We start from the raw sequence: 72,089 nt of genomic DNA, 5'->3' as shown, positions 1-72,089 counted from the left end.
TCAAGTAGTATTTTACTGGGTGACTTTCACTTTTACTTGAGTAATTTTCTATTAAAGATATCATTACTTTTACTCAAGTATGACAATTGTGTACTTTTTCCACCACTGCCTAATATAAAGCCTACATTTCACTTCTCAATATGTCTAATTGAAAACGTTCAACAAATGTGTTTTTTGTTATGTTTTTTAACAAATATGTGTATGGTTATGGTAAATAAACCCTATAATTGCATAATACTTTTACTATTACACTCCTTATACAATTGTGGTCTCTTCGGGCTTGGTTTAAGATACAGTATTTTGAACCTAATCTTCAGAAGCACATGGCCATTTGGCCATTTGTCACCTGTACCTATTTTTTTATAATCTAGTGGTGCATTCACGGCAACTGGGAACTCTGAAATATACGAGGTCAAATAATGACGTCAGTGATCTTCAAGTCGGCCCTCTAGGCCGAGTTGGAATTCCGAGTTGGATGACCGTTCAAAATAATATTTCCCAGTCGCAGATCGTTTTTTTCCGAGTTTCCAGTTTTCTTGACCCCACTGAAGTCGGAGATTTACGAATTCGCAGTTGCCAGTTGTTTTGAAGGTGGCATATGACGAACATATTTAACGAATTGGCAAATCAAAAAATTCCGAGTAGCATTTGAACGCGGCATTTATATACTCACAGCCAATGAGATGGGAAGGAAGTGTGCCAACGCCTCTCGGTCCGATGGCTATACATTAGCGCCATTTTGAGTGTGGCATTCTTCACTTTTGGAAAAAGGTCCAAAAAGAAAAATCAATAACAAAAAGTATTTAACCCACACATAACTTTATGAATCATTACACTCTAAATATGTTATAATGCAAATATATATGCATTTGTTTTTATGCTTTAATTGAAAGGTTAACAAAATCAAAGTTTCATAACGCACTCTGTTGCGTAATCTTCTATATCACAGGTGGCGTGTCTATTGGCTTGACTTGCCTATGATGAAAAGCTGTCCGCACGCAGCCATTTGACGTCACATTGCAGCGATTACAAAACAACCAGCTTTGCACGAGATAAGGCCATCATTCGACGTTATCAGATCATCGGAAATAATTATCAGACAAGAACAGGTACAGTAATGATACTATGTTGTGCATGAAGTTGCTCACTGCAATGTTACATTGTTGCGGAGGAAGACTTGTTTTTACTGCTACTGTTTATTTAGAACGTTGTTTTTTTTAAACCTGCTGTTCAACATGTGTTATACAATGTTTTGTAACAGGCTTGTGTAATGAAGGACAGCTACCATAAAACATGACATTTCTTATCTTATTCGTTCAAATAGAGCGATGGAGGAACACCAGGAAAATGATATTAATACAAGAATCTGTACCATCGGATTTTTTTCCTTTTGATTATAACTGTCATTATTGGTATGCTTCAAATGCTTCAAATGTGTTTTTGACCATCACATTGTTTTAAATGTCATACATTTTTCTCAAAATAAATAATTCACTTGATAATATGATAATATCATGTTTTGTAAATGTATAATCTTTACTCTCCTTAGTGTACCATTAAATCTGTGTTGTAATTTCTTTCAGACTGTGTACCATGGCTCTCAGAGGTGCTGTGACTCGTTTGCTCTCCAACGCTAGGAAACGTGCTGCAGTCTCAGCCTCCCGGGCACAGGGCACAGCAGCAGCTTCACCAGCCCAAAACGGTGAGTTTACATGTGAGCAATAAATAACATAGAATGGGATTGTATTAAAGTAACATTTTAATACAATCCCATTTTATGTGTCTAGAATGTATTGCTGCTTTTGTGTTGGTCTCGGTTGATGACTTATTGTGCCGTTGACTCTTTCAGAAGCCGAAGTGGTCACCAAGAAGTCAGTAAAAGCAAGTAAGTCATTTTTACAAGTTAAACTCGTAAAGCTACAGTTTTGGACAAACCACATCTTGTGTACATTACCAATGTATTACATATGTAAACTTAACCGCTAGATGCCACTGGCTACACATACAGACATGGTGTATTATATTATGAAACGTGGTGGTGGACAGTATGACATCACCATGTTTGTGTCACCTCATGTTCTAATTCCCATGGCCCTCTGCAGCCAAGGTGCAGTTTAACTGGCGTGACGCCCTGGAGCTGGACGGCCTGCTGACAGAGGAGGAGGTGATGATCAGAGACTCTTTCAGGACCTACTGCCAGGAGAAACTAATGCCACGCATCATCATGGCCAACAGACACGAACGTAAGCACTGGCACAGTGTGTAAGCACAGACACGGGCTGAGGCATGGTCATGGCCAACAGACACGAACGTAAGCACTGGCACAGTGTGTAAGCACAGACACAGGCTGAGGCATGGTCATGGCCAACAGACACAGGCTGAGGCATGGTCATGGCCAACAGACACAGGCTGAGGCATGGTCATGGCCAACAGACACAGGCTGAGGCATGGTCATGGCCAACAGACACAGGCTGAGGCATGGTCATGGCCAACAGACACAGGCTGAGGCATGGTCATGGCCAACTGACACAGGCTGAGGCATGGTCATGGCCAACAGACACAGGCTGAGGCATGGTCATGGCCAACAGCAACAAGCTGAGGCATGGTCATGGCCAACAGACACAGGCTGAGGCATGGTCATGGCCAACAGCGACAAGCTGAGGCATGGTCATGGCCAACAGCGACAAGCTGAGGCATGGTCATGGCCAACAGCAACAAGCTGAGGCATGGTCATGGCCAACAGACACAGGCTGAGGCATGGTCATGGCCAACAGACACACGCTGAGGCACTGACAAATGGCCAGCGGACACGAACGTCAGCACTGACACAAGGCCAACGGAGATAAATGTCAACACTGACACATGGCCAACAGAGACACACGTAAATACTGACATTTGGCAAACAGACACACATGTAAACACAGGCTGAGGTGCTATTCCTGGAGAGAAGACTTCTCATATCACACAATGAACTTCTCTATAAACTATTTATTCATGCTCACTTTCTGTTTGTTTGTCCCCCCCTCACCCCCACAGATTTCCACCGTGAGATTGTCTCAGAGATGGGAGAGCTGGGTGTCTTGGGGCCAACCATCCAAGGTAAATAACATATGAAACATGCATCATCCTGTTATTGATGTGTTCATACTCAATCTTCATGCTCAACTCGTTTAGTCCACTAACTGTCCATCTTCCTCAACGTTGTCTCTTCTTCACCCAGGTTATGGTTGTGCCGGAACCAGCTACGTGGCCTACGGGCTCATTGCCAGGGAGGTGGAGAGGGTGGACAGTGGCTACCGGTCAGTCATGAGTGTCCAGTCCTCACTGGTCATGCACCCCATCAACGCCTACGGCACAGAGGAACAGAAGGAGAAGTGGCTACCCAGGCTAGGTAAGCAATAACTACTATATATTCCATAGTAAAATGACACATAGTATAGCAACTAGATCTGGGCGATATGGAAAAAAATCCATATCATGATAAATTGAAGTATCACAATAACAATAAATTCATAACATTAATGTGCGCCAGTTACTTTTTTACATTACCCTTAAAACTACTACTACTTTAGATGTTGTAGCTATCGATTGAAGAAAGGAAAAACCCGCACTCACTCAGCTATCAATTGTCCCATTAGCAATAGCCCATATTAGCAGACTTACTTAATTTCAAACTTCTTATCGTTATTATCGATATCAATGTCCTCAATAAATGGTTGGTTCGGTCAGTATCAATAATTTTCGGTTTAGAAACTGTGTTGGGTCTCAGTTCATAAGTATTAAGAAAAATAACATAGATGAACAAACAACAAGTGTTTATAGATAGTTAATATTGGCACATAGACAAAGGTCTAAGTTGTTGTACAAAGTAAATGTGGTACGAAAGTGAGAATGAAACTAATGCAGACTGAAGCAGAGCTCATATTCCAGTTCGATAAGGCCTCTTCATAATCCCATCTCTCTGTAATGCTGCAGCTCGTGGGGAGATCTTGGGCTGTTTCGGCCTGACTGAGCCCAACCACGGCAGTGACCCCGCGGGCATGGAGACCAAGGCCAAGTACAACCCCTCCAGTAGCACCTTCACCATCAGCGGAGCCAAGACATGGTAAGGTTCTTCTAACCTGGGTACCAGTCGGCATGTATGTCTGACTGGGGAGGTTCTAGTCTGGGTTACCATACGTTTCTGCTTTAGTTCATTTCTTTGATAGGCCAGGCTAGGTAGGTAGAGTAGTTATGAGTAGTTATGAGGAGACATATCCCTTCAGTTATATGGCTGCTGAAAAATGCAGGTGTAACAAACAGTGCTTCCACAATGTTTGTTGTCTCCACTGTGGGAACTTTAGGTGGCATGACATGAAGGTTAGATGTACGTGTGACTGTCTCATTATGGAAAGAACGTTATGACAGGGACCTCATGCACAGCTTCATGCATAGCCATCCATATATAGATGACCTTACACCAGTTGTTGGCAAAGCCCACGCCAGACTGTTGCCACTGTTACGTCTCTATATATGTTTCGTAATGCAAGCAGTAACCCCATTGCCCTTGTATTAAAACTCAGGGCCATAATTATGAGCTCTTCCAGTTGTCCCTTTAGCTTTTCCCTGCCTGTCCCCCCCCCCCCCCCCCCACCATATTATATACGCTTACCCTCATATATGATGTAGTTGAACCTATAATACCCTAACCCTCACTATGGGTAAGTGACTTAGCGTATTCTCTCCCCTATTCCCCAGGATCACCAACTCACCCGTGGCAGACATCGCGGTGGTCTGGGCCAAGTGTGAGGATGGCAGGATCAGAGGCTTCATCCTGGAGCGTGGCATGAAGGGCCTGGCAACGCCTAAGATCGAGGGCAAGTTCTCTCTGCGGGCGTCGGCCACAGGCATGATCCTGATGGACGAGGTGGAGGTGCCCCAAGAGAATATGTTGCCCAACGTCTCTGGACTGGCCGTGAGTAAGCCTAACTGTTGGACTCAAACACATAATGATGTTTAGAAATACTGTAAATAAAATGATGTACTATAGGAACAATTCTGACTCAATCAAAGTTACTGTATATGTTTAGAGAACTCTTGAGATGGGATCTAGAGAACAAAGTCAGTTCTCTAAAGATGAAGAAAAGGTGCTCTGTTAAAATATAATACTGTAGATGTCTCATTTCTGGTCAGGGTCCCTTCGGCTGCCTGAATAACGCCCGCTACGGTATCGCCTGGGGAGCTCTAGGTGCTGCCGAGTTCTGCTTCCACGCTGCCCGCCAGTACACACTGGACAGGTAAACACCTCTCTCCCTCATTACGTCATCAACTCTATTCATTCAGAGCACTTTTTGGTATGAACGGATGAAGTAGCTTGTTCAGGAAGACGTTAGCTCAGTAGCAAAGAGTATTGAAGGGAGTCAAGCTGCCATCCTGCCTCTTCTTTCAGCATTTTAGGACCCTATTATATGTTGCTGACATCTGATTTGTTCTCTTTTGTTTTGGTCCATTCAGGATCCAGTTTGGCGTGCCCCTGGCCAGGAACCAGCTGATGCAGAAGAAGATGGCTGACATGCTGACAGAGATCACCATCGGCCTGCAGTCCTGTCTGGCCCTAGGCAGACTCATCGATGACAAGAAGTGAGTGTAGTCCCCACTGAGTGAGCGAAATGTTTGCTTTTGGATGTGAGGAGAGACTGCAATGTGTGTTTATGCATTGGTCTGTGTACTAGTTTCAGTTTTAATATGTGAAGAGAGACTATCTCTGTGTGTGTACTGTATGTGTCCATCTTTCTTCATTATATTAAACACTGACCTCTATCCTGTGTGTCTTCCTCCCTCAGAGCGGCCCCTGAGATGATCTCCATGCTGAAGAGGAACAGCTGTGGGAAGTCCCTGGACATCGCCAGGCAGGCCCGAGACATGTTGGGAGGCAACGGCATCGCAGACGAGTACCACATTATCAGACACGTCATGAACCTGGAGGCCGTCAACACATACGAAGGTGAGGAGAGGATTGATTGAATATGGTATTTAAAGGATGGAAAGGTTTGATAGGAGAACAGGTGATTGGAACATGAGCAGAAAGTAGTCTGGATTGGAGAGACAATGAGACTGGATGACTAACAGAGGTCAGTAGTGTACAAATTAAGTGTTACAGTTACTTGTTGGTTTTGTGGTATAATTCTCAGTCAGTGGAGGCTGCTGAGGGACGGGTCATAATAATGTCTGGAACGGAGTAAATGGAATGGCATCAAACCACTTATTCAGCTCCAGCCATTACCACGAGCCTGTCCTCCTCAATTAAGATGCCACCAACCTCCTGTGCTCTCAGTATGTATGTATTATATAGCCCTACAATATATAATGTAATTTAAATGAAAAAGTTTAGCCTCACTTGCACATTTCTCTTATCAAATAATCTACCCACAATGCCTTTGCGTTTGCTTGTTCTTCTAGGTACCCATGACATCCATGCCTTGATCCTGGGCCGAGCCATCACTGGACTGCAGTCATTCACTGTTGAGAAGTAAACTCTCCTCCTTGTCCTATTACAACGGACTGAATAACAGACTTAAAGTAGACTGGGAAAGCCTTGAGCGACCCATCTATCTGCCTTCTGAGAAGTAATCACTGAGGGTGTGTGCCTGACTGCTGATGGACTTCCATCCCCAAGTGCCTCTGTTTGGTGAGAGAATATTAAAGTAAAAGTCAACCTGAAAGAAACACTGGGTCCAAATATGAGACGGTTGTGTTTTGCTTATGTACCTGTACTCAATCAATCGACGATTGAAATACAATGTCAGCTTGAATGCTGATACAGTAGCTTCAGTCTCCTACTACGAAGTGATGTCACAATGGCATGTAGCATGTTGATAAGGGATCTGTATAGATTAGAAAAATATGTTATGGAATAAGTTAACTTAATGGGTGAGAGGTTGTACAGTATGTATGTGTATCTTTAGAGATTTGTTTACAACTGGTCTATTTGATTTATTTCTAGGTGAAAGAAATGAACTGTACATAAAGCATATTTTGAAATTATGAATTGTATAATTTCGTAATTGTGATACCGACGGCTGACCTAAATCAGCGCCCTGTTTGAGGACAGAGAATATCCCAATTCAATGATCTGCCATATCGAAATAGTCATAGGATTAGGGACTCATTTGCAAATTATTTTTTTTTCTCATTATTTCACATTATCTGGTCAAAAAAAGCCATTGACACACAATCACACTAACTGAAATGACAAAGAAGCGAACCTTGGATTTGTAACAACACACTCAGGTTTATTAACCAAAACAGCACTTACAAAAGCACCAGACTTAAAACTACAGAGCAGGTATATTTAATCAGCTAGTTAACACTTGAACCAGCACCGTTATACTATAACCAACCACTGCACGGGGCTGGCACAGTACAGAGGGGTCATCAGTGGCTTCCCAAAGGGTTCCCAAAGGGTTCCAAAAGGGTTCTTTGGCTGTCCCCACAGGAGAACCCTTTTTGGTTTCCATGTAGAACCCTCTGTGTAAAGGGTTCTTTATGGAACCCAAAAGGGTACTACATTGAACTAAAAGGATACTACCTGGAACCAAGAAGGGTTCTCCTATGGGGACAGGCAAAGAACCCCTTTGGAACCCTTTATTTCTAAGAGTGTAGTCACTCAGTACTCCGGTGCAGAGTCAGGCCCCTGTTGAGTCCTGCCAGGGCCTGGGAGACGGTGTGGAGCTCAGTGTTGAGCTTACTGCAGCTCTCCAGCACCAGGGTCAGCTCCTGGAGCGTGGCCTGCATGGCATGGCTGTTTTCCTCATAGACAGTGTACATGTGCTCCTTCATCTGCCCGCAGATCTCACCCACCTGATGGAGAGCATTGACATGGAATAGTATGTAGAGTACGCTATAATGAAACTGTTGGACAGTCTATGACAATGTAGTACAACACAACGGCCTACAAATATAACATAATATAACACTCATTTATACATATGTGCATTTAGTTTCTTGAAGTACATTTTGAATTGTTGAGCAACTGGTGTGATAACTATGCCCTATGTACATAGTCATTGAACACTGGTCACTTTAACGATGTTTACATACTGTTTTACCCACTTCACATGTATATACTGTATTCTAGTCAAGGCTTTTACTATATAATTACTGATGTACACACCTTTTCTATTCATATACTGTCCATAATGCCTATACACACCAACACATACATATATATTTATATTCTGGACTCTGACATTGCTCATTCTAATATTTTTATATTTCTTAATTCCTTTTTTATTTTTGGGATTTGCGTGTATTGTTTTGTATTGTTAGGTATTACTGCACTGTTGGAGCTAGGAACATAAGCATTTTGCTACACCCGCAATAACATCTGCTAAATATGTGTACACAACCAATAAAATGTGGTTTGATAAACCGTGATGTTGGCAGTTAGCTACATACCTTTTCCACTAGCTTGTCCTGAAAGTTGTCCATAATCGTCTGGTCCATGGTGCGGCTGTCGTTTATCTTCCCAACCAGGTCCTGAACCTTCTTGCCAATGTCATCTATCCTGGAACTTAAAGTAAGAAAGTACATTTAGTTCATTCATCTTAAATCAACATTAACGCATTGGTTGACTTTCCACAGATGACGTGACTTTCCTTTGAGTTTCTTCCTTTACTATATGTCCCCAAATCGCGCAATAAATGAGCTGAAACAGAGACCGGAGTAGGACTTGAACTATTCATAAACAAATAAAGAGTCTTGACTAGGAACTTAATAAATACCTTATCTGGTGTTCCTGACTCTCATCTGTGCTCATGGTCATGGATGAAGATCTCTCACTGGTTGAGTCGTGGTCAGTGCCAAGACCTTCATCAGGGTCCAGCTGGGGGCAGGAGACATTCATCTGCAATCACAAGAACATACAGCGGAACTATTCGAATCAACGATGTAAATCCGATTGAACTATCTACTGTAACTAGATATATAATGTCAGAAAGGTCAATCAATAGCTGTACCTGGGTCGTCTCATGTCTGGGTTTAGGAGTTGATTGTGAGGTGGAAGGCAGCTTGTCAAAGAAAAAGGCATCCATTTGCAGATCTTCAGATTACATAAAATGTAATTAAATATAAATTAAACATAAAATGATTAAATAAATGTGAATGTTCAGAGTTTCGCCTTATATCTGGAGGGACAATGGCAATACACTTCGCGTGACTGAACAGTGGGGGTCGCTGTTTCAGCTAACGTTAACTAACTGTCAGGTAGGTAACGTTCGTGGGTGGATAAGAAATTAACTAGCCAGCTGTGACAGTAGGTTGGACAGGAAACATTTGACTAAATGCACTGGAATGAAAAACGACGAACCCTATAGAAGACAGCAATTGAAAAGTCTGCTTCTACAGGTAACATTACTTAGTTGGCTAGCTTACGTTATTGCATTTTGTCTTGTACTGCCGTTACATTAATTAAAACCTGTAGCTCGCTTACAGCGACGATGCGGCTTGTTTACAAGCTAACGTTAACTAGCTAGTTTTGGTCCTATATCCTGGCTTGCAAGCTAGTTAATAATGGTACGACCTTGTTACAATTCTCTGAGTATAATGTTTCAAAAATAGCTGGCGACTTACTACAAGCGTCGTGTAAGAAAAATAAGCCTTTGATTTTGAGATGGAATGTCAAATTGCGCGCCTGTTTGTTTCCCGGGAAAATAGCTACCTAACATTAGCCTCGAGCGCTAGTGGGGCAATATTGAGAGCCTTTCAGGGTCAGCTTTTTATTTTGAGGGAATAACATTTGATTTGAGTTAACACAAACACAGTCGGACATTATACAATTCTGCTAATTGTTAATCTAGGTTACCTATAAGTAAAATTATCTAGTGAATGAAGTAAAACATTTCCTGTTTTACTTCTGAATAGAGTACCAAAGTATGACACCTTTAAAATATTTAAACATTTAAAATAAGGGCTGTATTTTGTGTAGGCTTAAATATTTTTGTTGTTTGCTTAAGTTGAACCTCTATTTAACTAGGCAAGTCAGTTTAGAACAAATTCTTATTTACAATGACGACCTATCCCGGACAACACTGCAAATTGTGTACCACCCTATGGGACTATAGAATGTATCACATCTATATGTGATACAGCCTGGATTTGAACAAGGGACTATAGTGAAACCTCTTGCACTGAGATGCAGTGCCTTAATCCACTGCGCCACTCACCTTTACCCATCCATGACGTTTTCATAACCATGTACATCTCTCTAGGACAAGGTGACTACTATTACAACTTTCCAGAGTAAGTTGAAAGCTGGACTGAGTTCCCCCCTGCCGAGCCCGCTCCCCACAGTTTGGGAACCGCTGGTCTAGTGGACTCCACTCCATAGTGAAGGAAGTTTATGTTGATTCCACCAACAGAGTGGTGCAGAGACCAGGCTTTGTGGAATCTAGTTCAGACTACATTGATATGCCCCAAGGTCAATATATATTTTAAAAAATGAAACGCCTACCTTGTACTTATGTTTGCTCTTTGTAGTTGCATGCCTGTCTTTGTTTGGTGAAATCCATATTTTTTCAATAAATATTAATCAAGTAAATACTGACTGTTTGCTCATTGCTGCTAAGATGACAACTCAGCAAAAATGCACGTGCCAATTGAATCTCAACAAGGAAACAAATCGGTGGTGGTATTTGATTAACGTTTATTGAAAAAGTATGGATTTCAGCAAACAAAGAAATACACACAACTACAGAGGACAAACATAGGTACAATGTAGTAATTTCATATTATATATATTTTTTTTAAGTATTCACCTTGGGGGAATCGATGTAGTCGCAGCTGGATTCCACAAAGCTTGGTTTCTGCTCCACTCCGTGGGTAGAGGCATCAGAAACCTTTTTCACCATGGAGTGGAGTTTAGTCCGCTATCCATTGTCATGTGTTGCTGATAACTCAGAGGGTGACTTCCAGAGAGTGACGAGGAGATGAGTAAACTCATCAACTTCGAGACAGAATCGTGACTTGAATGATGCAATTCATGTTCCACTTATAAATAATGAAATGAGCATGAAACTCAAATGAACAAATCCCCCTGTTGTTTTACAAGATATAACCTTGGAAATAGTTAATAATTTAATTTGGGAGGTATTTCATCTTTTACACGTGAAATATAGAAATATGACAGTCAAATGCACAAGGCATATAATTAGGCACACCTCTCAATTTTTGTGTGAAATTACGCGAACTCAAAAATACTGCGGTGCCTTATGGGATTCCACTTCGTTCTGGTCGAAGTGGTTGTTGGAGGGTCTAATTTAGAGCTGGGCGAAATATGGATAAAAATCCATATCGCAAAAAAATTGCCTAAATTGATGCGATAACAATACATAGAACAATAAGTTTATAATGATGTGCAGCACAGTTTTTTTTAAATCATCCTTTAAATTACTACTAGTTTGATGGTTGTAGCCATTGTCCCATTTACAATCACACATATTAGCAAACATATTTAATTTCAAACTTCACATTTTAGTATAGGCTATTATCATAATGAACGTTATCAGCAAAATAGCTGCGATAAGTTATCGGTATGGTCGGTGTTAATCATTTTCGGTTTATCGTCCCAGTTCTAGTCTAATTAGTCCCTTCTGTACTCCCTACATAATTTTCACTTCCTCAGCTTTGAGGGACACTTGTGCATATGGTGGAGGCGTGTGTGAATGCAAATGGAGGCCCGAGGGGCATGGGGAAGGGGGTGATTTGGGATTCGATCATTACCTTTGTGCAAAAGAAGGAAGCAAATATAGCCCATTTTTACTTTGTAGCTGTGGAATCTAGTGGAAACCTTTTATCATCTGCATACAGGCTTGAAAATCACCGCACCATCTTAAGCACCGCCAGTGAATAATAAATGACGAAAACCCAAAAGCAGGAACTACTGCTGCTCGTAATCATAATTCTATGTGAGCCTTGAAAGATTCTCACCGTTTCATCTGTCCACGAGAGATTATCTGATTGTCAACTGACACTACCTTCTTTTGCATTGACTTCTGTTCTGATCCTCTGGTTTGATCATGGGGGAGTGGATTAGGGGCGGGACTACCCGAGGTTTCTTGTTCTCTCACAGTAATCCGCCAATCCTGTCTCGGTTAGCTATTCTCTCATCACTGTTACCAGAGGGTAGTGCCAGAGCGTCTTCAGCACCCTGGACAGTGGCCATCCTTGCTCTCCGACCTACGCTAGATCAAGCTCTCCTGCTAAGGAACCTCCCTGCTTGCTCACCTAGGCAACACTGGAACACTTTTTCAAAGGGCTATGTTTGCTCACATATCCCAAAATGATCGAACATAAAAGAACAAGTGGTTGTGAAGACATGATCAAAGTTGAGGATTTTGGTGGACAGCATTCACTTTACAATTGAATAACTGAAATTCCAAGGTGAGCGTTTTATGTTTTCCCCCAGCATATGTGTGTTTAGAGGTGGTACTTGAAATCAGTCTCTATCAATGACTCATTTTCTTTTCATGATATTGAGTGAATAATATGCCACACATTTGCTTTTGTGTCCATATGTTGAAATTAATACACAGTCAGTTAATGTTCTTCTTATTCTGTGAATTTAAGTCTGCATGCAGCATTGACTCATTGAAAGGCTTGGATAAGAGAATCCTACAACCTTGGGACATTGTGGAGTAACTTTGTGGACGTTGTGAAGGAACTCATCGCAGAAAACATCCTGCATTACAAAGCAGCGGATCACCGCCAACATGGACGTCGTGAAAAGTTTGAACTTAACAGACAAAGCAGGACATTTAATCAAAATCCTTATTAATGATGAGGATATTCTCTATAAGGAATATAAGCCTCCTCCTAGGGACATTATCCAGCTGCCTAAATCCATGCTATATCTGCTGATGGCAGCTGTCGTGGTGGTGGCTGTGGCTTACGCTATCGTCGGTCACCTCATCAAGGACCTGGCCCTGGACATAGCAGGTAGTTGGGGGGGGACTTTAAGGACAAGGGATGTTACTTGAGATTGGGATTAACCTAACGGGTTACCTGCGCTCAGTACTCAGTACTATATTGATCAGAGTTTTAAAGAAAATCAAGGACCTGGCCCTGGAAATAGCTGATAGTTAATCTCTTTGGGGGATTTAAGGACAAGGAATGTTACTCGAGATTGTGATTAGCTTAACAGGTAACCTGCACATACTGTGATAGTGTTCTAGTTTAAAGTTCTAGTACTATATTGATCAGAGTTTTATGTAGAAAGAACATACTGTATGTAGTGTACACTGGAGTGTATCAATCTATTGATGGATAATTGTACATTTGAGATATGTTTTAGCCTATTAGGTTTCTGACTATACAGCAGTTGAAAGGGGGTTACCTAGAGGATAAGGAATGAGATTCAGACTAACATGTTGATTGCACACATCAGCACTGTAGGCTAGAGTGGAGTATTAATAGATCATTGCAATTGCAGAATTTCTTAGAGAAGATACTTTGGACCCATTGACTTTGTTAGCAGGTCTCTGTGGAAAATGATTTTGACTTAAAGCAAATGTAATGCTTTTGTGGGAGAATCTACTGTATAGGAGGGATTGTGTAATACCGGCCCCCATTCGTTTCTATCCTACTAATCACAGAGAGCCGCGGATAGCCTATGCTCCTTGAGGCATGATCGGTCTAAGTAGGTACAAAGTAGGCCCTAAATCACACCATCCACCTCTCTCTATCCGCAGACTGCCTGCTGAAGACAATTTGTACCCATTGAGTTTCTATTGTTTATCAGGCCTCTGTGAAAGATTTGGATGTGATAATAGCCTACATTTTATGAACTGGAGAAACCTAGGAGAAAGGAGTCATATCTCTAACCCCCATTCATTTCTATGCTACTAATCACACCATCTATCCCCACATCTCTCTCCACATAGACTGCCTGCTGGGTCCCGTGGAGCCTGATCCCCTGAAGGATGGTGACCTGAAGCCCTGCGGTCCTTCCCACATGCCCCCCATCATGACCAACTCCCACCACAACGCCTTCCACGTCTGGGATACAGACAACATCATCATCCCCATGACCCCCATCGAGGGGAGCCCTCTGGCCAGCCCGCTGCTCAATGTCATAACCCACATACCCTCCTTCTTCCCGCACTCGCTCAGCGTCAACAGCCCTGCGTTGAGCCATTCCCTACATGGCCGAGAGATGAGAGAGTCGGACGCCTAAGGCCGACCACTGGAGGCAGGTAGCCAAGCGGTATGAGTTTTGGGCCAGTAACCGAAATGTCGCTAGTAATGGCCAACTCTGGCTTTGACCCCATTCTCCGAGGGTGTCTTAGGGAAAGTGGGATATGCAAAATCACATTTTCCAATTCACACACTTGTACATGTGCGAATTAGGACAAATATTAGCACCCACCCACAAGATACGGTGAAATAACCACAGAGAGAGCAAGAGGCCTAGGGACCACCCATGGGATGATGCAATAAGTACTTTATCAAGGGTGACCCACCTGCTCTAAAGATGGAGGATTGTTTAGCATGAGTGTCTTGTCTAAAATAATCTGAAGCCATTCAAGGCACGGTGCAATAGCACTCATTTTAATGGTTCTTTTGAGGACCGTAGGCTTACAGTCAGAAAGGTACATTTTAATCCAGTACTGGTAAACCATATTTAGTTAGCTATTCCATTAGCGGTTATTCTGGTGTTCATCTTAATTTGATTCATATGGCTCATGTCATTTCCAGTACCAAACCTGTAGCATTCTAGCAGATCTCTATGCTGTACCAATCCTGTAGCATGCTAGCAGATCCCCATAGACTTCCAGTCATTGCGCTAACGCTTGTTAGCATTGGCTTGTGAAACTACCTCTAACTTCCTTCATACTCTTACTGGACACAGACATAAAAGTGGTATCCACAAGTTCATCTAACTTGGGGGAAGTAGATAAAGGGCCTCATTGCCAAAATCCAGAAGTATAACGGTACCAAACTTCCTTGTTTAGCCTCAACACATTCCATCCCAAAATGTCAGGAACAAAATAAAGACTTTTGAATGTTTTGGGCACATCATTGTGTATTCACCAGGTGAAAAGAAAATCACGGGACATCATAGGACTGCACACAATCGATTGACGGTTTTATGACACTTTTGTAATTTCACCAACTTGGTTGGAGAGTTACAGATTTCGGCCAAGCTTAATGTATATGGATGGACCTTTTCTGGAGTTGGCCCAAGTGGACATATTCTTCACATCTTTCCTATCAAGGAAACCCCAGTTGAACATGCAGAGATACTGCCTCACTTGGCCATGTTTCCCTTGGCAAAGAGGTCTTCTGATCTCAATGGGACCATCTGGTTAACAAAAGGTGAAACTAAAGGGGGTTCTGATTTAAAACCAAAGTTGGTGGGAGCAGTGCAATGACGGAAACGGAGTGATGGAAGCGTTACCTATCATCCCTCTTTAAAGCTTGAAGGGATAGCTTCAGATTGACTGGCTGTTGTGTATTAATGGCCATGGGACAAGGAGAGGAAAGCCGGACTTCCCCTGTGAACTGTCCATCGGATTTGTGCCAAGTCACCACACTTCCTTCCTCTCTTTGACACCAACAGACGAGTGACTTTTCCTCCTCGAGCATTTAAACATTAAAACTACTAATAAACACAGAAAAACAGCCACATCTGAGTATTTTATAATGAATCTGTTCAGTTGGCCTATATATCTATTATCTATCTATATCTGTTATTTCTTTACCCGTATGGGTGTCAAAGGCAGCTGGTGGCATCTTCATTGGGGAGAACGGTCTCATAACTGGCTAGAACAGAATGAATGGAATGGTATCAACCACATGGTTTCCATGTGTTTGTTACCATTACATTGACTCCATTCCAGCCATTATTATGAGCACTCCTCCCCTCACCAGCCTCCTGTGGTCAAACGTTATGGGAAAGTGAGTGTGGGTTAGCCATTCAATACTTTCAACTTAAAGAGGACTTTGTGTAAATATATGTTCGTGCGAATATGGTATTAGATTTGTTCTGTTTGATAACACCTGATACTAAGGTTATTTCCAGGCTTCAGCAGGATTAGATTAGTTGATTTACTAATTAACTAGTAGGGTTGAATTAATTCAGTTAGTAGGGGTGAGGTTAGGTTAAGGTGAGTGTGTGATTCCCATACAGGTGGCCTGGGAAGATGTTCGTGATAGGCCTATCTAAACAGTATTTTAAGTGGAAACACACTACCTTATGCAAACAAATATTAGAGGGTAAGCACACAGTAGTAGAATTCAAGTACAGTGTAGTATATTTCAATCCTGTTGCTTCCTGTGGCTAGTTATGTTCCATAATTTATGTAGTTCTCCAGAAAGGCATAGTGTTACACAACCTAAAACAAACAATTATTATTTAAGCTGGATGTTACCTGATATTGCATGTTGGATTTGATACTGTTATGCTCTTTCATCGCTTTTATCGTCAAGCTTGATGCCAACTGCGCTCATCCATCTGTGCGGGTCTTTCAAGTGCCTGTCTTCCTTTATTGAGAGAGCAGAAAGAGGGGGATTAAAGAGTAAAGATTACACACACAGCTTAGGCCTCTCTAATACAGACTCCTTTTATTACTTTTCAGCCAGGGAATTAGAGGCTCAGAGAGCAGTTTAATCTGAGGCAGAAGCTCAGAACCTCACAGACAGCTGTTATGGAATGATCTTATCAGGACTGCAGCTTAGTGTACCAACGGGAAATGAGCTGTATTGTCACGTTAGTCTTGATGGATCCATCTACAGTGTTATCCCATCTCAACCATTGACTGAACTCTGGCATAGTCTACCATCCTAACTGAGCTTCTGGAGAGGAAGGTAACTTAACTGTTCAGGGATGTGACCATGAGACCAATGGTGATTAAAACATCTGTTTCCTTCCTCTCTGGCAGCTCAGTTAGGGTGGCAGAACGTCACACTATTACTATGGAGACAGAACAGAAGTTATTCTGAGTTAATTTCATCCCCAGTTTTGGAGGACAAAGCTCAATCTCATATAGGTTAAACCTATCAAACTATTAGTGTTACTGTCAATTGGATTATAAGCCTTGACTCAACTGTTTGACCATGACCAGAGGATATGAACCAACTACTCTGTACACATTTTAATAGGAAACTATATATGAGAGAATGTGTGTAAATAGACAAGAAATATCGAAGACGACACCTGCAGGACCTCTTGGGGTGGTGAGGTATATCACATTGTCTTGGGCAGTCAGCACATGGCTGAAGCTACCTGCCGTATGAAGAGCAGATCTAGGCCTAATAAAAATCATAAGCCCAGCAGTGACACTGTTTAGACACGTTGGTGTTGGGAATAGGTATCGCCCCGCACCGGTAAAGAGGGCTTAATGGAGGACTAATGAGGACTCCGCAAAGGTCGTTCTGACTCAGACTAACTGGGACACCGCTAGAGTCCCACTTGAATGTTCTAGAACTTATTCTAAAAAGTTTATGTAAAATTTCTAGAATGTCAATGTGCGAGAGACAGTTTTACTGGATTTTTAACCACTCATAAACGTGTTTATACAAGGAAAATGAATGTTTAACTTGGTTATCCAGTAAAGATCAGGCCCGGATGTCAGTCCACAGTGGGAGAATAGGCCTGCTAGGTAGAGATACAGTATAACCAAGTGCGGCAGAGGACATTTTGGGATAATCCTAAAACGGATTGGAGATTGGAACATGTGACGAGTGGATTACCGATCCCTGCAGTTTTGGACATTGTAGTGACTGGCAGGTTTGGCCAAACTGGAGAATTCACATTTTTCTACACCTGTGATGGTGCATGCAAATTCGTGCTGTGATTTAACTATTGTAGTGACTGCCAAATTATAGAAAAAGCACGGCTGGTTTGGGGGAACATTGTGTGTAAACAAGTGGTCTTTGACATCCTCAGCTATATGAGTAATGAAAAGTCTTCATAATGTTGCAGTTAACAATACTGGAAGAGATAAAGTTTCATGGCATTGCAGTAAACATGCTACAGTATCTAATGTAAACATGTTACAGTATCTAATAATGTAAACATGCTACTGTATCTAATGTAAACCTACATTATCTAATAATGTTAACATGCTACTGTATCTAATGTAAACATGCTATAGTACCTAATAATGTACATGTTACAGTACCTAATGTAAACATGCTAATGTAAACAACATAATTTGTTCTGAACTGACTTGCCTAGTTAAATAAAGGTACAAAAAACATGCTACAGTATCTAATAGTGTTCCACAAGGGCTACAAAGTCAGGTTGAAACATATTGAATTAATGTATCTATTCATTCATTACATTAACAATTCAGACATCTCGATATAGTCTCAGGTTAGTGGAAACAGAATGTTGTAACAAACCCTACCCATGACCCTTAAAGGGGAATATCCCTCCTCTTGTTTGGTATTTCAACTTGACTGCTGACATGCAACACATTTTGGGACTGAATCAACAGTGGACTAATGAAAAGAATACCTAAATATCATTTTGGAGTGGAATTCCACTTTAAGGTTTTGACCCCATGCTAAGAGGACCTGGTTCCATGATGTGACTGACTCAGCCATCTGGCTACATGACCTGTTCTCGGTAAGTCTCTGGCCCTATCCCGTTCTGTCCCTGTCCTGCTCCTGTCCTGCTCTCAGGTCCACTAAGCTCAGCTCCCTACTGTACCTGCCAATACCGTGACGTGACGAGTGCAACCGGATGATCCAGGCCTGCCTGGCTACTACACAATTGGCTTATATTTAACCTCTTAACAAATTTTAGTTTCTAGTGTACTTCATGATTTGCATGCATACACTGGTAAATATCATATGGTGCAACGTGGACAAGGATAAGACGTTAAGGTATTGTAGGCTACCTCACACTAACCCACTCAACATGCATTGACATCAACCTAGGACAATACACACTGTACAATACTGGTACAGTGCGTTTGAGTTCAGTCCTATTGGTGGGTCTTGACGGTGCCAACACCATTCAGCCCTGATCCCTATTGTTCTTCTATTGGCAGCAGACCAGGGGCTCTATTCATCAATGGACAAAAGTGCATGGTCAGCAGCACAACCAGACACATCCTACTCCCTCATTTTATCTGGTTCATATGCAGTCAATGAACTAAAGCAGACCAGACCCAGACGCTAAAGCATTGGTGCCTACAGTATGGGAGTGTGCCACCCCTTAAGAGGACAGTAACTGACCATTTTGTGCCATATTAAGACAGTGAGTGGGACATCATTTAGCCATCATCTTTAAAAAGAGCATGGTCAGCAGCACTCACACACCTCTGCTCCCTAATGCCAGTGGGTTCAGAGAGAGACTGAGGCATGTATTTTAGATCTAAATAGAGCAAATGTTGTTTGAAAAGAAGTGGAGCAACCGTAAAGCTGTCCAACTATCTAAGACCAATTTGATCATGACGTTTGGACTTACGTGAACACCCTTCAGTTGAGTTATTACAGTCATCACCCCTTGTCAGAGCCTGGCCTTTTTGAGTCAATTAAATTTGGACACTGGCAAACGCATTCTCCCTGATTCTTAACTGCAGTGCAGTGAAATAGCCTAGTCGCCAGAGGGCAGCATGTACAAGGATAAATAGATGATTTGGACCTTCAATGCCAATGCTGAGACCCAATGATCAATATAGCAAAAGCCTTGAAAGATTTAACAGATTGGCATCAATATGTACAAACTACAGGAAAACAAATCCAAAAGGTTATTTATTCTTTAAATGAACACACACAAAAAAATCATACAACATCCCTTCCTTATTTATTAAAATACATTATTCTCCTTCATGCTACATTCAGGCAAACTCATAATGCCAAAGTTGTTTTCTAAAAACTCAACCTGAACTCATCCATCCACCAAACATGAGCTATAAAACCTGCCAGTCTGTATCCACACCTCAGCCATCCATCCTATTGTACATGGTCAATATCTAGCCCTTACGAAGGACTACATCTGAGTAAATTGTAATTTGACAGAATTGAACTGCTAAAGTAGAAGTATTGTAAAATAAATCAATGTAGTCCTTAATTTAAGGGCTCGGTCATATATATACACACAGGTCAATTGTGACCGTCTATTTCGTCATCTCTTCCACTAGGGCTAATCCTCCTCGTCGCTGTCATTTTGGTCATCGTCGATGTCCCTGCGTGGCAAGACAGTGCGGTACAGAGACGTCCCTTTAGCCTGGATGAAGGTGAGGGTCATCTTGTGCTTGGTTACCTTCAATACAATACAACTTTATTGACCCCCCTCCTCCAGAAACAGGAAAATGTACGTCTTAAATGGCACCCTATTCCCCATGTAGTGCACTATTGATCAGAGACTATTGAGAATAGGCTGCCATATGACACATCCAAAGTCAGTCTACAAGTATCAAAACCACAAACAGTATACAGATACGACAATTCATTAAACCAGTAGAATGGACAATTATATTTATGACTGACCTCTCCGTGGACAAAGCCTCCCAGGGTAGAGGCCTGGCCTGTAAAAAACTTGAGGGTGTCTTTGGGGACATGATGCCAGTGACGCGTGTCTGGGTCCAGGAAGTTACCGGCACCGCTCACAACATAGCCCACACCAGACTCCTTCAGGTACTGAGGAGAGAATGGGGGGGGGGGGGGTCAGTCAGGGTCATGTTTGGAAGAGCGCAAACATTTTAAAACAGAGCCACTACCTGAAAATATTTTTAATTGTGTTGAACATTTTTCTACAGTTTGCCATTCCAAACAATACTATTATGCAACTTAAAAACAGCTTAAGTATTCATCCCTTTTTTTCAATTTTCACCTAAAATGACAGACCCAAACCTAATGTAGCTCAGGCCCTGAAGCAAGGATATGCATATTCATGGTACCATTTGAAAGGAAACACTTTGAAGTTTGTGGAAATGTGAAAGAAATCTAGAAGACTATAACACAATAGATCTGGTAAAAGATAATACAAAGAAGAAAAAAATAAGTTATTTTGTATTTTTTTGTACCTTCATCTTTGAAATGCAAAAGAAAGGCCATAATGTATTTCTTTATTAATAACTTTATGTTCAAAATTGTGCACTCTCCTCAAACAAAATGGTATTATTTCACTGTAATAGCTACTGTAAATTGGTCGGTGCAGTTAGATTAACAAACATTTAAGCTTTCTGCCAATATCAGATATGTCTATGTCCTGGGAAATGATCTTGTTACTTACACCCTCTTGCTAATCGCATTAGCCTACGTTAGCTCAACCGTCCCGTGGAAAGGACACTGATCCCGAGGGAGTTTTAACATTATCCATCAATAAATCGAGAACGCTAAAGTGACACGCTAAAGTAAACAATCCATCTTCCATATGGCCTTCCTTTATCTAACAGCAACCCTCTGGTTGATAGAATAGAATAGTTGAGGAGAAGACTATGCGAAATTAAGTTTCAAAACCTCCGCAAACCTGCAGGTTGTGATCGTGACCACAGAAGTATGCAGTGGCCTTGTGCTTGACCAGAAGGGGGCGTAGTCTCTTCAGGAGGCACTCTGTGGGGCCGTGCTCAGACACTGACCACACCGGGTAGTGACCAGCCACAAGCAGGAAGTCAGCCTTGGACTGGGCCATCCTCTTTTGCAGCCAGGTCAGCTGGTAGGTGGATACAGTAAATTAAGACTTAGTTCTTGATCATTTCCTCTATTACATTGTTTTTGGGATTTCTGATGGAGAATTTGTCAGCAGTTGGAATTAATTAACCATAAGGACAAGAAGAATAACAAGTGTAAAAAGTACATCCAGTTGCAACAATAGTCAGGTTGACAGGGTCGGTGGAACAAAGTCAGTCAATAGAATCTCAAATCTTAAAGTGACTTTAAAAGTTCAAGCCAAAAACATTTTATTTAACAAAGCCCAGAATAATCTGTGTACCTGTCGGTTGGCCTCAATGGTGCTGGAGGGTCCGCGAGGCTTCTCATCATCGTAGTCGTCAGAGTTACCACACAGCATCACTGTATCCAGCATCATGATGCTCAGCGTGCGCTTGGTGTTGGGGATACGGAAGTTCAGCTCGTAGTAGTAGTGAGGGAACCGCCTGAGGGGGGGGATTGAGGCTCAATGAATGAAGACTGATCAATGAAGGCTAAGATAGAAACAACTCAGTGAAACAGTCTGCATCCCAAATGGCACCCTAATCCCAACATAGTGTACTATTTTAGACATTTGGGATTCAGACTAGGGTTATGCAATGAAAAGACTGATTCTGCTGCATGATAAAACATTCATGATGAACAGATATGAAAAACCTTAAAGGTTTTATGCTGTCAAAGACTTGCATAAGGTCTAAGCAAAGACAGTGGATAAATGAAGATGTTCCACTCAGGCCGTTTACCAATGAAAAAATGGGTCACAGTTCCGTTCTGCTGAAGGAGTGGCTGTTGCATAGGCACCAATGCATTATCAGCTGGGTCTTGTCTGCTTAGTTCATGAACCAGACAAGAGGTGCGAGTGAGATGTCTCGCCTCTGTCTCTGGTATAAGTGTCCGTTTCTTACCATCTGTCAGACTTGCGGCTGTAGTCGATCTGAGCCTTGACGTTGCCCGCGTGGTCGTGGTTTCCAGCCAGGATGTACCAGGGAATGTTGAGAGAGTCAGCCGTGTACACGTGCTCAAAGGTATCCTGAGAGGGCAAAGGTCATTTTAGATTGATAAACAAGTGCATTCCGTTTGCAAACCATACACATTTAAAATTCCTCAAGATGTAACACAGACACAGCAACTAACAATTAGGATCAGAAAAACATTCACAGCAAAGAAAGTAAGGATATTTGATCCATTCTGCCATAGCTGGAGTAACTCTGCTTAACAACTGACCTGGAATCTTGGGGAATCTGCACTGTTCACTCCAGAGTAGTAGAAGTTATCACCCAGGGCAAGAACAAAGTCTGCGCCCATCTGCTCTGCTATCTTGCCCATCTCCCAGGCTGTAGCCTTCTCCACCGGTGTGATGTAGGGAGGGTAGGGCACCCCGCCCCAGTCCCCAAGAGCCAGGAACCGGATGGACGTTTGGTTCTCTGGGGGAGAAACCACCATACATGTAGAATTATAGACATTTAACTTTTAACCAAATAAATGTACAGTTCAAGTGTACAAGGCCCATGCAGGAATCAAACCCATTACATCCTCCAACAAACACATAGCGTCCCAGAAAATGTAGTTTATATACACAATTTACTATAACAGATTGATTTGTAGCCAAATGGGATGCATCAGTGGAAGTGTAACTGAAAAGCAGTGGAGACTGGTGGGAGGAGCTATAGGAGGACAGGCTCATTGTAATGTCTGGAATGAAATCAATGAAACAGCGTCGAACATGAGTTTTCCATATATTTGATACCATTCCATTTATTCCAATCGAGCCATTACATGACACCCGTCCTCTTATAGCACCTCCCACCACTGTTCTAAATGTACATACTACTGCTTTGCTCCAGGTCCTGGAAGGTAGTGGGGAGGCAGTGGACCACAGGAAGGGCAGTCAGCAGGAGGGTGAACAGGGGAAGGGCCATCTGAAGGACAAAAACAATTCATGATAACTTGCTTTGGTTTTATTTGACAAAATCCAAGTCCAATGTTAGGACCACAGAATAACTGAAAATACTCTGATATGGCACTACAGATTGTAGCATTTTCCATGACAAAGCACAAACTGCAGATTGAAACTAAAACATGCAAACACTGCCAACTCAGAACAAGCAATAACCTTACATTGCACCAACTAAGCAAGAAAACTACCACAAGTAACCAAGGCTCTCACATGTGTTGACAGACTCAATTCTCTATCTTCCCCAGAGTAAGCACCACTTCTTGTAAATTCAAAATGGCTGCTTATTGATTGTTTAGTGAGTTGACCAATCCCAGCTGGGACTCGCTGTTGCCAATCAGAGTTCTAGTACCACTGTGGCAGGGAAGAGAGTAACACAACTTGTCAGAGTTGACCATTCATAGCCGGTTAGGATAATTAGGTTAATGTTAGGGTTAGCTAAAACGCTAACAAATTCAACTTTTGAATTCAATTTGACATAAGCTGTATCCGGTCGAACCATGACCCAGGGAAGGGTCATGTCTCGTGATCTCATCTCTCTCATGCCCGTTGCATTAGAAGTGTCAAAGAATGAATCTAGCAGAAGTTTTGTAACTAACAAACTATTTTAAATAACCTACAACTCACCTACAGAACTACTTCTCCAAAACCTAGATACAGAGCAGTCAACTTTACATCAAAATAAAACAGAAAATGCAGATCTATTTAGCAAAAAACAAATAGCCAGCCATATTCCTTATGAAAAAATCCTGAAAGTGCTGTTTCTACTACACTGAAACCCTACAGGTTGATAAGAATGTCATGTAAATACACTCACTGTGATAAGTGATGGTGGTGAGGTGTCCTACTGCAGCCGTGTCAACACTAGTCTGTCTAGTCAGTCTCCACTCCTCTTTTATCAGCTCCTGTCTGTCTGTCCTGATAGAACCAAGGTAACCCCGGGGCCAACCCCCAGCCACAACCCCCGCCCCGCCCCACCCCCAGCCACAACCCCCAGTCACAACCCCCGCCCCACCCCCAGGCCAGTCTGTGATCAAACCCAGACCACAACCTTGCCACTGGAGCATGACAGTTGCTCACACCCTTGACCCCGAGTCAGTCTTGGGACCAGAGAAGGAGTGCTGGCAGCATGTGACTGACATTGTTTTTAAAAGCTAATGGTCAGACTCCACATTTTCCACCTCAGTGTTAATCAGTGTTTCTCCTTATCTCTCAAGCTTCCTTCTTCCCCCCTCTCCTCTGTTTGCTCTTTCTCTCCTTATCCTCTGTTCACCGGTATCTTGAAGGCTTGATGGATTGCTTTTGAGCAAAGGGTCTTCTTCCTTTTCTTGGAATGCCACCCCCCAATCATATGTTTACAATGCTACATGTCCACCTCATATATTTACAATGTAACATGCTTATAAATCACAGCTAGTTTCACTTCACTGATGTTAACTACTGTACATTTACCTCTATGACCCCACCAGGCCCCACCTAGCAGCATTGTGTGACCTTGCCATATTCATTCATCTGTCAATGTTTGGGCAGATTCTCAGAAACATGACCTGAGGTCCTGAGTTCAAAAGAGCTGCACATCAATGATCTAACATGTCAAAACACAGATTATCCATTATATTGACCAGATACTCAATTGGCCGCTCTATTCCACAATGTAGAAAATAGTAAATAAATTAAAACACTTGAATATGGTCCAAACTAGGTGTCCAAACTTTTGATTGGTATGGTCTATCTATATATCTACACACACACACGTATGTAGCAGCATTGTATAGATACAGTGCCTTGCGAAAGTATTCGGCCCCCTTGAACTTTGCGACCTTTTGCCACATTTCGGGCTTCAAACATAAATATATAAAATTGTATTATTTTGTGAAGAATCAACAAGTGGGACACAATCATGAAGTGGAACGACATTTATTGGATATTTCAAACTTTTTTAACAAATCAAAAACTGAAAAATTGGGCGTGCAAAATTATTCAGCCCCCTTAAGTTAATACTTTGTAGCGCCACCTTTTGCTGCGATTACAGCTGTAAGTCACTTAGGGTATGTCTCTATCAGTTTTGCACATCGAGAGACTGAAATTTTTTCCCATTCCTCCCTCCTTGCAAAACAGCTCGAGCTCATTGAGGTTGGATGGAGAACATTTGTGAACAGCAGTTTTCAGTTCTCTCCACAGATTCTCGATTGGATTCAGGTCTGGACTTTGACTTGGCCATTCTAACACCTGGATATGTTTATTTTTGAACCATTCCATTGTAGATTTTACTTTATGTTTTGGATCATTGTCTTGTTGGAAGACAAATCTCCGTCCCAGTCTCAGGTCTTTTGCAGACTCCATCAGGTTCTCTTCCAGAATGGTCCTGTATTTGGCTCCATCCATCTTCCCATCAATTTTAACCATCTTCCCTGTCCCTGCTGAAGAAAAGCAGGCCCAAACCATGATGCTGCCACCACCATGTTTGACAGTGGGGATGGTGTGGTCAGGGTGATGAGCTGTGTTGCTTTTACGCCAAACATAACGTTTTGCATTGTTGCCAAAAAGTTCAATTTTGGTTTCATCTGACCAGAGCACCTTCTTCCACATGTTTGGTGTGTCTCCCAGGTGGCTTGTGGCAAACTTTAAACAACACTTTTTATGCATATCTTTAAGAAATGGCTTTCTTCTTGCCACTCTTCCATAAAGGCCAGATTTGTGCAATATACGACTGATTGTTGTCCTATGGACAGAGTCTCCCACCTCAGCTGTAGATCTCTGCAGTTCATCCAGAGTGATCATGGGCCTCTTGGCTGCATCTCTGATCAGTCTTCTCCTTGTATGAGCTGAAAGTTTAGAGGGACGGCCAGGTCTTGGTAGATTTGCAGTGGTCTGATACTCCTTCCATTTCAATATTATCGCTTGCACAGTGCTCCTTGGGATGTTTAAAGCTTGGGAAATCTTTTTGTATCCAAATCCGGCTTTAAACTTCTTCACAACAGTATCTCGGACCTGCATTTATACGGAGACTTGATTACACACAGGTGGATTGTATTTATCATCATTAGTCATTTAGGTCAACATTGGATCATTCAGAGATCCTCACTGAACTTCTGGAGAGAGTTTGCTGCACTGAAAGTAAAGACGCTGAATAATTTTGCACGCCCAATTTTTCAGTTTTTGATTTGTTAAAAAAGTTTGAAATATCCAATAAATGTCATTCCACTTCATGATTGTGTCTTGTTGTTGATTCTTCACAAAAAATACAGTTTTATATCTTTATGTTTGAAGCCTGAAATGTGGCAAAAGGTTGCAAAGTTCAAGGGGGCCGAATACTTTCGCAAGGCACTGTAGATATCTATATTGATGACTTTTTCAATGCTACTTTAAACTTATCCAATCACAGCTGTGAAACACAGGAGGGACTTACATGGTCTACATGTTTGCAGCAGACACAATCACAGTTCAATAGAAAATGCTGGTGGCGAGTGATTGATCCGTTTGTTAAACTCAAATAGTGTTTTTTTCTCAAATTTGCCAGGATGTTACCTGTCCTACTTATATCGGTAGACTCAGAACAACATAAACATTACAAAAACGTACATTAGATCAAATAAGCCACAGCAGCAAATAAGCCATTACATTTTTTGTTAACCAAATTCGACACTCATTGACCTCCACACAAAAACGACTGGCTTGGCGAGGGAAAAAACACCACCTGATGGAGAAAACAGATTTTGGGCCGTTATCCCTCTCGCGTCACCTCTTCCTCTCTGCTCAAACTGATTCCATGTTAAGCTGTGGGTTCTTTCCTCCCTTTTACTTGATTGATGTTATTAAAGGTCACTAATTAGTAAGGAACTTGCCCCACCTGGTAGTCTAGGTCTTAAACAACAAAAACAGCAGACAATAGGCCCTTCATAGAATGAGTTTGACACCCCGTAAGTAGTAGAACAGGACAGAGAATATGTATGGAGGTTTATCAGAATTGTGGGAAAAAGCTGTGAATAAAACAATATTGCATGTATATGGGGCTACATTTAATGTAAAATGTACACCACAATGGATGTTTTTCCATTTATGTCATATGGTTTTTGAAGAATGATTAACTGATAGTTGTAAGTTACAAATAAACTATTCTAGCTATAGTACATACAGTGGGGTATGGTAGGCCAGGCTCTAGAACCACAATGAGGAAGTGCATTCAGTGGCTATTGGCTAAGAGTAGAAAATAAAGCATAGCATACCTTCAGAGAAAGCATTTGGGTCATTGGCTCACAATGCATGAGCCATAATCGGCATCGTAATGTTACTTGTGATGAACATCCCTGGTATTTTAAAGTGATGCTCAAGATGAGCATAGTCTTTCTAGGGATTTAAAATGTAACCACTGCCAGTCAGGTCAACTATAGGATTTAGTCTATATTTAATACAGAACTAAAGATAATAAATAACAAGTTGGCTCGCAGCATGAAAACATGTGAGGGGATTGGTCGCCATGTGGAGAAGCCTAAACACAGACATGGGTTCAATAACTACTTGATACCTTTCAAATACATTGAGCGTTTGCTTTAGGCTGCCTGGAGTTTGAGTTTGCACTTTTGGGACATTTCTATTGTTTGCATTGCAACAGGCAAGCTTAATCAAACACAGATAAAAGTATTTGAAATTATTTAAAATAGTATTTAAACCCAGGTCTGAAAAACAGTGGTCAGTGTATGTAAATTATGACATTTTGCTCCAAAATAAAAGTAATTTATTCTTACAAACAACCAGATACAAGCCTTTTACCGAAACCTTCCAATGAAACAGCAATTAACACATTTCCATTGCTCTTTCACATAAAAATCCAAGTTACTGTCAACTTGTTGTTTTTTTTACCACACTGCTGGTTAATATAATAACAGTTAAAACATAAGTGATTCAAATGAAAAATCGAAAATAAAAATGTAAAGAAAACATGTCTTTGAAATAAGAACAGATTCTCCGTTTACATTCACATTCAACCTCGGGTGGCTTGACAACAGAAAAACAGAAAAAGTCTAAAAAAGAAGCAGAAAAAAAAAGAAAGAAACTTGAACAAAACAAGACATCTATGACCCAAGATAGCATCATCCTGAAAGCGCTATTATTATCATCTCCTTCTTGTAATCCCTATACAGAACTGAACTACTTGTTAGACACATGTAGGTTACATTTACCACATGGTAAAAAAAGAAATAGATAGTCTGGTTTATGAAATAAAGTGATGGTGAAAATGACTTGAGGGTTTAGGATTCATCAATATTAGATCCATATAATGAAAGTAGAGAAAGACACGAGGGTCTTCTTTTCCGCTGGGGGAATGCTTTGGAGGGTTGGTGGGGGGCTTGAGAGAGGGACGTGGTGTGTGTGTGGTACCCCCTATTTGTACTGATAGTTCATGTTTCCGTATGCCGTGGGGTAGGAGGTCTGCTGGGTCTGGGGAGTAGCAGCCGCCCCATAGCCCTGGGAGGAGGCGTTCCCATACATGCTGAAGCTCGATTGGTTGCCGTAGCCTACGGACCAATGAAACATCAATAAGAACAAGGAATTAAATAATCAACCAATCAGATGCTCTACTAACAATCTTTAAACCATTATTAAGACCACATTTGGATATCAAGTGACTAAAGACAGAACCAATATCAGAAATAATACCAGATAAAAATCTATATATTAGTATACACACACATACAGTGCCTTCAGAAAGTATACCCACTCCTTGACCCTTTTCACATGTTGTTGTGTTACAGCCTGAATCTAAAATCGAATAAACATGAATTTGTTTGTCACTGGCCTATACACAATACCCTATAATGTCAAAGTGGAATTATGTTTTTAGAAATGTAAACATTTGAAGAGCTGAAATGTCTTGAGCTAATAAGTATTCAACCCCTTTGTTATGACAAGGCTAAATTACATTCCAGTATTTAATAAGTTGCATGGACTCACTGTGTGCAATAATGGTGTTTAACATGATTTTTGAATGACTTCCTCATCTCTGAACCCCACACATTATTATCATCATCATCATCTGTCAGAACACTTTCTGAAGGCACTGTTACGTCGAGCAGTTACCGGTATATGAATGCGTGTATGAGTGTGTGTGGCGGTAGGGGCCCCCTTTGGCCCCTTATATAGATTTCCACTCACCGAATCCCCACTCACCGTAACTGTACATTTGGCCCCCGGTGACAGAGCTGGGGTAGGCTGTACTGTACATAGAGTAGTCCACCTGTTGTTGCTGGGTCTGTTGGGCTTGAGACTGAGCTGCAGTCAGCAGACTCTTCTTATCCCCTCCATAGCCATAACTATAGGGGCTCTGCTGGTCCAGGGGAGGGGCACCGACTGGTAGTCACCCAGGGAAGATGCACCGACCTGGGCTTGGGCGGTCATGGCGGCCGAGGTGGCGGAGGCGGTTATGGCCGGTGTGGTGTAGGATGATTCGGGGTAGAAGGTGCCGTAGCCGGTGGTGTTGCCGCTGGCATCTGCTTCTGTGGAGGCATCACCGGTGGAGGTGGTTGTTGTGGAAGCAGCCTCTGTTGCACCCATACTGTACAGATTGTCTGAGGGAGAGATGGACAATGAAGTTACGATAGTGTGATTGGTGAAAGGGGGACATTTAGTATTGGTTGGAGGGAACACTTAGCAAATGCTTTGAAGTGGATATCTTTTTGAGAAAAACTGAGAAATGTATAGTGATCTCAGCCAAACAACTTCAAATAGGAAGTAAAAATACTGTTTATTTTCCTTTTAATTTGTCTTATTATACACAGCTCAAAAAAATAAAGGGAACATTTAAACAACACAATGTAACTCCAAGTCAATCACACTTCTGTGAAATCAAACTGTCCACTCAGGAAGCAACACTGATTGACAATATATTTCACATGCTGTTGTGCAAATGGAATAGACAACAGGTGGAAATTATAGGCAATAAGCAAGACACCCCCAATAAAGAAGTGGTTCTGCAGGTGGTGACCACAGACCACTTCTCAGTTCCTATGCTTCCTGGCTGATGTTTTGGTCACTTTTGAATGCTGGCGGTGCTTTCACTCCAGTGGTAGCATGAGACGGAGTCTACAACCCACACAAGTGGCTCAGGTAGTGCAGCTCATCCAGGATGGCACATCAATGCGAGCAGTGGCAAGAAGGTTTGCTGTGTCTGTCAGCGTAGTGTCCAGAGCACGGAGGCACTACCAGGAGACAGGCCGGTACATCAGGAGACGTGGAGGAGGCTGTAGGAGGGCAACAACCCAGCAGCAGGACTGCTACCTCCGCCTTTGTGCAGGGAGGAGCACTGCCAGAGCCCTGCAAAATGACCTCCAGCAGGCCACAAATGTGCATGTGTCTGCTCAAACGGTCAGAAACAGACTCCATGAGGGTGGTATGAGGGCCCAACGTCCACAGGTGGGGGTTGTGCTTACAGCCCAACACCGTGCAGGACGTTTGGCATTTGCCAGAGAACACCAATTTTTGCAAATTCGCCACTGGCGCCCTGTGCTCTTCACAGATGAAAGCAGATTCACACTGAGCACGTGACAGACGTGACAGAGTCTGGAGACCCTGTGGAGAACGTGCAACATCCTCCAGCATGATCGGTTTGGCGGTGGGTCAGTCATGATGTGGGGTGGCATTTCTTTGGGGGGGCCGCACAGCCCTCCATGTGCTCGCCAGAGGTAGCCTGACTACCATTAGGTACCGAGATGAGATCCTCAGACCCCTTGTGAGACCATATGCTGGTGCGGTTGGCCCTGGGTTCCTCCTAATGCAAGACAATGCTAGACCTCATGTGGATGGAGTGTGTCAGCAGTTCCTGCAAGAGGAAGGCATTGATGCTATGGACTGGCCCGCCCGTTCCCCAGACCTGAATCCAATTGAGCACATCTGGGACATCATGTCTCACTCCATCCACCAACGCCATGTTGCACCACAGACTGTCCAGGAGTTGACGGATGCTTTAGTCCAGGTCTGGGAGGAGATCCCTCAGGAGACCATCCTCCACCTCATCAGGAGAATGCCCAGATGTTGTAGGGAGGTCATACAGGCACGTGGAGGCCACACACACCACTGAGCCTCATTTTGACTTGTTTTAAGGACATTACATCAAAGTTGGATCAGCCTGTAGTGTGGTTTTCCACTTTAATTTTGAGTGTGACTCCAAATCCAGACCTCCATGGGTTGATAAATTTGGTTTCCATTGATAATTGTGTGATTTTGTTGTGAGCACATTCAACTATGTAAAGAAAAAAGTATTTAATAAGAATATTTATTCATTCAGATCTAGGATGTGTTATTTTAGTGTTCCCTTTATTTTTTGGAGCAGTGTACATTATTATTATTATTATGACAAATGCTCAACATTGTGTTGCAGCCCAGCCCTATCATTTAAGTCAACATGATGGAGAGAGATGCTAGGGTTTAAATAAAAGAAGCAATGTGTAAGTGTTAAGACTCAACTTAGAGGCCAAGGAGGACAGAAAGCAAAGCTAGCAGACAGGGCCCTCTTATCCCACTTCTGGGGCCCCATTCCTCCCTTCTTTGAAGTAGGCCTAATCACTAATTCAATCATTACACATGATTATACAGGTGATGCAAGGGGGCACATGGCTATCTAATTCATGGATTTCTAGTGATTATACTTGAAGGAAGGAAGTACTTTTGAAGGAATTAAAATGGGTACCAGTGACTCAATAGACTATAGTGGCTATAGAATAGATAAGGCTAAATAGATAAGTTACCAAACACAAATGAACACACCTAACCTATCACTCATTAGTTCCCTTGACAACAGTGTGGAGAAGACACTTACGATAACCAGAGCCAGCACTGCTTCCATAACGGTAGCTTGCTGTTAACAAGAAAAGAGATATACATTGATTACCTTAACGCAAAGGAGCCCAAAAGAGTTGGACAATTTCCTAACAAGCTCTCTAGAACAGTCCGACTAAAGGCTTATTGTCTAATCATTAACTTATTTACTAAATAATCTAAAATAAGCCACATTTGAATGATTTTCTGACAATCTCTGTGAGAACATGCTCTTAAAGACCTTAAGGCCCGTCTAGATCCTGAGAGACAGTCCAAGTGAAGCGTCCTACTTTGGTTGTAGCTGCTGCCAGTCGTAGGCTTTCCTCGACCCCTGCCTCGCCCACGGCCCCGGTTGTTAGGCTCCGTGTCGGTTGGAATGCCTCGAATAGTGCCAAAGCCTGGGATATGCTGTTGAGGGAGGGTCAAAGGTCACTAAAGGGTTCCTAATCATGGTGTGTGTGTGTGGATTAATTAATGGCTATTCCTAGTCATGATTCTATAGTATTGTGAGGTGCATTACAGTGTGTGTACGAAAGATAAACTCAGCACAAAAAAGAAACGTCCCCTTTTCAGGACCCTGCCTTTTAGTTTGTAAAATTCCAAATAACTTCACAGATCTTCATTGTAAAGGCTTTAAACACTGTTTCCCATGCTGGTTCAATGAACCATAAACAATTAATGAACATGGACCTGTGGAAAGGTCGTTAAGACACTGACAGACGGCAATTAAGGAAATTAAGGTCACAGTTATGAAAACTTAGGACACTAGAGGCCTTTCTACTGACTCTGAAAAACACCAAAAGAAAGATGCCCAGGGTCCCTGCTCATCTGCGTGAACGTGCCTTAGGCATGCTGCAAGGAGGCATGAGGACTGCAGATGTGGCCAGGGCAATAAATTGCAATGTCCGTACTGCGAGACACCTAAGACAGCACGGACAGCTGATCGTCCTCGCAGCGGCAGACCACGTAACAACACCTGCACAGGATCGGTACATCTGAACATCACACCTGTGGGACAGATACAGGATGGCAACAACCACTGCCCGAGTTACACGAGGAACGCACAATCCCTCCATCAGTGCTCAGACTGTCTGCAATAGGCTGAACTGAGGGCTTGTAGGCCTGTTGTAAGGCAGGTCCTCACCAGACATCACCGCAACAACGTCGCCTATGGGCACAAGCCCAGTCGCTGGACCAAACAGGACCGGCAAAAAGTGCTCTTCAGTGACGAGTCGCGGTTTTGTCTCACCAGGGGAGATGGTCGGATTCGTGTTAATCATCGAAGGACTGAGCGTTACACCAAGGCCTACACTCAGGAGCAGGATCGATTTGGAGGTGGAGGGTCCGTCATGGTCTGGGGCGGTGTGTCACAGCATCATCGGACTGAGCTGGTTGTCATTGCAGGCAAGACATCCTCCTCCCTCATGTGGTACCCTTCCTGCAGGCTCATTCTGACATGACCCTCCAGCATGACAATGCCACAAGCCATACAGCTTGTTCTGTACGTGATTTCCTGCAAGACAGGAAGGTCAGTGTTCTGCCATGGCCAGCGAAGAGCCCAGATCTCAATCCCATTGAGCACATCTGGGACCTGTTGGATCGGAGGGTGAGGGCTAGAGCCATTCCCCACAGAAATGTCCCGGGAACTTGCAGGTGCCTTGGTGAAAGAGTGGGGTAACATCTCACAACAAGAACTGGCAAATCTGGTGCAGTCCATGAGGAGATGCACTGCAGTACTTAATGCAGCTGGTGGTCACACCAGATACTGAATGTTACTTTTGATTTTGACCCCCCCAATTGTTCAGGGACACATTATTCCATTTCTGTTAGTCACATGTCTGTGGAACTTGTTCAGTTTATATCTCAGTTGTTGAATCTTATGTTCATATAAATATTTACACGTTAAGTTTGCTGAAAATAAACACAGTTGACAGTGAGAGGACATGTCTTTTTTTGCTGAGTTTATATCATGTCTTACCATGGAAGTGTATGTGACTGGTTTCTTCTTCTTGGGGTCAGAGTGAGGGTTATAGTAGGGCCCCGCCCCCTCTGGGAAAAGTTTGTCCAAAGCAGCTAAGGCTGCGTAGGCTTTGGCCTCCTTCTTGTTGGAGCCTCGACCTTGAACTTCTGTCCATCTACCTCCACCTGTGAGTGGCGGAGGTGGTAACACAGAGACACATGCTGGTTACTGTGTTTCGACATCCTGCTCTGTCAACTACATCTGGGCCCATATTCATAAAGCGTCTCAGAGTGGTAGTGCTGATCTAGGATCGTAATGAATAAGATTCTACATAAACATGGGGACCTGATCCTAGATCACTACTTTGACTCTGAGATGCTTTGTTGAAACGAGCCCCGACCTTACTGGTTATTCATCTACTGTAGTTTCCAAATCCTTGCGCAATGAATCAATAGAATTGTCCCAAGCGTGCAAACCCCCGCCCATCTGCCACTGACTGACCTCCATGACGAAGCACTTGTCATGGCTGCCCCCGGTCTCAGCAGAGAGCTCGTACTTCAGGCTGCGTCTCTTCTCGTTCAGCTCCATCACTGGGTTCTTCCCGTGCTTAGTGAGGATGGGACCGTTCTGATAGTATGGAAGACATAGCAGAACAGTCAAGTCCAATGATCATCATCAACAACAACTCTATTGCAACATAACTGCTTTATGAAAGTATACTGTGAGATTCTGGCATTTAAGACCTTGTTCTACGTACCCAGAGGCAGATAAACTCACGGATACCATTTTTATGTTGTTACATGCAATAGGAAGGAAGGAAGTGGTGGTTTCACAAGCTAATGCTAACTATCGTTAGCACAATGACTGGAAGTCTACAGGTACAGTAGCAATGCTTTGTGCTGCTTTATGAAAGTATATCAAGTCAACCATTTTAAAAAGTAACAGGGAAAAGCCAGAGAACATAGAGAGAATGACTACCTCGTCAGATGCCATAGACGCATCACTTGCTGTCGGTGTGGATGGTACGTTGGCTCCTCCCTCTTCGCCTGGTTCAATCTTCACATCCGCCCCAGTGGGCAGGCCCAACTTCTGCAGGACCTGAGACGGACAGAGAGAGAGAGGACTTGGTGGACGGCAGCCATTATAAACAGTCAATACAGACGACAAGGCATTCAATGCAAAACCAGTGGATTACATTCTTGGAGAACAACGACATAACACTTTGATGAAAGCAAGCGAAGGTTACAGAGAGAGGAGAAACACCACTCTTTCTTTCAAAGAGAGTAACATTTGATTCCAGGGACCATCTTGTGTTGTACCAGTTAAACATCATATTAAAGGGATAGTGCGAGATGTGTCTAGTTACCCAGAGTCGTGGTACCATTTCTACGTGCAGTATGAAGGAACTTGCAGGTAGATTTGCACGCTAATGCTAACTAGTGTTAGCGCAATGACTGGAAGTCTATTGGTACAGCTAGCATGTTTTTGCCTAGGCATACAACCCCTTACCTTGGCAGCTAGGTGGAGTTTGGCGGTGCGTTTGGACGGCCCTGAGGCCTCGTATGTATCGCCGTCCACGTCTACAGACATGGTGAACACCGGGAAGTGCACTGGACCGCTCTGACCCGTCAGACGGTACTGCAGACCAGGCTTGTGCTGGTTGAGACGCATCAGGGCGTTCATGGCCATAGGAGAGTCCCCAGGCTTCTCTTCTGTGGCTGGGGGAAGGGAGGGTGACAGAAAGAGAGACAGGGAGAGATAGTGAGAAATAAATAGATGGGGGAGAAAGAGGGAGAGAGCATATCAGAACAGGAACAAATGTAACCTCCTCAGAAACAGCCTCAATGGTAGAATAGCTACAAAATATCCCATTCGAAGACCACTTCGGATACATACACGACTTCCTAGGAAATTTTGGATATTTCTGGAACTTCTGAGACTTCCTCTTCTTGCTGTCATCTCCCCCTTTGTCCGCAGCATCATGAGGTCTCTTGGGAGGGTAGGTGGAACTGGCCAGGATCTGAGCTGGTAGGGACATTGAAAAGGGACAAGGTTCAGGAAAAGTTCAAATTCACAACACATCAAGACTACTACTAGACAGCTAATATGAAAGTCACATTTGAGAAGCATGGGACAGGCCAGGAAGATCGCCAAAAACGGAGGAGATACTAACAACCGTAGTTTCTGAGACCTGGTCCTATGGTCCTCCTTGGTTCCCTGGCAGGCAGGGAATCCATCCCTAGCACCTTGTACAGCTGTCCGAACGCAGCCAACCTTAGGGCATGCTGACAGGGAAAAACAAACATTGACTGTGTTCTATCACAAAAGGAAGCACATGGGAGAGAATAACAATTGATATTTGATATTCTACCTGGGGCGTGTTAAGGACGCAACATAACAGGACTTTCAGCGAAAAAAATCTTGTGTAGAACAGATATTATTGTTTTTCAAGTAGAGTAGGGAATCATGTCAGCTCCATTTGTTACAATTCTACCTGGAACGTTATAGGCATAAATATTTCACCTAACCAAATGAAACTGAAGCCTGTTTTACCTGGGCACTCTGTGTAATGTCCTCACGTTGCTGAGTGTCCAGGTGGCTGATGGCGTCCACCTTCTCCTTCTCACAAGGGTCCTTGATACCCGGACCGTCTTTGAAAAACAGAAGAACATTTGAATTAGTTTAATTTGGTGGACGTCATTTCTACATTATTCTGAGAGGTGTTCAGCAAGGCTATGCTCTAGGCCCTATATTTTCTCTATTTACCCAATACAGGTCTTCATGGATAAAAGACTTACCGGCCATCAGGATTCCAGACGCCAAGCACTCGAGAACTCTGCGGAAAGACTCTCCTGCTCCCATTGGCCGATCACATGTTCCAATGGCCTTCTCACACAGCAGCTCTAAAGGCTTGACAGAACAGAAGATAATGAACCTAGTTCAGACCTGGATCCCACCGCTGCCACCCAATATAATCATTTATTGTATGACATGTATATCATTATAGTCAATATTACATGTATTATAGTAGTTTGACTTGACTCACCCATCCTCTGAGTGGAGCCCAGGTGGGGACGCGGTTACACAGGTCTCTCATGATACGGATCACGATGGCGGCCGACTTCAGGTCGTTGACCTTAGCCTGAGAGAGACAAGCACGGGCCGAGCAGAGTCAAATAGGGTGCGATATCCAACAACCTACCTACCTAGAGCACTGGCAAATAAAATAAAGGGGTGCAATATTCCAGTAGCCTCGCGAGACGCGTGATCCCGCGAGCTTACATGATGCAGGCAGCTCACGAGGCTAATATTCCTGGACAGCACAAAGGAAAAGCCTGATAAGAGTCGAATTGAACCAGTTGTGTAAGTACCGAGTCATCAGGAATATTGCACCCAGAGGTAGCATAGGAAGGTTAGTGCAGTATTCAAACACTTAATTAGGAGGAAAGGGGATACCTAGTCAGCTGCACAACTTAATGTATTCAAACGAAATGTGCATTTAACCCAACCCCTCTAAACGAGCGATGGTTACATAGTGTGTAGGGACCCTTAAAAACAACGTAGCTACAATATCAGTTGCACTAGCAAATAACAGCAATATAGTTCCAAGGAAGACAGAATGAAATCATAGAAAACAATGAGGCATTGTGAGAGCATACAAACTCACAACTCATTATGGGACAAGGCAGAATAAAAAGGCACATTTGAACACTTTATTTGACAAGTAAAGACGGGATGCAAACCTGGAACCACTTGGCGTGGCGGAGAGATGCCAAGGCAGTTAGGCATTTCTGCCTGTCCAGAACGTCCGCCGGCGCATCGCTGTCGACCGTTAGCTTTTCTATTGGTCGATGGGTGGGATAAGAAGACAAGGTACGGTTTGACCAAGGGGGGTTTCTGTCTCGAGGCTCGGGGAGGAGGTAGCTTTTCCCAAGGCAGGACAAGGACTTCTACATCTGCATTGCTTGCTGTTTGGGGTTTTAGACTGGGTTTCTGTACAGCACTTTGTGATCTCGGCTGGTGTAAAAAGGGCTTTATGAATAAATTTGATTGAAGGGGACTCCCCGCATTTATAGAGAATGGATTTACCCACCCACCCACCCACCCTGTAGCAAAAAACTCTATGCTAGGTCTAAGTGATGAGTGTACTCTAGCCATCAGATTCACAGTGGGTACCAGAGCATAATATTTCTCAATGTAAAGTTTTGCTGGGGGGATTTCTTAGTCTTAATCAAGCCTAGTCTTAGTACCCTGAACTGGGTCATGCTGCTCTGCACCTTTCCGAGACAGAATGAGAGGCCAGTTGGTCAAAGGTCCAGCGTCCTAAAAACTGACACACTAGAAGGCTTAGTAAGAGAGAATCAATCAGGTTTGGAATTCCTGTACAAGGCAGTTGGAATCAGAATGCATTTGTGGTCGGCTCGGTACTGCAGCAAAACTGATAACTGCTTGGCTTCAGCTTGACTTCCCCCAGCACCCAAATCTGGCCTTGATCCAAGACAAGGCCATTCTCTTGGAGGACGTAGCTACTTAAGCGGATTGAACTCAAAATGCCCTTTTCCTGACTTTTAATTAGATCACATTCATCCCCTTTGCCTCTCTCACATATACCCCCATGCATTACTCATTCACATACACCTTCCCTTCAATATCCTTTCCTCAACCAGGCAGGTCAAAGGAAGGGTCCAAAAACATTACCTGTCATGCCAATCAGTTTTGCTGCAATACGAGCCTCACGTTACACTGTTCTGCATTAAAAACACATGCAATCAAATCTATATCCGCGCATTGGCTGGCATTCTCAGAAAAGCCTTCATTTCTTAACTTGAACAATACAATTAACTGTAAATTAAGTCGTACATTACTGTTATTAAAATCACATTATTACACAATGCATTATTAACGACTAAAAGAGGCATTGTAGCGATGAAGATCGTCGCCGTTTTGTTAAATAATTACAGCTTAATAGAAGAACTCCGAGCTCCAGTGAAGAACCAATCAGATTGTTTGTTCACTGGCATCGGTTCTAAAGCAGCCACTGTGCAGGTTCCACTAATCTCTATATTGACTGATCATGTATTTAAATGGTGTCTCAGTGTATGGATCAGTAGGGAGCTGCACGGTAACATGCTTTAAGTGAATAGTAACACATAGATCATCAGCTGTTGCTGTAGCTAATCTGAAGTTGCCTGCTGTTAAGTGCAGTCCAGCGCTGCCGACATTCAGCAAAGCACAATGTTGTAAAACATTGCAGATAGAAGTATTACACATAATATCTATTGGTGCACAATTCTATCACAAATAGATCTCTACATCATATTTCTATCTGAGACGTCCCACAACGCTGTGCCCTGAACACAGCCGTGGTAGTGCTGGGTAGTCCCAGCCTCCTGGCCAGGTGGGAGGCTGGTCCCTGGGGGTCATACCTCCAGGTGGTTCCTCCAGGGGGTGGTAGCTCCGGCACCCTCTGGCTCAGCCTCCATGCGTATCATGGGGGAGGTCAGGTGAATGGTTAGGGTCAGGACGGGCTCCTTGATGCTCTTGATCACAATCTCCGCCTCCTCTGGGATCTGGGTGACCTCATACTTGTCCTCTGTGACGAGCTTTAGTAGAGTTGGAATGATGGAAAAATAAATCAGTTAGGATTTTGGCTTACAGTACAGAAAGAGAGACAATATTAGCATAGAGGCAGCACCTTTCACAACCAAAAATACCTTTTTAAATATAGGTCCTATTGCAACTCTCTCAGTCCCTCTCATACTCTCACTTCAAAATCACCAAAGAGAGACAACGTTAACATCATCGAAGGATATCGGTCTTCATTGGGAAAGAGGTCTTCTGAGCGCAATGGGACTTCCTGGTTGAGTAAAGGTTCAACGAAATAGATACACTACCTCAATCTGGGTGGAGAGGTTCTCAGCCACCTTCTTGAGCAGGGTGACGGTGGGTTTCTCAGTGCAGAGCAGCACCAGCTCCAGGTCCATGTCTCCCTTCAGCAGCAGGCCCTTGGCCACCAGGCCCACCCTCATCACCCCACGCAGGATACGCTCTGGGGGGGGAGCCACCTCACTGGGACAGGGGAGGGAGAACCAAGGAAATGCTTATTCAGAGACAAATGCAATAAGTAATTCTACAAGATATGAAGAAGCACACATACCCAGGATTAGATATACTGTTATCCTTCACTTTCTCTCGCTCTCTAAAAATGCTTCTTGCCTTCCTATATTGAAGTATTCATGACATTTTAGACTTTTAGCAGATGCTCTTATCCAGAATGACTTACAGGAGCAATTAGGGTTAAGTGCCTTGCTCAAGAGCACCAACAGATTTTTTTTTTTTCACCAACTAGTCGGCTTGGGGATTCGAACCAGCAACCTTTCGGTTACTGACGAAACGCTCTTAACCACTAATCTACCTGCAGCCTAAGAGTCACATCTTAATTGCTTGGATTAGTGAAAGTAATAGGATGTTAATCCTGCTCTCAGCTATCCAATCATGTATCAATCTGTGCATAACTCAAGGAAATGATGAAGGAAGCGTTTCCAAACAAATCAAATCAAACTTTATTTGTCACATGCGCCGAATACAACAAGTGTAGACGTTAACGTGAAATGCTTACTTACAAGCCCAACAGTGCAGTTCAAGAAGAGTTAAGAAAATATTTACCAAGTAGACTAAAGTAAAAAAGTAATAATAAAAAGTAACACAATAACGAGGCTATATACAGGAGGCACTGGTACCAAGTCAGTGTGCGGGTGTACAGATTAGTTGAGGTAATTTGTACACATAGGTGGGGGTGAAGTGACTATGCACAGATAATAAACAGCAGTGTCCAAAAGGGGGAGGGGGTAGAAGCTGTTGAGGAGCCTTTTGGTCCTAGACTTGGTGCTCCGGTACCGCTTGCCATGCGATAGCAGAGAGAACAGTCTATGACTTGGCTGAATGGAGTCTGACAATTTTATGAGCTTTCCTCTGACACCGCCTGGCATAGGTCCTGCAGTACCAGGGTCTTTGATCAGTCTTTCTTACCTCTCCTCTGCCCCCTCCACAGGTACAGGCACCACACCGACTCCGGCCTCCACATCCAGCAGGTCGGAGACGGTCTTGAGGGCACACTCCACGTGGGAGATGACTGTCTGCACCGCCTCTAGCTCCTCAGACGATGGGTACACCGCCGCGTGCTTCGCCATCATGTGGCGGTCGTCGCTCACGAAGATACGCATGGGAGGCGTGCGCACCGGAGGGGCCTGGAAGAGTGAAGGTAAGATGGAAAAGGGTACGTGAGATGTGGGTCGTGGTCAGTTGGGCACACAGTAAGAAAACGATTTGTAAAGGAAAACTGAAATCTATGTTCTCATTGTAATAAATCAACTGTGCGTCTTGCCCTTTTGAATGCCCAGCCATCTTTAGACAGCTGTTCGTTCCACAACACAAAATTCTAATACAGGCTAGTTTTGTCTCCTCTAGTCTCTCCTTATATTGGCTGTTAGATGTGAAGCAGGCTTATTTTACTTTAATGCTTTTGGGTAAAGTTTGTTATCTTTAAATAAAACATTATGGTATTAAACAGTTATTTTATTGTCATGGCAGTCTTCATCCATAATTGTCAGTTACACAGTCATACAGTTACTGAGCCAGCTCTCAGCACTGCTTTCATTTGTTACAATGGAATAGGATGTGTGTGAATGATCTGGAAAACCAGTATGACTAGTAAGTACAAATAGACCGAGGGGAAAAACTGTGACTGGAAAATTATAGTTACTGTATCATCTACAACTTCTGCAATTACATGCCTCTTAGCAAGAGGGGAAATAAAATATTTTATTAATGGCCATCATGTTGGAAACAAATCATAGGACCATTTGTTCAACATATCACAGTAGGTGCAATTGGCTGCTCGTGTTGGCCTATAAATAGTATGCACCGCAGAGGAGGCTGGTGAGAGGAGGACTGCTCATCGTAATGGCTAGAACAGAGTTGGTATTAAACACAAACAGTTTCCAAGTGCTTGATACCATCCCATTCACTCCATTCCAGCCATTATAATGAACCAGCCTCCTCTCACCAGCCTCCTGTGCTGTACAGGTGAATTCAAGTAGAATTCAACACAACACCTAGGGATAATTCTGATTCTCCAATCCTTGTGTTCATTCGGAGGTGACAGGCATTAGCCCGCGCTACATTCACACACACAGGGAATTTGTATTGACGTGGAGAGAAACGGTCGAGGTGGAAGTTTGAACCTCAGTATGGGGTCGGTTCTCCTCGATCTCCTGTATGGCGGCAATGTACTCATCGTACTGCCTCAGCTCCTCCTCGTAACAGAGACAGTCATACCAGTAGCGTAGCTCCTCATATCTGGGAGGGGAGAGAGACAAAGTAGTTAGAATAGAAACCAATTACAGTACTAAGTTTACCTCTTTAGATTCAACATCGACCAATTTTGGCAGAGATTAGTGCAACATTTGGAGAGAATTGAAATGCCCAGTGTGTAGAAATACTACATTGTAGTTGTCATAATGTAACATTATTATAACCAGGTGGAGTAAGAGTAAAAGGCATGGATGAGAGAAGGCACTGCTCTTCGGTCAGTGTCCCTTGCATTTCCCCCCACTAATGGTAAAAGGAAAATGCCACCCAAAAACTCTTCGTCCGTTGTTGATTTAGTCCCAAAATATTTTTTGGCATGTCAGAAATAGAGTTTTCTAGACATATAACTTTCAAAATACATAAATACAGCCGGTATGATGCATTTTGCACCATATAATGCAAATCCATCATACTGGCTATATTTTTGTATTTGGAATGTTTTTGTCTATATTTCTGACATGCAAAACACCTTGGGATTATATCAACAATGGACTAATGAAACAAATAGCCAAATATAGTTTTAGGTGGAGTTTTCCTTTAAGGTTCGGATTGGGACGTGGACCCTAGAGCTGTACCTCATTGAAACTTCACCCTGGAGGGATACAGTACCTGTCAAAGTCGTGTGGTAGCAGGCGATGGCCTCGCTGTATCAGACTGTCCCAGTACAGGAGCTCTTCATAGGCCTGGCGTTCGTCCCAGACTGCATCTGGCACTGGCTCTGCTGCCATAGCCATGAGCTTGTCTTTTAACTGCCACCTGTGTGACAACTGCTGTAGCCATGGTAACAGAAACACTGAAAATCACTCTCTGCAATGCACCACCTCATGATAAACACATGGCAAAGAAAACTATATACAGTTCTAAGAACATTTGTGAAACTTTAGTGTGACGTACGGCAGGCGTGTACACCACGTGACACCCCTGCGGTAACTACCTTGCTAACATTCGTAAACATACCAGGCAGTTGCACAAAAACGTGCAGGTAATATATACAATTTAAAAATCGAAGTGTAGGTAAACTATGCTAACTAACTGTTTGTTTACCACCAAATGTGTAAGCAGCTGTCCATACAGCTTTTGGTAGTTTGGTTTTAAAACTAAATTAAACACGCTGCAAACCAATTGGGCTAAAATAATTTGTTTTCAACCTGCGGTGCCGACGCCATTTTTATGGCAATAGCTAGCATGATACTACCAGATCAGAGACCGTACCAGATGCTGTGGTTAGCAAGGTAAGCTACTATATTTTTGACGTTTAATTCAGCACATAACTGCAATTAAATACATCGCTAGCAGAACGTTTGTGTTAATTTACAAACACTAAAGCAACAACCTTTTCTATATCGTTAAAAACACTCACCTGAGAAAGAAGGAGGCACTGTAATGTCGCGCTGTTTGGGGGCGTGGAGCTGCGCGGTGTCGCGCAATAATGACGATTTTTTTTAAATATTTTTTTTTACCTTGTTTTGGTACTTCAACTCATCCAGTGGGTGGCGGCAATACACCTTTAGTGGTTGTAGTCCGCCATTGTCCCACAGATGAAGAATCCAGCAACACCAGGTGCGTATGAAATGTTCTGGACAGTCCTGAATTTGGCCATCTCATTCTCTTAGCTTCATGGTTCCCACCACAATTGCAACATGTCACATTGTCCTCACTTTTAAAACACATGATATGATCTTTTCCACAACTTGGACATCTTGGCTTCTCCCTTCTGCAAACACTTGAAACATGACCAAAAGCTTTACAATGGCCACACTCCATTGGTCTTGGGATAAATGCTCTGACTCTGTAGTTTATATACCCCAACTGCACTTGAGTAGGGAGTCTCCATATCAACAAATAAAAGAACAGATAAACTCTTCACTTTTTCACCATTCATCACACAATTCATCCGATGGGCATTAATCACCCCAGGAATATTTTTAATCTCTTCAAAATCCACTTCTCACGAGATACCAGCTATAACCCCCTCGGGGTGCCCAATTCCCGAAGAGACACACACAACACTTCAAAGTTATCAAATTGGGTGAGACGCAACACACGTTCCTTCTGATCTGCAGAAGCACAACAAATCTAAACAAGCCCGCCTCTCGTGATCCTCACAGCCTTCACTTTACCCAGCACTCTCTCCACCAGTTTGGATATCTCAAATAACACCTGGCTGCCACCTACTGTTTGCCATATCTAGGCCATATCTAGGCCTACAGTAGGTGACAGCCAGGTGTTATTTGAGATATCCAAACTGGTGGAGATACAGTTGAATTCTGAAGTTTACATACACCTTAGCCAAATACATTTAAACTGAGTTTTTCACAATTCCTAAATTTTAATCCTGGTAACAATTCCCTGTCTTAGGTCAGTTAGGATCACCACTTTATTTTATGAATGTGAAATGTCAGAATTAAGTAGAGAGAATTATTTATTTCAGATTTTCTTTCTTTCATCACATTCCCAGTGGGTCAGAAGTTTACATACACTCAATTAGTATTTGCTAGCATTGCCTTTAAATTGTTTAACTTGGGTCAAATGTTTCGGGTAGCCTTCCACAAGCTTCCCACAATATATTTGGTGAATTTTGGCCCATTCCTCCTGACAGAGCTGGTGTAACTGAGTCAGGTTTGTAGGCCTTCTTGCTCAGACACACTTTTTTAGTTCTGCCCACATATTTTCTATTGAGGTCAGGGCTTTGTGATGGTCACTCCAATACCTTGACTTTGTTGTCCTTAAGCCATTTTGCCACAACTTTGGAAGTATGTTTGGGGTCGATGTCCATTCGGAAGACCCATTTGCGACCAAGCTTTAACTTCCTGACTGATGTCTTGAGATGTTGCTTCAATATATCCACATGCTTTTCCTGCCTCATGATGCCATTTGTGTTGTGAAGTGCACCAGTCCCTCCTGCAGCAAAGCACCCCTACAACATGATGCTGCCACCCCCGTGCTTCACGGTTGGGATGGTGTTCTTCTGCTTGCAAGCCTCCCTCTTTTTCCTCCAAACATAACTATGGTCATTATGGCCAAACAGTTCTATTTTTGTTTCATCAGACAAGTGGACATTTCTCCAAAAGTACAATCTTTGTCCCCATGTGCAGTTGCAAACCGTAGCCTGGCTTTTTTATGGCGGTTTAGGAGCAGTGGCTTCTTCCTTGCTGAGCGGCCTTTCAGGTTATGTCGATATAGGACTATTTTTTACTGTGGATATAGATACTTTTGTACCGGTTTCCTCTAGTATCTTCACAAGGTCCTTTGCTGTTGTTCTGTGATTGATTTGCACTTTTCACACCAAAGTACGTTCATCTCTAGGAGAGAGAGAATGTGTCTCCTTCCTCAGCAGTATGACAGCTGCGTGGTCCCATGGTGTTTATACTTGCATACTATTGTTTGTACAGATGAAGGTGGTACCTTCAGGCATTTGGAAATTGCTCCCACGGATGAACCAGACTTGTGGAGGTCTACAATTGTTTCTGAGGTCTTGGCTGATTTAATTTGATTTTCCCATGATGTCATGCAAAGAGGCACTGAGTTTGAAGGTAGGCCTTGAAATACATCCACAGGTACACCTCCAATTGACTCAAATTATGTCAATTAGCCTATCAAAAGCTTCTCAAGCCATGACATAATTTTCTGGAATTTTCCAAGCTGTTTAAAGGCACAGTCAACTTAGTGTATGTAAACTTCTGACCCACTGGAATTGTGATACAGTGAATTAAATATAAGTGTCTGTAAACAATTGTTGGAAAAATTACTTGTGTCATGCACAAAGTAGATGTCCTAACTGACTTGCCAAAACTATAGTTTGTTAACAAGAAATTTGTGGAGTGGCTGAAAACTAGTTTTAATGACTTCAACTTAAGTGTATATAAACTTCCAACTTCAATTGTACATACGTGGCTACCACAATTTTATTCAGTGTGGCTTGGAGTCAAACATTTTATAGGAAAGAACTATGAGTGTTATTTATTGACTGCCATGGTCGATATAATTTGCTATTTAATTTACTAACTCTAAACCAGCATTCCTTTCTTGCTCTTGTCCCATGGGAATCACATTTTGAGCATAGTTTCCAGCATCTTATCATTTGAATGAAAAAAAAAAAGACCAAGTCAGACAGAATATATGAATTGTAGACAAGACTGCGGGGCCCTGAGAAATAAATAAATCAAGCGTTGGACTTAGAACTGAACAGGGATGTTTTATGAGGTGTTATGATGACCCTCAGTCCTGGTTTGCTGGGTTGGCTTGTGTTGTTGCATGTGTTTTGGGAATTTGGTGTTTTGCTGACTTTGGCCTTTCTCCAAACGTATGATTTAAAAGCTGTGTCAAATATACAGTTATGTGAGAGGAACGTTTTCAGAGAACTACGTAGGCGGTAAGCAGGCTGCAGCATTTATCTTCAGTTTCCTATCAAAGAAAATTCACTTGAGCATAATCGTCACTGTTTACTAGAATGGACCCAGTTACACCATTTGATTTCTTTGCATCGTGTGTTTTTCCACCGTATATTCAGGATACTGTACACCGTTTGAACATACTGTATTATTGTAATACTGTATTTAATACCTTGGCGGAGAGGAGAAGAAAAAGGACAACAACGGCATCTAATTCAGTCAAAACATTCTTCTTTATTTCATCACATTCAATTACGTTCCATAACTTCTTTACACGTCCCCAGAGAATTGAGGAAAAGCAATAAATATTTATAACTTGTTCAATATTTGACGTGAAGTAGCATTTTTATACATCAGAAGCTCAGGAAAAAATCGTAGTTCTCCCTTTACTTAACAAGCAATCTTAATCTTAGCATAACATTTACATGGCATACAACTCCGTTTCTTTTGGAGTCGTTCTGGAATCGTTATACATCGATGATGTTAAAATGTCATTGTTAAACCTTAACCAACAGACTTCAGAATAATCAACGTTCCACAAATGAGATCCAATATGTTGAATGAATTGTGATATTCTTCTGCGTTACATTCTATTCATGAAGATATGTAGCTAGGCTTTGAACTTCTGATCTCTCAGATGAACCTCTGTGCTGATATAGCTGCACATCTTCATACGCTTCAAGCCTTTGACCTACTCACTATGCGAGTGTGTTTCTCAACTCTCCATCTGTGGGGTATTGTGTTTCTCAACTCTCCATCTGTGGGGTATTGTGTTTCTCAACTCTCCATCTGTGGGGTATTGTGTTTCCCAACTCTCCATCTGTGGGGTATTGTGTTTCTCAACTCTCCATCTGTGGGGTATTGTGTTTCTCAACTCTCCATCTGTGGGGTAGTGTGTTTCTCAACTCTCCATCTGTGGGGTATTGTGTTTCTCAACTTTCTGTCTGTGGGGTAATGCAGACTGACTGGTCCAATAGACCGTACTCGGACACCAGGTATGTCCGTACTCAATTCCTAGTTTTAATTTAAGAGATATCCAAAGGAGGATGATCTTAGCTTGCCAGTCACTGTGATAAAGAAGATTGAGAGATACTGCCATGGCTGAAGAACATGGAATCCTCATTTTTCAGAGCATCATATCCTTCACTATACGGGATAACAGAAATGTCCTCTTTTTCTGTCGGTGACCACCACAAGTACCAAGGACCACGCCGCTGCATGATGAGTAACCTTGCCTGAGACCTAAAGAGTTGCTTTGGCTCCCTGGTCAATACTAGGCTTTAGCTTAGTGGGCTAATGCAGTCTTCTTCTGGCATTCACTCGAACACCGTCGGTCACACAGTCATATACTGTTGACTGTATTCTTCTCCAAGCTTTTACTCTGAAAGGGGTTCCACTCCCAGCGTAGCAGCACACTCCCCTTCAAATTGGCCTGGCGCTTGGTTATGATCTCATATCCTGTTAACGGGACTGTTCTCCGAGCTCTTGCTCTGAAACGAGTTCCCCTCCCAGCGTCGGAGCACACTCCCGTTCAAATCGGCCTGGCACTTGGTGATGAGGTAGATCTTGCGGAGGACAGCCCGACGCAGCAGTATATAGACCCAGGGGTCCAGGATCTGGTTCCAGGAAGCCAGCCTCACGCCCATCAAATTCAACGTCTCGTAGGTGGCCATGTCAGCTTTATCAATGGAGCCCCTATAGGAGCGCATCACCGACATGAGCCCGAAGATCTGGGGCATAAGAGAAGAGATATAATTGTTCATTGTTGTACTTTGATCCAGAAGCATCATGCAACCTATTTTATTTGATGGGGCATTGACGGCCTAATTCAATTTCTTTCAAATAATTTTGTGTAAAATAAACTATCTTGTGTATTTTCAGTGTACAAATGCATCAAACTGAAGGGGTCTCTGCTGGGTGATTTTTTTCTAGATGTGTAGCGGGCGTAGGGAATAGTTGTTGGGTAATTTTTTTCTAGATGTGTAGCGGGCGTAGGGAAGAGGCATGGTGTGGTGGATGGAATCAGTGGCATCAGCATCTACACTTGTTCATGTCCTAGGTTGTCCCACTCACCAGCAGAGGGCTCCAGCAGATACAGGACGTGACCATGATGCCCACCAGCTGCACCACCATCTCTATATCATGGCTCTTGGCCACTGAGCGGTGGCTGTGGGACGATGAGTAGCCCGATGGCCTCCGTCTCAGCCTGGCCAGAACCAGGGTCAGCCCGCTGATGGTGTTACACACCAGGGCCACCCCCAGCGACGTCAGGCCCAGCCCGGAGAAGAGCGTAACAAAGGCTACGTCCGCTTCCTGGGTGTCGTTAGCTAAGACCTTGATGAAGGAGAAGACAGACATTTAGTCGTTGTTGTATATAACTCTGTACTTTATCCTGTCTTATTGTACACTAGTGTTATTTCTATTAAGCTTTTGGTGGTAGTTTTAATGGTGGTAGTTTTGCTAAATAACTTTGTTTAAATAACTGCCATAGAACTTTGAGAATGTTCAACCTAAAGCATTAGGGGAGCTCAGTATCTGGCTGCCAGGGCTGGGGTCAATTTGAATTGAATTAAATCAATAAATAATACATAAAAAACAGCATCTATTTTTAATTACTTCTTAATAAACGGAGGAGTAGAAGCTATTTATTTCAAACGTTTTTCCATTTCTTCATTTTTGTATTAAAATCACTTTCTGAAGTGACAGCTGTCAATTCTAATTGACCCCAGCCCTGCTGGCTACTGACCTTGATAAAACACCAGCTGTTGGGGTGCTGGTAGGTGTATGACCCCAGCTGGAAACAGGGCAGCAGGGCCACGCAGAGGGCCACCAGCCAGATACCAGAGAGGGACAGCTTGGTACGGGTGGTGGTAACTAAGGAGGAGTGGAGCAGTGGCTGCGTGACACCCAGACAGCGCTCGGCGGCCATCGCACAGCCCAGGAACAGCGGGCACAGGCCGAAGAACACCATAGATCCACCCAGGAACTGGCACATGGGGTCGGTCGAGCCGTTTGAGGAATCGGCGACCGCCTCGGGGAACACCCCTCCGGAGAGGTAAAGCCGGAGGACCAGCGCACCCGGGATGATGTGCCCAAAAAAGTCTGTGAGTACCAGGGAGCTGGCGAAGAGGAGGAAGGTGGCTTTGGAGCGTCGGCGCTGGTGGGAGTAGGCGTTGGCCAGGATGAACAAGGCCACGATGTTGGAGATGACGCCCAGGGTCATGGAGAGAGCGGCTGCGATCGGGCCTCCGGACATAGGCCTGTCCGAGGTGAGGTTCCCTGGTGAGCCAGACTCTCCATTTCCACCTATACAATATGCAATATGCAATACAACTTTATGTCCAATCACAATCTGAACTGTGTCTTTGTGCTGTCTTATTTTATCCAGACCACCGGACATCACACATACACACACACACAGAAGTGAAACCGGCCTCCCTCCATTAGCTAGTTCTGGCCCCCGGGACTTTAACCAGTAACCTTCCGGTTACTGTTCCACTTCTCTAATATCTGGCCTACCTACCATCTCCGTGTCCCACTGGCTGAGGTTGGAGAGGAGGTCGAGGGCCCCCGGGGGCCCGGAGAGGTTGTAGTGATTCATGGCTAGCATCACTGGGCTTTGAAGGTCAGGAACCCCATCACTGAGAGAGGCTGGGAAGAGAAGGAGAGAGACAATATGATTATAGTGGTATTTCAGGCTTCAATGACCTGTAAGTAACATGGGGGAATGGGGTCATCGTATAGGTAGCAATATAAATGGAAAACACACACAGTCAATACTGGAATTCAGACTCTCAAGTTTCAGCAACACATGTCTTCTTCCTTATCTAGCTAACTACTAGCTATAACATATCATGACGATGAGGAACTCGTGAATAACACCACAGAATCAGATGTGTCAAAAGTCACACTGTTTTCTATCCTATTCAACCCACATAGATAGAATATGCTTTAAAGCCCATTTAAACTTAAACTTGACAAAAAAAATAGCTATTTGCACCTCAGAGAACATCTGTACCTTAGAGACTGTTTGCATTGACTCTCCACACATCCAACCCTTACACACAAGCACAAACACACAAGCACACACACACACACACACACACACACATAAACATACACACACACACACTTAACACTACTGTTCTATTATATACCATTTATTCAACTGCGCAACCAAGACACTCTCCACTTTATATTTGATTTTTATTGATATTGTACTGCAATGTTGAGCGTCTATCACGCAAGCATTTCACTTCAACCTTTATACCTGCTGTAAACTGTGTACATGACTAATGATGATTTTACTTTATTTTACATTTTTATTTGAGGTAATAGCGCCTAACCCCTAACCACAGGTCTAGGATCAGCTCATTCTACCCCAATTCCCAAACATAACTATTAAGGAATCATTAAACAATATCTGATCCTGTATCAGCGGTTAGAGACAGCTTCCACCTAATCCCACAAAACAGCTGCTCAATTCACACTAAGGTTGTACAATTGAAAAACAAGGCATTTGACACAATAGTTGTGATACAACTGATATTTTTGTGATACAACTGAGAGGTTGTCTGCACACAAATATAGACACAACCATTCTGCAGTGTCTCCACACACTGGTGTAATGACTTTTCTACTGAAAAACTCTCTGTTGTCTCACACAATCTGTTGTACATTAGTCATACGCCACTGACGGGATAGAACTAAGGGCAAGTTATAACAGTTCCCTGTTGACAAGCGCACAACTATTGAGACACATTCCATGAGCAGATTCAATCCCTCGGGCTCTATTCTAGATCAGGGAGGCGGCAGGCAACACACGTTCTCGCTCTCTCTCTCTCTTGACAAAATGGTTTCCTCACATTGACACTTGTCTTTGGGAAGCATGGAAACATGGACATCCCATTGAGGCGATGGTTCTTTTTAAACCGCCTCAAATGGTCTACGTTCGTTGGTGTAAAAGCAGACTTTCAAGCAATACATCTTACTTTCATCTTACTCATCAGACTTTCAAGCAATACAAGCAAAAACACACATTTCTGACACCTCTACACACGTGTTTGTGCTTCAACTGTGTGTCTATATTGTATTGATGTGGCAGACAGTCTAGAGGCTATGTTTCCAATACAGATCTGTCTGTTTTATTCACTGGTCTAATGTCACTGATAGAGGTGATATATGCTGCCAAGATTATTATACCCAACTCATTGAATAACTAGGCTGTTCTATTCTACTCGATTATATTCTATTATTTTCTGTTCTAATATAGTAAAAACAAATCCCAACAGGTCGTTTTGCACCTCTTTACATTCAGCATGAATGCATATATGCGTCATGAAAAGACCTACATACTCACTAAACTTGAGGAAAACAGTTCTCCAGGCACAGCACACCCTTACTGTAAATGCAACTCAAATAGGTTTTCGTATCAAGTCACTGAGGATGAATCAGAAAACATCCAAAGACATTTTCTGGGTTGACCTGTCACCTTTCACTATCATCCTAATCACCCTACCTAATGATGACCTTATCACCGAGTCACCCTGTAATTATTATTATTGAGTTGAAGGTGTGTTTAGCTATTTTGAATATGCACTACCATGCCAAACATACCATTGACATGTATTTGTGGCTCTGAAACATTCTTAGCATAATTTTGTTGAGGAGGGTTATTTTTTTCCAAAGCTGTCCATTTGCTTACCCTTTATTAATATTGTTGCCATACACAAAGAAAATAAAATAAAAAGCCATAATAATTATGATAAGAAAATATTTAATGAATAATCATTACCATTACAGATAGGGATGAATAATTCCAGTCAATGGTGATGTCCACCCTGTCAACGGAATAGTCCGCGGTGTTTTTCTAAATCCAGATTGCAGATAGATATACAGGTATCTATATAATCCGAAGAAACCGTTGAAAACGAAACACATTCACCAAAGTCTTCCTAAACCGAGTGGGGCAGAATAAAAGTACTCTAAAAGAAGAACCATTGTTCCATGATATCTCTTCGGCAGGATGATGACATTGAGTTCATATTCACCACTGTTCTCGGAAAACAAATGTTCAACAATTTCCCAACAGAATTGCCTTCACCGCTTTTAAATCCGTTTGATTGGAGTTTCGTGACCAGAGAGTGAGCGCGAGGAATATCCCAATGCTGCGGATAGGCTGTACCGCAGGTTCTCTGACGCGTGTTTCTCAATAGCGTTTTATATAGCGCCGTGTCCTAGTGGATAGGTAGCCCATGGGCGGCCCCGTGAGTCAAGTTTAAGTGATATTATTTTCAGACATAGAAGAACACTTTTTCATGTCATTTGTCCATGTTTACATGTACGTTTTACGATCACTGTTATACTAGGCTACTGTAGCCAATGTGAGTCACATTACTTTTGTATGTCAGTCGGTATATCCATGGTTCAGGAAATAATAACTCCAATAGCATTACAATAACCAGATGCCAAACATCTATAGTTTAAAACATAAATATTTAAATATTTGGTTGTTTTTAAATAGCCATTATTGATTCATTTGATCATTATTGCTCAGTAAAAATGTCATGAACATGTGATTTATAACCCATCATTATAAGAGGTGAAACACTACATGCAGTAGGTTAGACAGTATCGTGCAGCCTGTATAGAAAAGAGTCAAATGATACTTATACTTACTGGTATACAGTAATTCAGGCTATTTTCTGTGCTCCTGTAAAAATACATTTGTTGCAAGTGTTTTTAACTACTGCATCTCAGAGTATGCCTTGAGGTATTGTAGCAAACAATGTATATGTTTTATTGTCACATACACCAGATAGGTGCAGGGAAATGTGTTGTTTTACAGGGTCAGACAGAGTATTATGGCACCCCTGGAGAAAACGAAGGTTAACTGCCTTGCTCAAGGGCTCATAAACAGATGTCTCACCTTGTCGGCTCGGGTATTCAAAACAGCGACCTTTCGGTTACTGGCCCAACGCTCTATTCGCTAGGCTACCTGCCGCCCTAGTGAGATTAATCTGATTTCTCTAGATCAGTGTTCTTTTTCCAGGTCCTAGTATCAATGCGTGGTTTCCAATTGATGATAAAGTGCAAACCGAGAGGAGAGGTAGCATTTCTCTCTTGCTACGCTGACGCTGCATATGAAACATGATGTTATAAATAACTAGAGGTGTCAACTATCAGGCCAGACCCAGGAAAAGTTTAATACTTTGCTGAGGACACACTGTAGGCCTATGAGGTAGGCAGACTGGTTCTCTAGTGGCTTTTTACTCTCCTATCTAAATGTATGATATAGGCTAATATTAGGCAAATATATTCTAAACCAGACACTTAATTCATGCAGTGATTGATTATGACAGGCTTTATTAGCCTGCTATAGATAGCCCAGATATCAGGGGAATTAATTCACTCTGATCAGCCCAAGAATGATTCATATTTATACTATTTACTGTAGGCCTGTGTCTTATCCCACTCTGGTTTTAAATACATTGAATGTCCTTTTACTACTCACTCATATGGTTACCAAGAGACCATGCAGCTTAGTTAGGGAAATATTTTCCTTCCTCTACTACTAACATTATTCCTTTAGTGCTGAAACTGTCTGTCTTTCTCTCTCTTTGATTGACAGCTTAGCCTAAAAAGAGGTGATAGGAGGAATGTGTCAGGTGGTCCAACCAAAGCGTGGCGCTCGTCTCGTACTGCCCACTGGAGACAGGTGCGCGTGTTTGTTTAATTAAATCATTATTTGGCAACGCCAGGGCAGACACAGGCTTGTGGCTTGGCATTGGATTATGGGCAATAAGAAGTGAATGGAAAGGAGTTCAGAGAGAGAGAAAGAGAGGAGGGCGAGGAAGAGAGAAAGAGACAGAAAGAGAGAGAGGAGGGCGAGGAAGAGACAGAAATAGAGAGAGAAAGAAAGAGAGGAGGGCGAAAAAAGAGCCAGAAAGAGAGATAGGAGGGAGAGAAAGAGACAAAGAGAGAGACAGAGAGAGAGGAAATTCATGTTTGGTATGGTTCTGAGGGAATACTCTGAGACATTGGTTTGGTATTCCATTGGACTGGCCCAGGTCTACTACACCTTCCAAATGATTCAAAACATCTCTCACAAAGAGAGGCTTTGTGAAGGCTGAAATGGCGAGAAAGATGTCTGGCTGAAGAGTAGTCTATCAAGAAAACCAGAGCACAACGTGAGAAACTCAACATCTGTTAGAGTGAAAGAAGGTGGGAGACGGCGAGAATGATCAAACGCACAATCAGAAAAACAACCTGTGTGTGAAAAGTAAATGGAATGCCGCATAAAAAATTGAAAAGGGAATTTAACGAGGTGCATCAAAGGAGGGTTTTGACCTTCTGATCTAAAAAAATCGCTGAAGCAATCTCAGAGGTGAAAACATCTCCTGGAATTCACTTCCCATTTCCTTTTTTAAATTCCTTATTCCATTTTAATGTGACATCGGACCTGAAAAACAACCCGTGTGTGAAAGTAAATGGAATGTACCATTGAGGTACAGTATATTAGTTGTCACCTCTTTAATATAAAAAACGATTAACCTCCGAAGCAAGAAACATGAAAACATCTCCTTCATTTCACTTCCTACTTTCTCTTTAATTCCTTTCCCATTTTAACGTGACATTCCTGAAAATCAATCAATCAATGACATTTAATTATAAAGCCATTTTTACAGCACGGTGGCTAGAAAAAAACTCCCTAAAAAGGCTCCTAGGATGAAACCTAGAGAGGAGCCAGGCTCTGAGGGGTGGCCAGTCCTCTTCTGGCTGTGCCGGGTGGAGACTATAAGAGTACATGGCCATTAAGGCAAGAAAAGAACGACATCGGTACCAGCCAGACTACTTTCACCTCACACATTCGTTTCTCTTTCAACGTTCCTCAGTAGGAGGCCAGGATCTGATAACACAAGCAGGAATCGCGTGACAACCGACTACCTTGATCATCAAGAAGCGCGAAACAGCGTTGGAAGTTCAAAGGATTTGAACGGCTCAACCCTTCCCCATTAGGAACATGTCTGCGTCCCAAATGGCCACCTATTCTCCACACAGTGCCCTACTTTTGACCAGGACCCATAGGGCTCCATAGGTTGCCTTTTGCGATGCACCTCATCTCTAAGAGGGCCACAGTTGTGGGAATATTGATCTTGGAAGTTGGATCCGGAATGCAGGACCAAGAAGAAGACAACTTTCGTTCTTTTTTTAACAGCTGGGGTTGTCGGAGTCAGACCCGTAGAGCAGAAGTCAAGTCAAGCACTTGGCCCCGACGAGACGTCCCACCCCCCCCCCCCGGCCCCATTTTTCTATGAAAAATGTTTCCCATTCCAATTTTCCTGGTAATTTGCGCTCGCAAACTTTGCCATTTGGCCTGTGCAACGGCCCCGTTGTCCTTTCCAACACCCAGTCTGGCTCTGAGGCCTCCTCGGGCTCCCTCGGCTCCTCAATCTCCCCACTGACCACAAAGTGGTCCTGAAAACCACTGACTGCTCTCCTCTCTCTTCCCCCCTTTTCTGTCTCAACAGTGAACCTGCCGGCCTTTGAACCGCTCTCCGATGGAGCAGCGAAATGGAGGGTTGGAAAAGCCAGGCAAAAGGTTTCGGATAAAGATCTCTGTCTGTTCATATCAAGTTGGAAATGCTAGACTAAAGAAAAGCACAGTTAAGTCCTCTTTGGTCACTGCATACCGCTTGCGTGCGCGGCACTTTGTCCAAATCTGCATCCCATGCGGTAAGAAAAAAACATAGTCTGTCTGTATCGCTGAACACCCCATATCTCAACCTGTCTCAGGCGTTTTAGTGTCACCCCCAAACCCAAGAATAGAGATGGTTGTGCCTCTCCGATCAGTGTCTGATGATAGTTCCTTCTGTGCAGGCTCTCCAGTCTTCACTTGCACTAAATTATTCAATATCTTACGCAATAAACCCACCTGATGTTGAATGAATATGAATTAAATGAACCCTATCAGATGCGGTGCAGTAGCTGCTGACACCATGTCTAATGTGACTTTATAATGTGCTATTCTGTCTGTATTTTGCCTTCAGAAGAACCTCTCCAACTGCAGAAATCTTGATGCCCAGGCAACAGCAGCTGCAGTCCTAAATAATTTGAACAGCTTTGTTTGCCAAACTGTCCACATGCACACAGCACCGTGAGTGTTATTTTGAATCAAACAATATGCAGTCATTCAATTTATTCACAGAGACAAGCAGAAACCACAAACCATATCATAATCTGTCCCGCAAACGTTTTACAGTGAGATGTTTTGCTGTCATGATTGGAAAGCCATATGCTATCTAGCCACTCTAAAATCAACAGGATAAATTGGAGGCTTACTGGGATGTCTACAGTACATCACAATATGCAAATCAGCATCGTTGACTCTAAGCACTTAGTCCATTCATAAAGAGATGACTATGATGAGTGGAATGGAAGGAAGATGGAAGCTTGTTGGTTCTGGAACGGTTGGTTGGGTTCTTTCGGTTCCGCTGGCAAGCTAGGCTACCTCACTACTTTTCTCTGTGGGAGGAGGGTGACAGTCTGACAGACAGACACTCAGACAGACAGAGACAGTAGGGGTTCTTAGATTTACCACATCGATGGATTCATGGAATATTCCACACTTTCTATCCATCACGCAGTGTTTATCTACAAGCACTGAGCACTCACACATTTCAAACCCCCGACCTGGGGTATGCTAATATAGGTGTTTATTGTGGCCAGGCCTTCTCTCCACCAGAACCCCATGTTGAAACCAAGAGCAGAGACAAAGAGGAGAAAATGGGTTTATTGATCTGGGCACTTGGGGCTGAAATGCACTGGGTAGTCTTAGGCTTTGTCCCAAATGGGCTTTCCCTATATAGTGCACTACTTTTGACCAGAGCCCTATGCACTATGTAGGGAATAGGGTGCCATTTGGGAAGTAGGCCTTGTAGTTTCTGAACAGCACTGTCAGTGATGGATTGCGTTGGCTCCCACAGCTGACCATGGAGGAATGGACATGGGCTGATACAAGACAGGTGTGCATCAAGGAAAGGCTTGCCAATTAAAAATACACCTGTGTCTAGTTCACAATCAAATTCCTTTCAAGGGCAAACATTTCCAGTAGTCAGTCTAGTTAGATCTTGTCAAAGAAAAGGGTCACGCATGTGTTTTTGATAAATCACTGCACTAATTATCAGTATATTCATATTTCAGTAACCAACAATCACACCCCAAAAAAAACAATTATAATTAGATTGTTTTTCTTTTTACCTGTCTTTCATTACCAATAAGAGGGGAGGTTAGCATTTGGGGGGGGGGGGGGGGGGGGGGGGTTGTTATGATCTTGATCTTGGTTATCCATCCACATTAATGTAGACGTGTTCAGAAACATAAAAAATCAATATTTACAATAAAACTGACTCCAAAATGACACAATACATTATTCACTATTCTGTTCCTATTGGGCAAAACATAATCTGAAACACAATCAAAACAAATGCATCCAACAAGTTTGAAGAGTCAGCTTGAAGTAGTCATTGCGGGCTAGGAATATGGGACCAAATACTAAACTAATATACAACGAAAAATAGAAAATGAACATCAAACATATTTTAAAACCATATGATTATGTTGGAAAGCAACCATTACCTACATGGTAACAAACATAACTCATGTACAAACCAGATGTTGAGGACAAGCGCAGGACATGTTATGTTGTTTAGTGGGTCAGTTTAGTATTTTGCTAAAACGGAAAACAGCTGTCGTCATCATCCCAAGAGGTTTGAACCCACAGATATAGATAAATAGATGTAGCTCAAGGTTTGAACCGATAGATGTAGGATCTTAATTTGATCAGTTGCAGGTGAACTTTCCTGCAATTCAGGACATTTAAAAACCTATAGTGTATTTGAGGTTTAATAAGGCTTCTGAAATGTGTAACTTCCACATTGAAATTTCAGACTTGATTTACTCTAACGAAAAATGTACCAACCCCTTCAAAAATGTCCAACATTTATAATCCACGTCATAATTATAATTTCCTGTTGCTGTATGGATTATTTTCCTGTTGTAGCAAACTGGCTCAAATTAAGATATGGCATCTGTTCAGCAGCATCGACTTGATTCTAGTTTCTCTCTCCCCTCCACAACATCACCAAGTAGAGTGATATGAGCTCAAAGCAACACAAGCTGTTACGTGGAATCCCTGACATTTGTATAAAAGACCCGATCTCAATATTGTATTTAGCTTTCACACTAGCACACCTAACCAAAGCCCACTGTTTTCCTGAACATCGTTGAAAGCGAACCCCTTTGTTTGTCTTAATACTTACTCAGTGCACTGTGGCTTGTCGAAATGGTGCGCCGAAAAACGGTTTTATTATTTATTGCTTATGAATTTGGACCAAATCCTCTGGCGCTCTTGGTGGTTCATACTTTGAACGAGGCCCAGTAGAATTTCAACGAGGGTTCGAGATGGAGGAGAGGAGAGGCCAAGATAGATTTAAACTGTGGGTCAGTGTGGCATTTTTTCTCTCTCTTTGCAATAACAACAATTAGCCTGAAATTCCACGGATATAATAGTATGCAACCCAAATGCTTAAAATGTTTAAGCCTGACACCTTAGCCCGATTCCAGATCTGTTTGTGCTGTTTATCCAACTCCCGTGGTCATACATGAAAACACAAACAGATCTGGGATCAGTCTAAAGTGTTAGGCTGCCGAGCTGCCAGAAAGGGATTTTCAACCGTTATTAAATGTGTCACTAGAGGTACTACTAGACTGATTCCAGATCTGTGTGTGCTGTCTAGCCAACTCCTATGGTCATACATGAAAATACAAACCGATCTGGAATCAGTCTAGTAGTCCCTCTAGTGACATATTTCATAACGGATGCAAATTCCTTTCTGGCAGCTCAGCAGCATTTTGAGGAAAACCATGAACTTGTCTTTTCTAAATATCATTAGACTGTCTTATTATGATTTGTGTTGTGATGGCTAACTCTCTCTAATGCCCATATGCTCCTGTCAACACATTTCATCACTTCTCACTTTTCTGGCCAAAGATCTGAAACCGAAACAAGGACTGTATCTATCTATTCTATTGTAAAATATAAACATTATTATATTGTCTTAGTATGCGTCAGATTTTTGTTGTGATAGCTAAGCTAGTCATTCCCACATTCCCACATGCTGTTATGTTGTCTCACATTTCTCCATCTTCTCTTCTCCATTTCTCCAGACTCACTTTCCCTTTTCTGGCAAAAGACCATATCTGAGTAAACATTAGTTACATTTATCTATTGTGAAACATAAATAAACAATTCCAGAAAAGTAAGCGTGGAAGCATGTAAATCATTTCCTGTTACTCCCTTGTAGCCTACCAATAAGGCTTCAGTGTGGGCGGCAAGGTTTGAGGTCAAATTACTGTACCTTTGACCTCGAAGGTTGCACAAATGACGTTTTAGATTGAAATGAGAGAAAAGGAAACCTGAGCTGATGCCACAGTTGTTTCTCCTCCATTTGGTTACACAGCAGATCATATGGAGATGATCCTTTACAGTGAGTATATAGTGTTATCCTTCTGAACTACCTTATCATTTAACAAGCAGGACATAAAGCCATTAAAAACACTCCTTTAACTTTGTTATACCTTTATATCATGCCATCCATTGGCCTAGATATATGAATACTTACTTTGTAAAATACTTATGTCAAAAAAAAAAATATATATATATTTTTTAGCAACCTATTTTCTTTTTAAATCACGTGTCAAACTCATTCCACGGAGGGCTGAGTGTCTGCAGATTTTCGCTCCTCACCTTGTATTTGATTGATTAATTAAGGTCACTGATTAATAACGAACTCCCCTCACCTGGTTGTCTAGGTCTTAATTGAAAGGAAAAAACAACTGAGACTAGGCCCTCCATGGAATGAGTTGGACACCTCTGAATTTAAGTCAATCAACAATGGCAGTCAGTAATTTAATCTCAGTTCATATGCAGCAGTAGGAGAGACCCAGTGGAAGCATGTATGGCTTTGAGGTCTGTGTCTGCAGTATCACTTACCTCCTGCATAAATCAGATTTAGATCCTATACTAGGACGCATGCACACACACACACACACACACACATTATGTTCTTCTCGTCGGGACCTAAAATAACACACAAACACACACTTCAGCATAAATCATCCCCATCCTGTACTAAGACAGACCAACCAGAGAGACAGACCAATCAGAGAGAGAAAGACCGACCACAGAGAGAGACCGACCAGAGAGACCGACCAACCAGAGAGAGACAAACCGACCACAGAGAGAGACAGACCGACCAGAGAGATAGACCGACCAGAGAGACAGACCAATCAGAGTGAGAAAGACCGACCACAGAGAGAGACAGACCAGAGAGACCGACCAACCAGAGAGACCGACCAACCAGAGAGAGACAAACCGACCACAGAGAGAGACAGACCGACCAGAGAGATAGACCGACCAGAGAGACAGACTGACCAGAGAGACAAACCGAGCAGAGAGACAGACTGACGAGAGAGACAGACCGACCAACCAGAGAGAGACAAACCAACCACAGAGAGAGACAGACTGACCAGAGACAGACCGACCAGAGAGAGAGAGACAGACCGACCAGAGAGACCGACCAACCAGAGAGAGACAAACCAACCACAGAGAGAGACAGACCGACCAGAGAGACAGACTGACCAGAGAGACAAACCGAGCAGAGAGACAGACTGACCAGAGAGACAGACCGACCAACCAGAGAGAGACAAACCGACCACAGAGAGAGACAGACTGACCAGAGACAGACCGACCAGAGAGAGAGAGACAGACCGACCAGAGAGACAGACCGACCAGAGAGACAGACCGACCAGAGAGACAGACCGACCAGAGAGACCGACCAACCAGAGAGAGACAAACCAACCACAGAGAGAGACATACTGACCAGAGAGACAGACCGACCAGAGAGACAGACTGACCAGAGAGACAAACCGAGCAGAGAGACAGACTGAACAGAGAGACAGACCGACCAACCAGAGAGAGAGACAAACCGACCACAGAGAGAGACAGACCGACCAGAGAGACAGACCGACCACAGCTGGGAGATCTTCAGAAGAATTCTTCACAATTAATCTTTTTCCACTGTTGAGACCACAGATTATGGGTCTGAAGGAGGGAGGGGTCAAAAGTGCAAAGTGTGTGTGTGTGTGTGTGTGTTGAAGCTGACAGTCAAAGCTGAAACAGGGGAGTGATTGGGAGGTCAATAGCCCCAGCTCATCCCTCTATCCTTCCATCCCCAAATTCCTTTTTTCCGTTCATCTCTCCATCCAAAAACCGCTGTCTAGTACGCCACACGCACATAAAAATATCAGGGGTTCTGAAAAAATAAAACATCCCTTCTTCCCCCTTTTCCTTCCACATCTCTGTCCTCCAGATGGAAAGGCCATGTGGGGCTTGTGGGTTTGGATGGTGTGGGATAAGCGGAGCTTGGAACATGGAATCCAGCGCCTCCGAGAGAATAATAACTGATTGATATTGGTGACGTGCCACCAGGCGGTTTGTGAAGTGTTGAGAGAGAGAGAGATGGGGATAACATGGTCAACAAACTAGTGGGATGATGAAGACTAAATAAGATGTATCTAAGAACATCAGACAGACAAAAATAGCTCTCAATCCGTCACGGCAATCCTGGATAATATATCTAGATCAGGCCACTTGTCTTCAAGCGGTTGACTCCTTTGTTGCTTTCCTCATGGATCGACCTGTGATCTTTATAGCGATGTGGTCGTTTTAGAAAGCAGGCACGTGATCAATCGATACAGAGCCCGTGGCATCAATAAGTTACTGGTGTGTGTGAGGTGTTCGCGTTCCTCTCATTGACATGATGAAGACAGTTCCTGCTGGCAGTTGCCTTCCCTCCTGAGACATACAGTACAGTACGTTGACCTATAGGTGGGTTGATAACTCTCCACCAATCACTGAAGATGAGTGTGACTGTGAATTGTAATAATAAGTAAACCCATCCTTCGAGGACAAGAACAGAACTTATCCAATGTGAATGACGTAAACAAGGACCCAACAAGCTTTTGGTTTTGCTATTCAGGTCTCATATAAGCCAGGCTCTTTTGATGAGCTTCATTGACATTTACTTTCAGTTTACCAGCCATTTAACAGCCACCAGAGTGCTCCAATATCACACTTCCACTCTATGCTTTATAAAGTCACTGACTGGCTCTTTATCTTTCCAGACTAAACCAATGACAGCTTTCCACATACTTCCATAGCTTTCTAATGGGCACCATCTTCCTCAAACATTGGTTCATTATTGTCGGCCATCTTTGCCCTCGCCAAACAAAACCTAACCAGCATCCCTAAACAAACACACCACATCTCTCTCTCTCTTTCTCTCTCTTTCTCTCTCGCTCTCTCAGTTTTTATCCTTCTCTCTCTCCTGCTCTCTCATTCTCTCCCTCCCTCTCTCTTCCTTCCTTTCACAATCAATATCTTTCTTTCTGTCTCTTTATCGATCTCTCTCTGCCTCTCCTTCTCCTTTCTCCATGAGAACTTGACTCTCATAATGTTTACTGTTCACACTGAACAGTTTGGCTCATAATATGGCAGCAACCACTATTGTTTTGCTTTTCTTGGCCCCATGCATTAGCCCCAGGCAGACCTGGGTTTATATACTATTCGAAATCATTGAAATTACTTCAGCTGGACTTGATTGAGATTGCCTGACGCAATGGAACCAAAAGAAAAGTCGTAAAAGTGCAACCTGCAAACCCCGCCCTTCTGGCACTTCAAGACGAAGAAGATTTAAAATAGTATTTGAACCCAGATCTGGCTGGCATTGCTTAAAAATCCTTCACCGATTACCTATTGGCTATTACACGTTGTTCATGTGTGGATCAGCATGCCAGGAGAAAGAGACTTGGAAGTGGAACATGGAGTCAGAACGTAGGACAAGAATTGGAGTTTAAAGATTTTTGTTGTTGTTGCCTTTCTCTGCAGTCTTGACATATCTTCCTTCCCCATTCAGGAAGACAGCCCAGAAGAAGGAAATACATTAAGAATACATTGCCAATCTGCCTTCGCAGCAGAGATAAGAGTGAATTGCTTTTGCAGTAAATGTCAGAGGGTGCGTTGATGCGTGACACCCCCCCACCACTATACCTCCGTGGTCGTGCCGTGTTTTACTTCTCCATCGGTGGCTTTGCTGACGTTGGTAAGAACAACATTGGTGGTAACGGTCTGTGGGAGGTCGGAGGTGGCAGTGACTAAGGAATGTCCTGTCGACACACACACAAACACACACACTGTCAAGGGGTATAAAGGTAGAGGAAGCAGTGATTCAAGTGGACCTGCAGAATAGAGAGATTTAAGAACTGAAAGCTGCCTGCGAGCAGAGTCAACATTCAGCTAATTAATTAACACACACTACACACACACAATATTACACACATATTTGTAGGCATGCACATAGGCGACAGAGAGCAAATATGGTATAGACTCAAATATAGTATCGACTCAAATATAGTATCGACTCAAATATAGTATCGACTCAAATATAGTATCGACACAAATATAGTATAGACTCAAATATAGTATCGACTCAAATATAGTATAGACTCAAATATAGTATAGACTCAAATATATTATCGACTCAGATATAGTATAAACTCAATTATATACCACGGGTATGACAAAACATTTATTTTTACTGCTCTAATTACGTTAGTAATCAGTTTATAATAGCAATAAGGCACCTCTGGGTTTGTGATGTATGGCCTAAGAACATCCCTTAGCCGTGGTATATTGGCCATATACCACACCTCCTCAGGCCTTATTGGTTAATTATCCATTAGGCCATGCTCCATGGGGAGACAAACAAGATCGATGACGAGGCTCTCAGACATCAATGTAGAATAATTACTGAAATAAGCCCCTGCGAGTATCTTATGAAGACAAAGAGACTGAACCTGGCCTGAAATGACCATGACACACACACACACACACACACACGCACACACACAAACAAGCATCAGTGTGTGCATACACACACACTAACACAGGAACCATTAGCCAAGAACACTGAGAGCCAGACGGTATCGAACGTGTCCCGAATCCAAGTGGAACGGTTATTGTGTAAAACTGCAGGACAGAAATGAGATGATGAGAATTGGAGCTCAGAGGTAGAACGAGATGTAATGAGATAGTTACAGATGTAGGATCTTAATTTGATCACCCTGTTGCAGGAGAACTTTCCTGCAATGCATGAAATCAAAAAAACTTGGAATGTATTTGTGTTTCAAAAAGGCTTCTGAAGTTTGACATTTCAGACTTGATTTCCCCTTATGACAAATGTATCGACCCATGCAAAAATGTCCATGAATTATAATCCACAAATATAATTCACATTTCCTGTTGCTGCAGGATTATTTTCCTGCTGTAGCAAACTGGCTCAAATGAAGATCCTATGTCTGTAAGGGGATAATTATGAAGACTCATAAGAACATGGGTCTAATGATCAGTTGCTCATGAGGGGCACTTTGGGCAGAGCAAAACGTGATTGAGAGTTGAATACCAAAAAGGTTGAAGACCACTAGGTACAGCCTCATCAACAACTTAACAATTCAACTTGATTATCTTTTTCAAAACTCATTTATCTTTTGCTTTGCCCCATTAGTAAGCCATTTGTTTGAATGACCACTACACTTGAGATGAATGACCACTACACTTGAGATGAATGACCACTATACTTGAGATGAATGACCACAACACTTGAGATGAATGACCACTACACTTGAGATGAATGACCACTACACTTGAGATGAATGACCACTACACTTGAGATGAATGACCACTACACTTGAGATGAATGACCACTACACTTGAGATGAATGACCACTACACTTGAGATGAATGACCACTACACTAGAGATGAATGACCACTACACTTGAGATGAATGACCACTACACTTGAGATGAATGACCACTATATTTGAGATGAATGACCACTACACTTGAGATGAATGACCACTACACTTGAGATGAATGACCACTATACTTGAGATGAATGACCACTACACTTGAGATGAATGACCACTACACTAGAGATGAATGACTACTACACTTGAGATGAATGACCACTACACTTGAGATGAATGACCACTACACGTGAGATGAATGACCACTATACTTGAGATGAATGACCACTACACTAGAGATGAATGACCACTACACTAGAGATGAATGACCACTACACTTGAGATGAATGACCACTACACTTGAGATGAATGACCACTATACTTGAGATGAATGACCACAACACTTGAGATGAATGACCACTACACTTGAGATGAATGACCACTACACTTGAGATGAATGACCACTACACTTGAGATGAATGACCACTACACTTGAGATGAATGACCACTATACTTGAGATGAATGACCACAACACTTGAGATGAATGACCACTACACTTGAGATGAATGACCACTATACTTGAGATGAATGACCACTACACTTGAGATGAATGACCACTACACTTGAGATGAATGACCACTACACTTGAGATGAATGACCACTACACTTGAGATGAATGACCACTACACTTGAGATGAATGACCACTACACTTGAGATGAATGACCACTACACTTGAAATGAATGACCACTACACTTGAGATGAAAAAAAATCAGAATTATTTTGTGGATTATAATTAGTGGACATTTATGTAGGGGAAGATACATTTTTAGTTAGGGCAAATTAAGCCCAACATTTTTATTTAGAAATTACAAATTTTAGAAACCTTTTTAAATAGGAATGACACATTTTAGAAGCCTTTTTAAACTTTGAAAACACTACAAGTTTGCATTTCCTGCTGTACAGCAAATTAGGATCTGACACCTGTAGCATAGTCCCTGAAATTGAACCCTGTTGACAAAATGAGTCTGCAGGGGTGTGCCAGAGACCGTGTTTGCCTCAGTTTGGCAGTAATCAGTGTTGGGTTGAGCCCTAATGGTAGACATGTGTCTATTGGTTCTCTTGTTGATTTGACTCGTGTTCTGGTTTCACGTAGTTATATCCAGTTTGTCTTCAACTGCATTATGTGGATCGACTAACGATGTCCTCTGATTATCTCCATTTGATTGTGATTTTATTTGATAATTAGGGGCTGCTTATATAGTTCAGTTTCATTGTATGTACAAGTGGGTAACCTGTACTGGTGTGAGGTGTGAAATTGGAATGTGTTTTTGGCATATCCCATTCCCCCCAGAGACACCCTCAGTGAGTGGGGTCACAGCCAGGGATCAGCCATTATTGATGGCGACCCTGGAGCAATAAGGGTTCATTTCCTTGCTCAAGGGCAGAATGACATTATGTTGTCGGCTCCAGGATTCGATCCAGAATCCTTTGGGATACTGGCCCAACGCTCCTAACCGCCAGGGTACCTGCCACTAAATCACATACAGAGTGAGATCTATCACTAGATTTCTTTGACAGTACTCCTCTATGCTTTCTGATACTCCCAACGCTCCTAACCGCCAGGGTACCTGCCACTACATCACATACAGAGTGAGATCTATCACTAGATTTCTTTGACAGTACTCCTCTATGCTTTCTGATACTCCCAATGCTCCTAACCGCCAGGGTACCTGCCACTACATCACATACAGAGTGAGATCTATCACTAGATTTCTTTGACAGTACTCCTCTATGCTTTCCGATACTCCCAACATGTTTTGGTGAGATATTTAGCCTATGCTCAGATCCGCAGATATATTGTAATAAAGCCTCTGAACTAATGACCGAGACCGAAACTGATGTTCTTTTAACGTTCCTGAATTTCCATAAATAACCACAGGAAGATGTCTCCCACCCTGTCTAAGAATGTGTCTAAGAATTCTGTAAGGATTGCCGCAGTACAATAACATTGGCAAGCTAGTGACTTGACGATGATGTCCTCTTGTAGCCTACCATTGACATTGATGTGGCTTTAATACCAGTGCCAGCAGGGCAAGAAATCATACTTCCCTACATTTGATCCACTTCACCAGCTGTACTTGGAATTGAGTGGCAATTTGCCTCACAAATAGTTTGATCATGATAGTAGATCCAGGCAATTGGCTGTATCAGAATTGGTGGCTGCTGGCTAAGTGTATCATGTGTCAACCTGGTCTCAGACCATTTAGTATTATTCTGTACGTAAATCCAAGACAAACAATTTAGTATGCTTTGTTATGTTTTGTATGGTATGTATTAATTTGAAGATGTGGCAAATTACAATTCATATTAAATGAGGTTACGAATTTACAAACATACAATAATGTTACGAATTTGCTGAACGTATGATATGTTACGAATTGTATGATATGTTATGACTGCTGAAAAATTAATCAAAAGGCCACCCGGCCTATTTACATCCACCCCTTTTTATACTGCTGCTACTCGCTGTTTATTATCTATGTGTAGTCACTTTACCCCAACCTACATGTAATAACTACCTCAACTAACCTGTACCCCCTCACATTGACATATTGACCAGTACCCCCCTGAATATAGCCTTGTTATTGTTATGTCATTTTATTGTGTAACTTTAGATAATTTAGTAAATATTTTCTTAATTCAATTTCTTGAACTGCATTGTTGTTTAAGGGCTTGTAAGTAAGCATTTCACTGTTGTATTCGGCACATGTGACAAATAAAATTTGATTTGATTTGAATTCTAGCTAGGTGGCTAACTTTAGGTAGGTGGCTAACGTTAGGTAGCTTGCTAACGTTTGCGGGGCTAGGGGTTAGGGGTTAGGGTTAAGTTTAGGAGTTAAGTTAAAGTGTTAAGGTTAGGGTTAGGGGAAGGGTTAGCTAAAAGGATTAGTGTTGGGATTATGGGAAGGGTGAGCTAACATTCTAAGTAGTTGCAAAGTAGCTAAAAAGTAGTAAGTAGTAGATAAGTTGCTAATTAGCTAAAATACTAAAGTTGTCCATTATGAGATTCGAACTTGCAAACTTTGGGTTATACGCCCATCCATCCACCCGACCAATCACCTTTTTATTTTTTCTTTAAGTAACCATCTGTCTTATTTAACCATACCAAACATAACATAGCATACTTTTATTTTTATTTAATTTGCTAAATTAAGTTTCTTGGATTTACGTATACAATAATACGAAATTCTCTGAGACCAGGTTGCATGTGGATGCAGGCAATGGTCCATATCATCACATAGAGATGAGAACGCATAGCTCACTATTCTCCACCACTTCCAAGGTCAAGCTGTAACACGGTCTCTTAGGACACCCATTTGAACATGTTCAAAATAGCCCCCCCCCGCCCCACCTCTCTCTCTCGTTCTCTCTCCCTCTCTCTCTGAAGATAGACTAAGCTGTGTTAAACTAATGTTCATTGATTTTAATAACACAGAGAGTATGTTGACATTTATCATTCTGTGTTGAGCTTACCTCAGCCCACGTTCATTCTCTCAATCCAATTTTAGGGCTTTATGGCATGGGAAACATATGTTGACATTGTCAAAGCAAGTGAAATAGATAATAAACACTGTGTGAAATAAACAATAAACAAATTACAGTAAACATTACACTTACAAAAGTTCCAAAAGAATGAAAACATTTCAAATGTCATATTATGTCTTTATTTTTTTATATAATTTTTTACTTAACCTTAATTTATTTATTTACAGTGTTGTAATGATGTGCAAATAGTTAAAGTACAAAAGGGAGAGTTTATCAAAATTTGGATTTGTTTTTTAATTCTTTCTGAGTCTGTAATCTGAGGGAAATATGTGTCTCTAATATGGTCATACATTTGGCAGAAGATTAGGAAGTGCAGCTCAGTTTCCACCTCATTTTGTGGGGAGTGGGCACCTAGCTTGTCTTCTCTTGAAGACGCCTATCCCACGGTAGTTATTGGGGTCAAATTTGTCTCCACTTTTGTGGATTGGGTTGATCAGTCCTTGGTCCCAAATATTGGGGAATATGCCAGAGTTGAGGACAATGTTAAAGAGGTTTAGCATAGCCAATTTGAATTTATGGTCTGTATATTTTATCATTTCATTTAGGATACCATCAACCCCACAGGCCTTTTTGGGTTGGAGGGTTTGTAATTTGTCCTGTAGTTCATTCAATGTAATTGGAGAGTCCAATGGGTTCTCGTAGTCTTTAATAGTTGATTCTAAGATTTGTATTTGATCATGTACATATATGTTTTTGCTGTTTGTTCTTTGTTGTGGAGGCAAAAAGATTGCAGAAGCCATACGTCTCCATTTTGGATATAACTCCTCGTGTTGTTGTTGGTTTAGAGTTTTCCAATTCTCCCAGAAGTGGTTAGATTCTATGAATTATTCAGTTCCATTGTCTTGATGTCTGATGTGCTGTTCCTTTCCCCCCATAGTGTATTTCAAATCAAATCAAATTGTATTTGTCATACAACAGGTGAAATGCTTACTTTACAAGCCCTTAACCAACAATGCAGTTTTAAGAAAAATACCTAAAGAAAAGTAAGAAATAAAAGTAACAAATAATTAAAGAGCAGCAGTAAAATAACAATGGCGAGGCTATATACAGGGGTACTGGTACAGAGTCAATGTCCGGGGGCACCGGTTAGTCGAGGTAACTGAGTTAATATGTGAATGTAGGTAGAGTTTTTAAAGTGACTTAAGCATAGATAATAAACAGAGAGTAGCAGCAGCGTTAAAGGGGGGAGGGGGGGTGCAAATAGTCTGGGGAGCCATTTGATTAGATGTTCAGGAGTCTTATGGCTTGGAGGTAGAAGCTGTTTAGAAGCCTCTAGAATTGGCGCTCCGGTACCGCTTGCCATGCGGTAGCAGAGAGAACAGTCTATGACTAGGGTGGCTGGAGTCTTTGACAATTTTTAAGGCCTTTCTCTGACACCACCTGGTATAGAGGTCCTGGATGGCAGGAAGCTTGGCCCCAGTGATGTACTGGACTGTACGCACTACCCTCTGTAGTGCCTTGCGGTCAGTTGCCGAGCAGTTGCCATACCAGGCAGTGATGCAAATATTTTAGTGATTTACCATAGTGAAGGCGTAGGCTCAGGTTTTCTGGGTCTCCATGTTTTTGGTTGTATAGGTTTCTCAATCATTTTCTTAGGTTGTCTGCTTGAAATGTTTAGATTTGATAGGGAATCTGAGTGGTCAAATATACTGTTTAGGTTTTCTACTGCCAGATTTACACCTTCACTATTACAGTGAAACATTTTGCCCATGAAATTGTCTAGAAGGGATTGAATTTGTTGTTGCCTAATTGTTTTTTGGTAGATTTCCACACTGCATTCCTTCCATCTATAGCATTTCTTAATGTTACTCAGTTCCTTTGGCTTTGATGCCTCATGATTGAGTATTGCTCTGTTCAAGTAGACTGTGATTTTGCTGTGATCTGATAGTGTTGTCAGTGGGAGCTGCAGGAGTTGTGACCCATTTTTGTTGGTTATCATAGTTGTGTCTAGGGGGGCATATGGGGGAGGGAATGCTGTCACCTCCAGATAGGTGTTTGTCCCCTTGTGTGCTGAGGGTGTCAGGTTCTTGTCCAGTTCTGGTATTTAGGTCGCCACAGACTAGTACATGTCCCTGGGCCTGGAAATTGTTGATCTACCGATCTAGGATGGAGAAGCTGTCATCGTTAAAGTATGGGGATTCTATTGGGGGGATATAGATAGCACACATGAGGACATTTTTCTCTGTTGAGATCATTTCCTTATTCATTTCTAGCCAGATGTAAAATGTTCCTGTTGTGACTAATTTGATGGAGTGGTTTAGGTCTGCTCTATACCAAATAAGCACACCTCATGAGTCTCTTCCCTGTTTCACACCTGGTAGTTTGGTGGATGGGACTACCAGCTCTCTGTAACCAAGAGGGCAACCAGTGGGTCCGTCTCCTTTATACCATGTAGGATGACAATGTCTGTATTTCCAATTTCTTTGATGAA

The 72,089-nt window shown here is 42.5% G+C and overlaps 3 protein-coding genes, 1 long non-coding RNA gene and 1 pseudogene across 5 annotated transcripts; 2 read left to right on the top strand and 3 right to left on the bottom strand.

Annotated features, from left to right (window-relative positions):
* The first annotated feature begins 975 nt into the window (after nt 1–975).
* LOC135524922 (glutaryl-CoA dehydrogenase, mitochondrial-like) lies at nt 976–8,415 on the top strand. The gene is made up of 12 exons (XM_064952765.1): nt 976–1,109; nt 1,584–1,702; nt 1,850–1,885; nt 2,103–2,243; nt 3,037–3,099; nt 3,221–3,391; nt 3,976–4,105; nt 4,738–4,954; nt 5,173–5,276; nt 5,494–5,619; nt 5,823–5,983; nt 6,439–8,415. The coding sequence occupies exons 2-12, from the start codon at nt 1,594–1,596 to the stop codon at nt 6,510–6,512; spliced, it is 1,332 nt and encodes a 443-aa protein (XP_064808837.1). The 5' UTR covers nt 976–1,109; nt 1,584–1,593; the 3' UTR covers nt 6,513–8,415.
* An 11,370-nt stretch (nt 8,416–19,785) lies between these two features.
* On the bottom strand, nt 19,786–24,498 carry LOC135520746 (tartrate-resistant acid phosphatase type 5-like). The gene is made up of 8 exons (XM_064946519.1): nt 24,411–24,498; nt 23,468–23,558; nt 22,864–23,063; nt 22,545–22,669; nt 21,923–22,085; nt 21,461–21,643; nt 20,479–20,628; nt 19,786–20,251 (listed from the first exon to the last, which is right to left on the bottom strand). Exons 2-8 carry the CDS (start codon nt 23,556–23,558, stop codon nt 20,132–20,134), a joined length of 1,032 nt encoding a protein of 343 aa, XP_064802591.1. The 5' UTR covers nt 24,411–24,498; the 3' UTR covers nt 19,786–20,131.
* Nucleotides 24,499–27,981: 3,483 nt separating this feature from the next.
* On the bottom strand, nt 27,982–44,144 carry LOC135524913 (interleukin enhancer-binding factor 3-like; annotated as a pseudogene).
* Nucleotides 44,145–47,349: 3,205 nt separating this feature from the next.
* On the bottom strand, nt 47,350–53,306 carry LOC135524886 (prostaglandin E2 receptor EP1 subtype-like). 2 transcript variants are annotated; one of them, XM_064952748.1, is made up of 5 exons: nt 52,920–53,306; nt 50,649–50,776; nt 49,872–50,431; nt 49,199–49,459; nt 47,350–48,855 (listed from the first exon to the last, which is right to left on the bottom strand). In XM_064952748.1, exons 3-5 carry the CDS (start codon nt 50,379–50,381, stop codon nt 48,577–48,579), a joined length of 1,050 nt encoding a protein of 349 aa, XP_064808820.1. In that variant the 5' UTR covers nt 50,382–50,431; nt 50,649–50,776; nt 52,920–53,306; the 3' UTR covers nt 47,350–48,576. The 2 variants fall into 2 exon arrangements, with proteins under 2 accessions (XP_064808820.1, XP_064808814.1); XM_064952742.1 differs by having other exon boundaries at nt 49,872–50,776.
* A 3,367-nt stretch (nt 53,307–56,673) lies between these two features.
* On the top strand, nt 56,674–60,439 carry LOC135524904 (uncharacterized). The gene is made up of 3 exons (XR_010453046.1): nt 56,674–56,860; nt 57,175–57,281; nt 60,353–60,439. It is a non-coding gene; the product is annotated as an uncharacterized LOC135524904 (long non-coding RNA).
* Nucleotides 60,440–72,089: the final 11,650 nt, after the last annotated feature.

Source organism: Oncorhynchus masou, chromosome 4 (assembly GCF_036934945.1).
Source record: "Oncorhynchus masou masou isolate Uvic2021 chromosome 4, UVic_Omas_1.1, whole genome shotgun sequence".
Classification (NCBI taxonomy): domain Eukaryota; kingdom Metazoa; phylum Chordata; class Actinopteri; order Salmoniformes; family Salmonidae; genus Oncorhynchus; species Oncorhynchus masou.
This window is presented reverse-complemented; position numbering and strand designations above follow the sequence as displayed.

Coding starts and splice junctions, on each gene's coding strand:
- LOC135524922 (XM_064952765.1), top strand. CDS start 1,594: ATGGCTCTCAGAGGTGCTGTGACTCGTTTGCTCTCCAACGCTAGGAAA. Junction 4,955..5,172: donor CCAACGTCTCTGGACTGGCC/GTGAGTAAGCCT, acceptor ATTTCTGGTCAG/GGTCCCTTCGGCTGCCTGAA. Junction 5,984..6,438: donor GGCCGTCAACACATACGAAG/GTGAGGAGAGGA, acceptor TTGTTCTTCTAG/GTACCCATGACATCCATGCC.
- LOC135520746 (XM_064946519.1), bottom strand. CDS start 23,558: ATGGCCCTTCCCCTGTTCACCCTCCTGCTGACTGCCCTTCCTGTGGTC. Junction 21,644..21,922: donor CCATTGAGGCCAACCGACAG/GTACACAGATTA, acceptor TCCACCTACCAG/CTGACCTGGCTGCAAAAGAG. Junction 20,252..20,478: donor GAGGCTTTGTCCACGGAGAG/GTCAGTCATAAA, acceptor ATTGTATTGAAG/GTAACCAAGCACAAGATGAC.
- LOC135524886 (XM_064952742.1), bottom strand. CDS start 50,525: ATGTCCGGTGGTCTGGATAAAATAAGACAGCACAAAGACACAGTTCAG. Junction 49,460..49,871: donor ACAGCTGGTGTTTTATCAAG/GTCAGTAGCCAG, acceptor TCCTTCATCAAG/GTCTTAGCTAACGACACCCA. Junction 48,856..49,198: donor TCTGCTGGAGCCCTCTGCTG/GTGAGTGGGACA, acceptor CTTATGCCCCAG/ATCTTCGGGCTCATGTCGGT.